The 72,089-nt window shown below is 36.9% G+C and overlaps 5 protein-coding genes across 5 annotated transcripts; 2 read left to right on the top strand and 3 right to left on the bottom strand.

Moving 5' to 3' along the window:
- Nucleotides 1–6,292: 6,292 nt before the first annotated feature.
- On the top strand, nt 6,293–7,237 carry LOC125282291 (olfactory receptor 6C6-like). The gene has a single exon (XM_048216715.1). It carries the CDS (start codon nt 6,293–6,295, stop codon nt 7,235–7,237), a length of 945 nt encoding a protein of 314 aa, XP_048072672.1.
- A 13,897-nt stretch (nt 7,238–21,134) lies between these two features.
- On the bottom strand, nt 21,135–22,106 carry LOC113257505 (olfactory receptor 6C6-like). Its single transcript, XM_048216757.1, has one exon. It carries the CDS (start codon nt 22,071–22,073, stop codon nt 21,135–21,137), a length of 939 nt encoding a protein of 312 aa, XP_048072714.1. The 5' UTR covers nt 22,074–22,106.
- Nucleotides 22,107–33,742: 11,636 nt separating this feature from the next.
- LOC125282287 (olfactory receptor 6C6) lies at nt 33,743–34,687 on the top strand. Its single transcript, XM_048216678.1, has one exon. The coding sequence runs from the start codon at nt 33,743–33,745 to the stop codon at nt 34,685–34,687; it is 945 nt and encodes a 314-aa protein (XP_048072635.1).
- An 8,891-nt stretch (nt 34,688–43,578) lies between these two features.
- LOC113249291 (olfactory receptor 6C74-like) lies at nt 43,579–44,517 on the bottom strand. The gene has a single exon (XM_026490796.2). The coding sequence runs from the start codon at nt 44,515–44,517 to the stop codon at nt 43,579–43,581; it is 939 nt and encodes a 312-aa protein (XP_026346581.2).
- Nucleotides 44,518–57,211: 12,694 nt separating this feature from the next.
- Nucleotides 57,212–58,153, bottom strand: LOC113249288 (olfactory receptor 6C74). The gene has a single exon (XM_026490794.3). The coding sequence runs from the start codon at nt 58,148–58,150 to the stop codon at nt 57,212–57,214; it is 939 nt and encodes a 312-aa protein (XP_026346579.2). The 5' UTR covers nt 58,151–58,153.
- Nucleotides 58,154–72,089: the final 13,936 nt, after the last annotated feature.

The following is a 72,089-nucleotide window of genomic DNA, read 5'->3' as shown; positions in this document are numbered from 1 at the left end:
CTCTTACCTGTGATGATCTGTTTGAGGATTTGTTCACGCTTCCTTCTTTTCTAGACATTGCAGATTTTACTTACTTTTCCACAAGCTCAGCCACTCATCTTTTCATTTTCTTTTTAAATTTGTGTCAGAATCTGTAGGCTTTTCGTACCAGAAAGCTCTTTCAAGGACATCTGACTGCCATTTAGTAGGAAGTGCAAGCTCTTCTTTATGTTCCCAAGGCTTGACGTTTATTACTATTATTTTACTATAACTAGGTATGTATTGCCTTTAATTTTACTGGACGTGGTATTAGTTTTCTGTGGATACTCTATCAAATTATGACAAGTGGATAACAATGAAAACTCATTCTTTCACAATTCTGGAGGCCTGAAATCTGAAGTCAGTTTCACTGGGCCAAAATCAATGTGTTGGCAGTGCTGGGCTTCTTCCAGAGGCACTCGCGGATGCTCCATTCCTTGCCTCTACCTACTTCTGGAGGCTACTGGCTTTCTCTGGCTTGCGGTCACATTATCCAATCTCTGCGTCTGTGTTTAGATTGCCTTCTCTGGTGTCTGGGTCAAATATCTCTCTGCCTCTCTTTTAATAAAGACACATGTAGTTACATTTAAACACCACTTGGATGACCCAGGATAATCTGTCCATTCCATTTTAAGATCTTTAACTTAAACATATCGGCAAAGACTTTTTTTTTGGCAAAGACTTTTTTTTTTTTTTTTGGAATTTTGAAAATTGGGAAATTCATGCAGGTTCCACGGATTAGGTCTCATTATTTTAGGGAACCATTATCAGTCTACCACTTTCAGCTACATTATCATCACTATCTCCTCACGAGCAGATTTATTATTCTCATTATTTGATTATTCTGGTTACTTATGTTTATGAGTATGCTGGGAGGGAGTTGATTAGTTTGGTGACCAGGACCACAGACAGAAGTGAAGTCCAAATTTCTTATGATCATTTTCTTCGGAGGTTAATTATTTAAAAATAATATATCCTGATTCACGGTATTAACTTTGTTTTATGTAATTCTCCAAGTTTGATTCTTTAGTTTTATATTCCATAGCTTGATAATTAAATTGACAAATTATAGTATGTATTGACTACTACTAAGTGCTATGCACAGTACAAATATTATCTCATCAAAGTTAAAACAACTCCGTAAGAGAAAAATGCTCTTACCATTTCCTTTTAGTCAAGTAGGAAAAAAATGGTGGAATGATCAATTAACTTCCCTGCTACAGTAGAGCTAGTAGTTTGGAGCTGGGATTGAAAATGAAGATTTTCAAATTGCCTATTCATCATGGCTGTCATATTGTTTCATATTTTCTTGAAAACTAATAGTTATTTAGTGGCATTTATTTATTATCGTTTTGCAAATTCTAAGTAGATTATGTGAAATTAGACAAATGTATGACTGTGAGAAAACAGGGAGGTTGTTTTCACATGATTAGAGAAATTCCTTTTCAGGGGTACCTGTAGCCCAATGAATCAGATGTAAAATAAGACAAAAACAAACAAACAAACAAAACAACAACAAAAAATAAGCTTCACCAAACCAAATTAGTATGTTAAGGATATAGTTTATTTCCTTTTAATAAAAGAAATCAATATTAGAGTTTATCTGCAAAACTAGAAGACTTTCGTTACAATATATCATGTTCAAAATCATTAGAGAATGGTTATTTAATACCTGATACCCGGTACACTGATATATGTTGAAAAAAAGGGAGTGTATTGACGTTAGAGATGAATCTGTTCCAGTCAAGTATATTATGTACTTGGAGTTTACAAGCTTGTCATAAAAACGAGTTGGTCATTGAGGGAATTTTCAGAAGACGGTAAAGTGGGAAGCACTCAGAATCTGTCTCCCCACCTAGACAACATTTTCACTGGCAGTATCTGTCTGATGGAATCAAATTAGTCTTGTGAAGGCTTAATACTTCCAGAGGAAGACTGACATGATAAATTAGTGTTAATTTTGGTAATTTTAGGTCTTAGACAGTAGCAGCAACCCATCCCATGAACCCCAAGTGAGGAACTGAATATTTAATTTTTAATTTAATATTTATTACGTTAAGTTTAAATGTACACATCCACATGTGGCATATCGGACAGCACACATCTAAGTAATCTTATTAGTAGTCCAATAAAAAAAGAGGTAAGTCACATCCAAATATATTTGCTAGATTACTGAGATAGAATTCACTACAAAAAAGGACACCTTTTCGGGGGCGTATAGTTTGATGAACTCTGACAAACATATATAGTCAGGCAAACACCACTACAACTGGGATATAAAATATTTCCATTAATTTAAGTGTTTTCTCGTGCCACTTTTGTAGTCAATATTGTCCTCTCACCATTAGCTCCTGAAACCATTGGTCAGATTTCTACCCTTACAGTTCAGTGTTTTTCAGAATTACAGAAATAGAATCAGCATATGTAGATATTGTAACTGGCTTCTTTCACTTAGCATAATATCTTAGAGATTCAGTTGTGTTTTATTTATTTATTTTTTGCCCTATTTATTGCATTGCATATATATGCTACAATTTGTTACACTATTTACCAGGTAATGGAAATTAGATCAGCTCCAGGTTTGGGCATTAACATAAAATGTATTGAATAGCTAAATTTCAGTTCCCTTGAAGGATCGAAATAATTTCATCAAACATCCAACCTAGGTCTCAACCTTTTAATATGATAAAATATTATGCTTAATTGTTACTGGTAAATAAATGCACTACCAGGTGCCAGAGTGTAAAAGGGTTTACGGTAAAGTCTAAAACTGCTTCTGTTGCTAATGGGAAGCAAGGCAGTGTCTTGGGCTTGTATAAACCAGCTTGGGATTTCTCGGTGTTGCCCCACGATGGTGAACTGCTAACAATCCTGTTAAATATTTCATCCATTATTCTAAATCGTTTATGATACTCCTCTGGGATACATTCACTTCAGCTTTTGTTTAAAGTAGATTATAATGGTGTCTTTTACTGCCAGTCATTAGTACTTTTGGAAGTCTGATCCCCAAAGAAAAGTTTTTTTCCCCTTTGTTTTGTTTCAATAGAATCCTTAAGTCTCTAGAAAAGGGAAAATGTTAAAACTGCAGCATTTCATAAATGGATAGAGAGCAATATGAAATCTCTCTTGGAACTGTTGCTTGACTTTCATCAGATGATGCCCTGAGTTTTTTCAGTCGCCTCACCTTATTTTATTTTAAAGTATAACTACCTATTTTGAGGTTTTGAAGGACAGCAACTGTAACAGCAAACTTTCACAAAATGCAACTTATCTGGAAGAGAAGATGGATATCCATTAAAACTATTAATACTTGAGTTCCGAACGTCAAAGTGAGTATGAATTTGAGGGTTGTGGAAAGTCTTTGCAGAAACACTGTATGTACGGGGTCCCTCCAACAAAAATCATTGATAAGAGATATCCAGGTTAGATAATAAAATATGATAAGAGAGTAAAATCAATATTAATTATGTTAACGTACATCTCTGTCGTGTACACATAAGGGGACACTAGATACAGTAGATCCAGGACGGTGAGACAACTATAATTTTAACTTGACTTCAAAATCTGAACTTCAGTCAAATGCACAAGTGTAATTCAGGGAGCTGAATTTTACTACTAAATTTTCGGTTTACGATTTTTTTAAATGATACAGTCATTTAACGGTTGTGTTATAACAGATGTTACAATCTATTTTATTCATATATAGTTGCATCTTTCCTTTTCTCTGATTCTCTTTATGAATTAAGTACTACCCTGCGTAATGCGATGTGGAAAAAATACTGAGCAACTCTTCTCTACAATTTGAAATAGCACAGTTCTAGAACAGTCTGTTGGACCCACATGCTATCAGAGCTTGTATGACTGACTCCTGGAGCATACCTTGTCAAATCAGAAGTAGAACAAAGATGGGAATTATAACAAGGACATAAACATAGTTTTACAATAAACGGTTGTGACCACTTAGTCGCTGAAGACTGCAAGTCTCCAATTGCCATGGAAAATATTAAAGCTCTTCCTTAAAATCTGTTTCAGAAAATGACATTAAGCATGGAACATCTTAGTTTTATTTTTCCCCAAAAAAAATTAATAAACATAGAGCAATTATTTAGAAGACAAATGCAAAAGAATAAAAATAACAAACAGTGCTTTAGCTAACCATTTCCTTTAAAGTCTGCAAGTTATTCATACAATGAAATAGACCAGCATGTTTCACATAAAAGGGAAAAATATAACATAGAAATAAGTTGGATTCTTATGCTTAGAAAGGACCGGTAGTAATAGAACATTGGGGAGGAAAAGTTTTACTGTACTACTGAAGATTCTTTTGGCTGGTTTAAGAATTAAGTTAACATAAGACAGATTACGAGAAAATCAAATTAATTGCATATGTACAGCGGGACACCATAAGAATATGAGAATTATGGGCAATCAGGCAATCAAGGCTTAAATGCCATTCTGAGCAAAGAAGAAGGATGTGGGGGTCTGGGACTTTGAAGAACAGGACAACAATTCAAAGGAAAATGAAAGAGAGTAAACCTTTGAGAAGCAAAGGTTTGCTGGGCCACCCAGAAACAATGGGACTTACAGAAGAATTTTAAGAAGCAGACTTTGCGAAGTTCCTCCCTTTCTATCAAACCTACTTCATATTAAACTGTAGTTGTCGTCCACAGTGATAGCTGCTTTTTGCATCAGGTCCTTTATCTAAATTCTTTTAGACATTTGAGGAGGAGACGAAAAAGAAGAACATTCTGAGTCTTCCATTTCTCAAAAATAATCAGCCAAAATTCATCCTCATGCCAAAGAGACACATTTTGGGGTGGCAGATTTTACTTCCCTATAATAATTTCTGTAGTATTCAATAATTTTACAAAGAATATTGGGAAAGTTAAAAAAAAAAGTGACCCAAATTACATAGACACATGTAGGAATACACCTCAAAAAGGTGAATTGAAAAGAAATACAGAATATTTTTTCTTAAAATATGTTTTTTTTCATGTTTGCTTTGTTGTATTTGTTATATATACTGAAAAACAGATGTCCTTCTGCATATAGCAAAGCTGGTCAAAAAAATTGATAATAATATTTGTGTACACTGAGTTCAGAAAAAAATTGCACTTTATCGGACAAATTGGAATCACCCTGCTTTAGTCATTGACTATCACAGGAATTGTAATATAAACATAAATCCTGGCTTTGAAAATCCCCCTGATGCACATTCTGAAACACAGAATAACTTAGGATATTTGCACAGGTAGAATAAAAATGATAGAAAGAATACATTTAAAATAACACATATTCCTTCAATTAAAACTTATTTATTTATTTTAGAGAGAGAGTGAGAATGGGGGAAGGGGCAGAGGGAGAGGGAGATTATCTCAAGCAGACTTCCTGCTGAGCACAGAGCCTGACCCAGGGTTTGATGTCATCATGATCCTGAGATCATGACCTGAGCCAAACTCAAGAGTCTGATGCTTAGGGGCGCCTGGGTGGCGCAGTCGTTAAGCGTCTGCCTTCGGCTCAGGGCGTGATCCTGGTGCTCTGGGATCGAGCCCCACATCAGGCTCCTCCACTAGGAGCCTGCTTCTTCCTCTCCCACTCCCCCTGCTTGTGTTCCCTCTCTCACTGGCTGTCTCTATCTCTGTCGAATAAATAAATAAAATCTTTAAAAAAAAAAAAGTCTGATGCTTAACCAACTGAGCCACCCAGGTGCCCCTAAGGTGACTCACATTCTTTTATTTAGATTATGCATGCAGAGTTGGGTCCACTCGGGAGGAATGGGTAAAAATGCTTATTAACCAAAGAAAATATTCAAGTTCTAGAGAAAACATTGTGAGAAATACTATAAAAAAGAGAACTAACGATTGGTAAAGAATTTAGAGTTGTCTTTAGCATGTAATTATGTGTACAAACTTTCAGACTGGAGAAATCATTTGCAAACGGATAAATTAGAGAATATACACCTTTTTCTGCTTTAGGTAAATATGTAAGTATTTCAGTTAATATACATATTTAGTTAAAATATGTGTTTAGTTAGTATATATGTTCATTTAGCTTATATATTTATATAATTAATTATATAAACTTTATATATCTTTAAGTTAATTTATGTACACTTAGTCTTATTTATATATGTTTAAGTTTTACATATACTTATATTCATAGGTTAATTTTATGTAGGTTAATTTCTATCATTTACATTATATTATAGTCATACATATGTTTAATTTTTGTTCTTCTTTTCTTAAGTGTATTTGATAAAGCTCATAAAAGAGAAATGAAAAACCAATCAGTGGAAATAGAGTTCATTTTGCTAGGACTGACAGATGACCCACAATTGCAAATTGTGATTTTCGTGTTTCTCTTTCTTAATTACACGTTGAGCCTCATGGGGAACTTAATCATTATCCTCCTCACTCTGCTGGATCCTCGCCTCAAGACACCAATGTATTTCTTTCTCTGTAATTTCTCCTTTTTAGAAATCATATTCACAACAGTATGTATTCCCAGATACTTGAAAACCATCGTGACTAGAGAAAAAACCATCTCATATAATAATTGTGCAGCTCAATTATTTTTTATTCTTTTACTGGGAGTTACAGAGTTTTACCTTCTGGCTGCCATGTTCTATGACCGCTATGCTGCCATCTGTAAACCCCTGCATTACCCAATTATCATGACCAGCAGAGTGTGCTATCAGCTTGTACTTTCCTCTTGGCTAACGGGATTCCTGATCATCTTTCCTCCATTGCTCATGGGACTCCAGCTGGATTTCTGTGCTTCCAGAATAATTGATCACTTTATGTGTGAATCATCTCCTATCCTGCAGCTATCCTGCACAGACACACATGTCCTAGAATTGATGTCTTTTATCCTTGCTGTGGTGACACTTGCAGTCACATTGGTGTTAGTGATTCTCTCCTACACTTGCATCGTGAAGACCATTATGAAATTCCCTTCTGCACAGCAAAGGACCAAAGCTTTTTCCACCTGTTCTTCCCATATGATTGTTGTCTCCATGACTTATGGGAGCTGCATCTTTGTATATATTAAACCATCTGCCAAGGAAAGGGTGAGTGCATCCAAAGGCGTAGCTTTGCTGTATACCTCAGTTGCCCCTTTACTAAATCCCTTCATTTATACGCTAAGGAACCAACAGGTGAAAGAAGTCTTTTGGGATATGCTACAAAAGATATTGTGTTTTTCAAAAAAACAATTGTAATAAATACTACAAATCACAAACTTGCAGTAAAAAAAATGTTTCATTCATTTCTTCTGATCATGTTTTTCTATGTCATTACTTACGTCATATAGGACAGTCTCTAGAAGAATCTTGCTGTTCAGTCCCACCCTTAGTTTTTATTCCTCCAAATGAAAACACCCTGCTACAATAACTTACTCTCTCAAGTCTGTACTGCAAGCCTTAAATAACATTTCTTTATTATATATTAACTTCTAGAAACCATAACTTTAAATAAAACACGCCTTTTATAAGTATAATTTGCTCTACGAAATTTGTTAATTAATTGAACATACATAGTGTATCTTTCTTATTGCAGACATTTCAAGGGGCTCAATCCTTAACTTTAAGAAGATTGCATTGGTTTAAGGTGACTGACATATAACTCCAGTATTGATATATAGTGTATAATTAGTGTTGTAATGAAGGGATATTAAAATATCATGGGGCATATTCTGTAGCTTCTAAGTAATTCTGGAGATGTGAGATGACTTTTAGGGGATAGTGATAATTATATTGAAGCTAAAGTATATATCAGGAAAGAAGACTATGGTCTCAATATATGCTAATAACAGAGAGGTATTAGATAACCACATGCATTTGGAGATTTAGGATATCTCATGCTTAAAACAGGATTTTTGAGATACTCAGCCTGGGTTCAGTAAAGGTTTCCTTACAAATGCAACGTGGAATACTGCATAGAATACATGAAATTTTTGCACCTCAGAATTTCCGTATATAAAGGAGGAGTAGGAGGGAGTTAAGATAGCGGAGGAGTAGGGGACCCCTTTTTCAGCCGGTCCCCTGAGTCGAGCTGGATAGGTAACAGACCAGCCTAAATAACCACGGAATCAGCCTGAGACGCAGGAAAATACATCTGGATCTCTACAAATGAACATCTCAGGCGCTGAGTATTGAGGTACCAAGAGGGGAGCTGTAAACCGTGCACAGATATCGGAAGATAAACGGAAGGGGGAGGGAGCCGCCGCGTTTGGGCGCCAGGAAGCGGCAGCCACCTGCACGGGGGAGCGGGCGGACTCACGGAGGGCACCCGCGAGAGAGCGGACTGAGACCGGTGAGCCGTGAACGCGCGCCACCAGGCATCTCCGGAACACCGGAATCCCGGAATCCCGGTGTGCTCACGGGATCCAGACTGAGACCGGGAACTCCCGGAGCGCGCGCGGGGCGGCTGGCGGCTGGCGGGCCACCTGCACGGGGGAGCGGCCGGACTCGCGGTCGGCACCCGCGAAACAGCAGAATGAGACCCTGAACCGGGTGCGTGCGCCACCAGGCTTCTCCCGAAACTCCGGAATCGAGGTGTGCTCACCGGGCATAGACTGAGACCGGGAGACCCGGGAGCGTGCGGGTCGGCCGGTGGCTGGCGGCATTAGAAACACAAAGGACAGAGACGCGCCGGCCCTGGAAGTGAGGGCAGGGACGCCGGGTTGGTGCGCACATCCCGGGATGCTGCAGGGTTGAGCAGCACCAACAGTAACAGAGTTAAAGTGGCCAGAACATCAGTAGAGAACGGGCCGCAATCCCTCTGTTCTGTGACAATGCAGCCTCTGCTGCTCTGACCCTCAGAAGAGGCATAGCCGGCCGCCAGGGAAAGCCGCCAGAGAACAAAAGCCTGGAAATACCGGCTCAGAGAGTGCCCATCCCCATCCTCCCTCGCAGGGGACACGGAGACTCTAACCAAACAGGGTTGCCTGAGTATGGGCGCGGCAGGCCCCTCCCCCAGAACACAGAAGGCAGGCTGAAAGATCAAGAAGCCCACAACCCGAGGCGCCTGGGTGGCGCAGTCATTGAGCACCTGTCTCCGGCTTAGGGCGTGATCCCAGCGTTCCGGAAAGGAGTCCCTCATCGGGCTCCTCCGCTGGGAGCCTGCTTCTTCCTCTCTCACTCCCCTGCTTCTGTTCTGTTCTTGCTGACTGTCTGTCTCCCTCTCTCAGATAAGTAAATAAATAAAATCTTTAAAGAAGAAGCCCACATCTCTAAGATCCCTATAAAACAAGGGGCACGGCCTGGGACCCAGTCAATAATTTGGGCTCTGGACAACCCCGCAACCTCTCCTCATCAGAATGACAAGAAGGAGAAGCCCCCCCCCCACCAGCAAAGAAAAGACAGTGAGTCTGTGGCCTCTGCCACAGAAGTAACGGATATGGATGTAACCAAATTATCAGAAATGGAATTCAGAGTAACAATGGTCAAGATGATGAGTAGACTTGAAAAAAGTATTAAGGAAAATGTTACTGAGAATATAGAATCCCTAAGGGCGGAAATGAGAGCGAATTTGATAGAAATTAAAAATTCTATGAGCCAAATGCAGGCAAAACTAGAGGCTCTGACGGCCAGGGTCACAGAAGCAGAGGAAAGGGTTAGTGAATTGGAGGATGGGTTAATAGAGGAAAAAATGAAAATAGAAGATGGTCTTAAAAAAATCCACGCCCACGAATGTTGGCTACGGGAGATTACTGACTCAACGAAACGATCCAATGTTAGAATCATCGGCATCCCCGAGGGGGTGGAGAAAAACAGAGGTCTAGAAGAGATATTTGAACAAATTGTAGCTGAAAACTTCCCTAATCTAGCAAGGGAAACAAAAATTCGTGTCCAAGAGGCAGAGAGGACCCCTCCCAAGCTCAACCACGACAAACCTACGCCACGTCACGTCATAGTGCATTTCGCAAATATTAGTCCAAGGATACAGTATTGAAAGCGGCCAGGGCAAAGAAATTTCTCACATACCAAGGCAAAGGCATCAGAATTACGTCAGACCTGTCTACACAGACCTGGAATGAGAGAAAGGGTTGGGGGAGCATTTTTAAAGCTCTTTCAGAGAAAAACATGCAGCCAAGGATCCTTTATCCAGCAAGGCTGTCATTCAGAATTGATGGAGAAATAAAGACATTTCAGAATCGACAGTCACTAGCCAATTTCGTAACCACGAAACCAGCCCTACAGGAAGTATTACGGGGGATTCTATAAAAGTAAAAAGGCCCCAAGAGTGATACAGAACAGAAAGTCACAGCCAAGACAAACAAAGACTTTACTGACAACATGGCAGAATTAAAAGCATATCTCTCAGTACTCAGCCTGAACATTAATGGTTTAAATTCTTGCTTTAACGCCACAGGGTTGCAGATTGGATAAAAAGAAATGACCCATCCATTTGCTGTCTACAAGAGACTCATTTCGAACCCAAAGATGCATTCAGACTGAGAGTAAGGGGATGGAGTACCATCTTTCACGCAAATGGACCTCAAAAGAAAGCTGGGGTAGCAATTCTCATATCAGATAAATTGGATTTTAAACTACAGACTATAGTTAGAGACGCAGAAGGGCACTATATTATTCTTAAAGGAAGTATTCAACAAGTGGATATGACAATTATAAATATATATGCCCCCAACAGGGGAGCAGCAAGATACACAAGCCCACTCTTAACCAGAATAAAGAGACATATAAATAAAAATACATTAATAGCAGGGGACCTCAACACTCCACTCTCAGAAATAGACAGAACACCCTGGCAAAAACTAAGCAAAGAATCAAAGGCTTTGAATGCCATACTCGACGAGTTGGACCTCTTAGATATATATAGAACACTACACCCCAGAACCAAAGAATACTCATTCTATTCTAATGCCCATGGAACATTCTCAAGAATAGACCATGTTCTGGGACACAAAACAGGTCTCAGCCAATACCAAAAGATTGAAATTATCCCCTGCATATTCTCAGACCACAATGCTCTGAAATTGGAACTCAACCACAAGGAAAAATTTGGAAGAAACTCAAACACTTGGAGACTAAGAACCATCCTGCTCAGGAATGACTCGATAAACCAGGAAATCAAAAATCAAATTAAACAATTTATGGAGACCAATGATAATGAAAATACAACAGTCCAAAACCTATGGGATACTGCAAAGGCAGTCCTAAGGGGGAAATACATAGCCATCCAAGCCTCACTCAAAAGAATAGAAAAATCTAAAATGCAGTTTTTATATTCTCACCTCAAGAAGCTGGAACAGCAACAGAGGGACAGGCCTAATCCACGCACGAGGAAGCAGTTGACCAAAATTAGAGCTGAAATCAATCAAGCAGAAACCAGAAGTACAGTAGAGCAGATCAACAGGACTAGAAGCTGGTTCTTGGAGAGAATCAATAAAGTTGACAGACCACTGGAAAGACTTATCCAAAAGAAAAGAGAAAGGACCCAGATTATTAAAATTATGAATGAAAAAGGAGAGGTCACGACGAACACCATTGAAATTGGAAGGATTATTAGAAATTTTTATCAACAGCTATATGCCAATAAACTAAGCAATCTGGAAGAGATGGAATCCTTCCTGGAAACCTATAAACTACCAAGATTGAAAAAGGAAGAAATTGATTTCTTAAACAGGCCAATTAATTATGAAGAAATTGAGTCAGTGATAAACAACCTTCCAAATAACAAAACTCCAGGCCCGGACGGTTTTCCTGGGGAATTCTACCAAACATTCAAAGAAGAAATAATACCTATTCTCCTAAAGCTATTTCAAAAAATAGAAACAGAAGGAAAGCTACCAAACTCATTCTATGAGGCCAATATTACCTTGATCCCCAAACCAGGCAAAGACCCCCTCAAAAAGGAGAATTACAGACCGATTTCCCTAATGAATATGGACGCCAAAATCCTCAACAAGATACTTGCTAATAGAATCCAACAGTGCATTAAAAGGATTATCCACCACGATCAAGTGGGATTCATACCTGGGATGCAAGCGTGGTTCAATATTCGCAAATCAATCAGCATGATACATCATATCAACAAGAAAAGACTCAGGAACCATATGATCCTCTCAATCGATGCCGAAAAAGCATTTGACAAAATACAGCATCCTTTCCTGATTAAAACCCTTCAGAGTGTAGGAATAGAAGGTACATTTCTCAATCTCATAAAAGCCATCTATGAAAAGCCTACTGCAAACATTATTCTCAATGGGGAAAAGCTGGAAGCCTTTCCCTTAAGATCAGGAACACGACAAGGATGCCCACTCTCGCCACTATTATTCAACATAGTACTAGAAGTCCTTGCAACAGCAGAAAACAAAAAGGGATCAAAGGTATTCAAATAGGCAAAGAAGAAGTCAAACTGTCTCTCTTCGCAGATGACATGATACTCTATATGGAAAACCCAAAAGAAGCCACTCCCAAACTATTAGAAGTTATAGAGCAATTCAGTAACGTGGCGGGATACAAAATCAATGCTCAGAAATCAGTTGCATTTCTGTACACGAATAACGAGAACGAAGAAAGAGAAATTAGGGAATCCATCCCATTTACAATAGCACCAAAAACCATACGTTACCTTGGAATTAACTTAACCAGAGACGTAAAGGACCTTTATTCTAGAAACTATAAATCACTCTTAAAAGACATTGAGGAAGACATAAAAAGATGGAAAGATATTCCATGCTCATGGATCAGAAGAATTAACATAGTTAAAATGTCCATGCTACCCAGAGCAATCTACACTTTCAATGCTATCCCGATCAAAATACTGATGACATTTTTCAAAGAACTGGAACAAATAGTCCTTAAATTTGTATGGAACCAGAAAAGACCCCGAATCTCCAAGGAACTGTTGAAAAGGAAAAACAAAGCTGGGGGCATCACAATGCCGGATTTCGAGCTGTACTACAAAGCTGTGATCACAAAGACAGCATGGTACTGGCACAAAAACAGACACATAGACCAATGGAACAGAATAGAGAGCCCAGAAATGGACCCTCGGCTCTTTGGGCAGCTAATATTTGATAAAGCAGGAAAAAACATCCGGTGGGAAAAAGACAGTCTCTTCAATAAATGGTGCTGGGAAAATTGGACAGCTACATGCAAAAGAATAAAACTTGACCACTATCTCACACCATACACAAAAATAAACTCCAAATGGATGAAAGACCTCGATGTGAGACAGGAATCCATCAAAATTCTAGAGGAGAACATAGGCAGCAACCTCTACGACATCGGCCAAAGCAACCTTTTTCATGATACATCCCCAAAGGCAAGAGAAACAAAAGATAAAATGAATTTATGGGACTTCATCAAGATTAAAAGTTTCTGCACAGCCAAGGAAACAGTCAGAAAAACTAAGAGGCAGCCCACGGAATGGGAGAAGATATTTGCAAATGACACTACAGATAAAGGACTGGTATCCAAGATCTACAAAGAACTTCTCAAACTCAATACACGAGAAACAAATAAACACATCAAAAAATGGGCAGAAGATATGAACAGACACTTTTCCAATGAAGACATACAAATGGCTAACAGACACATGAAAAAATGTTCAAAATCATTAGCCATCAAGGAAATTCAAATCAAAACCACACTGAGATACCACCTTACGCCAGTTAGAATGGCAAAAATAGACAAGGCAAGAAACAACAATTGTTGGAGAGGATGTGGAGAAAGGGGATCCCTCCTACATTGTTGGTGGGAATGCAAGCTGGTACAGCCACTCTGGAAAACAGTGTGGAGGTCCCTTAAAAAGTTAAAAATTGAGCTACCCTATGATCCAGCCATTGCACTACTGGGTGTTTACCCCAAAGATACAGACGTAGTGAAGAGAAGGGCCATATGCACCCCAATGTTCATAGCAGCAATGTCCACAATAGCTAAATCGTGGAAGGAGCCGAGATGCCCTTCAACAGATGACTGGATTAAGAAGTTGTGGTCCATATATACAATGGAATATTACTCAGCTATCAGAAAGAACGAGTTCTCAACATTTGCTACAACATGGACGTCACTGGAGGAGATAATGCGAAGTGAAATAAGTCAAGCAGAGAAAGACAACTATCATATGATTTCTCTCATCTATGGAACATAAGAACTAGAATGATCGGTAGGGGAAGAAAGGGATAAAGAAAGGGGGGTAATCAGAAGGGGGAATGAAGCATGAGAGACTATGGACTATGAGAAACAAACTGAGGGCTACAGAGGGGAGGGGGGTGGGGGAATGGGATAGGCCGGTGATGGGTAGTAAGGAGGGCACATATTGCATGGTGCACTGGGTGTTATACGCAACTAATGAATCATCGAGCCTTACATCGGAAACCGGGGATGTACTGTATGGTGACTAACATAATATAATAAAAAATCATTATAAAAAAAAAATAAAGGAGGAGTAATTTAACCCACATCTCATAGTTCCTTAAATATATGCTATTAGAACTCTTTAGCACTCAGTAGAGATTTTGCTGATATTGAACAATTCAAGAATGCAGTGTTACTCGTTCATAATATGCTGTTATAAAGGTAGAGGATATAAGCCTAGAGACGTGAAAGGACTTGGATACTGGAATTGTATTTTGGACTTAAACCTGGTATTTTAGTGATTTTGAAAGGTTTGTATAAGCTTCACCTTATTAGCCTTATAGTCTTATAAATGCCCCTTTCATTCCTATGTCTGGAATAAAACCAATATATCCTATGTGACCCATCTATTTTATAAAATTATTGTGAAATAAATTCAGTGCTTTCCATAGCAACATACTGTCAATTAAGTCATTACCTGATATAAGGTTACTTGCCAAAATCTTTCTCTCAATTCCAGTTTGTTTTCTACCTAGCAAAATTATGTCAATTAATTCTGACCTGAATAGAAAATGCACAGACTCTTTCCCTTGGGCAACAATAGTGTACCTCTCCATATTCAAACCAGGAAAGCTACATTTCCTTTGTGTATCGCCCTTAATTTTGGCTTAGGGGAGCAACAGAACCATATTTTTCTTCTATCTCACTCCTTTGTTCTTAGTAATTAGGTTAGTACCTCCATCTGTTCATAAAGCCCATGTAATACATCTGACTGCAGTTATTGGAGACTGTTTTTAGAAACTGATATACTAAAGAATTTTGTTTTTGCTATTTTTATACGAATTCATGGGCAACGTGGAATTCTCACTAAACTTAAAATTGGCAACCTTTTTTTATTTATTTATTACTGAAAATATGATTAGTATTAATTTCAACAATTCTGAGAATCTTCTAAGACTATTAAAAATATTGTTTCTAAGGCTCTACTGTTATAATTCTATTTTTCATTTCTTCTGAAAGCTTCATAATTAGGAATTTCAACACTTCTGAAAACAAGATTATTGTTTCAATCATTAAAAGAGTAAATTTATTTGAACCCTTGTATTCACTAGTAAAGGTCACATTATTCAAATAGTTTAACTACAGAGATCTTTAAGAAGTGTGCCCAGAGTCTGTGAAGTACTAGTCCAAAGATAAACATTTGCTCAAAGAACCAGAAGAAAAATTCTGATTGCACCCACGCCAGTATAAAATAGCCGTGCCTCACATATGTTGCAAGAAATGGTCTTATTGATGTGGGCAGACTGGGTCTGAGGACCCAGTAGAGGGTCACACGGGACCAACCAAGGAGGTCCTTGGCTTCACACTGGATAGAAATCAAATGTGAGCCAGAGAAAGTAGAATCAAAGCTTATTGACTAGTGTAAGTGAGAGATAGCAGACAGAGTGCCTGGGAGACTTGGAAGGAAAAGTAGAGTGAGTCTCTTTGTTGTTTTTTGGGGCCAGGGGTTTATATTAGAAATGGTCTAGGGTGCATGTTTCTCCAGGAGTCCAGGGAAAAGTGAGTATCAGGTGAACAATAGGTATTGTTCTATAAATTACCAAAGGTAAGGGTATGGATGCTGGTGGCAGCAGAAGTTCGTTTGAAGCTAATGTCCTGGGACCTGTCTGGAATCTGTCTCTTCTTAGGACAAAACTCAGAGAATGATGAACTTTCTTGCTTCCCCTCTGAGGTGGGAACATAGCATCTCTGGCTTGTTCAGAGGTGATGTATGGAACACGTGTAAACGGGGCCTCGCAGAGAAGAGCAGAGATGGGGCCTTTCTGAAATGGAGTCCCTTCAGCTTTCCTACTTCCTTATCCCCTGTTGCCATGCTGACAAGAAATTTGGGGATGCAGATAGTGGTGAATGAGATTTCTAAAAACGAGAAATTTTGGAGGAAGAAATACGTGATTGTCTTTGGATGAGAGTCCAGTGGGGTGAGGGTGATTATGGCTGGATTCCCAGTGACACTCACATGTGGGTAAAGACAAAAACAAAGAGAAGAAAAGGGGCCACCTGTAATTGTGGATCATTGCGCAGCCCAAGAAGAAGAAAAGGGGTCACTGTTCTGTGGTTTCTCACAGCTGACTTCTATGAAGAAGGAGGAAAAAGAGTAATAGGAGAAGGAGGAGAGGGAAAAAATGAGAATTAATGAGGAAAGGCAATAGAGATACCTATTATCTTAATATCCTCATAAACAGATTGCTACTCACTCCCTACCTCCTTCAATATTCTTAGTCAGTAGTAACATCCTCAAAAACTTCACTCATATAATTTTTCTCAAAATTTCACTATCTCTATGAAATTGTCTGAACTTTTCTTTCAATCTAAGCTTTCCGAAAGGATAACATATCAAATTAATAGAATCATATAAAAATAAAAACAAAGAAAGAAGCCAAAAAAGCTCATATTTCTCTGTGTCTTACTCTTTATGATAGACTTAGTTATTCTGTAAGTCAGATTTCAATGGATTCTCTACCTTTTACAAAAACGCAAACTTGATCTAAACATCTAGGCCCACATACAGTGCCAAACTATTTTCCACAGTGACTACACAATTTTACGTCCCCACTAACAATATCAATAGGTTTCAATTACTCCACATCCATCTATATATATATATATATATATAAATATAAAGCCATCCTACGGGTTAGGAGTGTGTCTCATGGTTTTGATTTGCATTTAGATAATTACTAATGATATTGAGCATCATTGCATGTGCTTGTTGGACGTTTTAAGGAATTTGTCTTCAAATATTTGCACATTTTTTTGAAAGATTTATTTATTTATTTGAGAGAGAAGAGAAATGTGTGCACTTGCACACACACACACATGCACGAGTGGGGGGTGGGACAGAGGGAGAGAATCTACAAGGAGACCCCTCGCTGAACACGGAGCCTGTAACAAGGCTGGATCTCAGGACCCATGAAATAATGACTGGAGCCGAAACCAAGAGTCAGACGCTTCAACAACTGAGGCACCCAGGCGTCCCCAAATCCTTGCCCATTTTTAATTGGGGTATTCCTTTATGTGGTTGTTGCTGATTTGTAATAGTGTTTTCATATATTCTGGATACTAGATCCTTATAAGATATACAATGTGAAGATCTTTTCTCCCTTCCAGGAGATTGTATTTTCACTTCTTGATAATGTCCTTAGATGAACAAAATTATTTAATTTTGATGCAGCCCAATTTAATCCTTTTGTTGCTCATACCCTGTCTAAAAATCCATTGCCAAATCCAAAACCAAGGTCATATTATCACCCTTGTTAAAAGAATTGGATAGTGGTGAGCAAATGGTGAGGTGGGGAAGTGTTGAATCATTACATTGTACACCTCAAACTAATATAACACTGTGTGTTAACTACACTGGAATTTAAAATTAAATTAAATTTAAAAAAAAGAAATAAGAGCTCCTGATGGGGTCAGAGAAATCCAAATAATAATGTCTCATTTAACCAGGGCAAATAAATTATGTTAAATAGAAAGCAGTCAATTGTGCTAAATATTGCTGAGATTGATTAAAATGACAATAAAAAGCAGATTCATGTTTGGGTGCCTGAGTGGCTCATTCAGTTAAGGGGCTGACTCTAGATTTCATGATCTCAAGGTTGAGTGATCCAGCCCTGCGTCAGGCTCCCAGCTCAGTGTGTCAAGGAATAGAGTGGCCAGAAGAGAGGGAGAGAGAGGGGGGAACTGCTGGTCAGTGGAGCAGTCAGAACACACACAGCAGGTAACACACACTCTTATTACATCTGCTGTCTTATATGGTGTTTATGGTGTTCCAAAACTATTACAATAGTCACATCAAAGGTCATGGATCACAGATGATCATAAGAAATATAATAATGATGAAAAAGCTTGAAATATTGTCAGAATTATCACGATGTGATACAGATATGAGCAAATGCTGTTGGAAAAATGGCACCAGTAGACCTGCTTGATGCAGGATTGCCACAGACCTTCAACGTTGAAAAAATGCAGTATATGCAAAACGCAACAAAGCAAGACAATAAAATGAGATCTACCTGTACCACATGTTGTTTCTCCATTCATTACTGGACGGTTATTTGGGTTGTTTCACTTTTTGGCTCTTATGCATGACGCGTCTATCAAAATGTGTGTCAGAGTTTTTGTGTGAACATATGTTGTCAATTCCTAGAAGTAGAATGTCTGTGTTATATGGCAAGTTTATATTTGCCTTCTTGATGAGCTGCCAAACTTTTCCGAGTGGCCGCACATTTTACGTTCCCACCAGCAGCGTATGAGGGTTCCTAATTCTGTACATCACCACTTGTTATTCTGTACAACAGCACTGTTACTTCTTGTGATATATATATGTACACACACACAAGCAGACACACGTACACACATCTTATAACTGTCCCAGTGGCTGTAACGTGGTATGTCTCTGTGGTTTGGACTTACATTTTCCTAAATACTACTGTTCTTGAGCACCTTTTCATGTGCTTTTTGCCTGTTTGTATATCTTCTTTCAGTCCTTTGCCTATGTTTTGTTGAGTGTTTGGTCTTTTTTATTGTTCAGTTGTAGTAGTTATTTTATGTAAATTCAACCAAGGAAGTACAACCCTTTTACCAAGAAAATACCAGAACTTAAAAATAAAGATGTCCTAAATAAATAAAGACATCCTATATTTTGGCCAGTAGACTTGACATTGTTTATTAAGATGGTAATAGTTCCCAAATGGATCCACAGATTCAATGTAATCTCTATTAAATTTTCAGCTGCTCTTTTTGCTTAAATGAGCAATCTGATCCTAAATTTCATATGGAATTGCAAGGAATCCTAAATAGCCAGAACAATATTGAAAAAGAGGAACAAAACTGAAAGAGTCGTACTTTCCTATTTCAAAACTTAATATAAAGCTACAATGATCAGGACAGTGTGATACTGGCATAGCAACTGAGCACTACCTCAAAGGACTAGAACTGAGAGTCTATGGTAGACCCGTGCATTTATGGTCAATTGATTTTTAACCAGGGTGTTAGTCAATGGGGGAAACTTTTCAACAAATCATGTTGTGATAAAGGACTATTTTCATGCAAATGGTAATTTTAATCTTTACCTCAAACCATACACACACATTAACTCAATAGAATCCAAAGACCTAAATGTAAGATATAAAACTATAAATTTCTTAGAATAAATGGGGTACATTTACATCTTTGCAATTTTGGATTAAACAATGGTTTTTTTACATATGCCACCAAAACCACAAGGAACCAAATAAAAAATAGAAGAACTTGACTTTGTCAAAATTAAAAATATTGTAACCAAAGGACACTACCAGGAAAGTGAAATGACAACCCAAAGAATGAGAAAAATACGCACAAATTGGTTTGTGATAAGGTTCTAGTAGTTTTTAAATAGCTAATTGGAAGACTTTGAGGGCCTTGAATATAATGACATGAACTCATTCCCTTGTAATTGCCTTGGGAAAAAGATAGTTAACAGTGTTGGCTTAAAATAGTAAAATAAACCAGAATACAAACCTGAACCTAATTTTTTCTTTCTTCTCAGAGCCACATGGATAGGAATTACTGCATTAAATTTCCCTAATGATTTTTCCACCTGTATTTCTCTGATGGCATATTATATCCAATATAGAACTCATTATATTTCATGGATTTCTTTGCAGGTTCACTTTTTTGTGTTTGTCTGACAGGATACCATTAATACTCCCTTCTTTAATAACATTAAAATCATGAGTGAGTCCACGCAGGGGTGGGCAGAAGGGAAGTTGAAAGAAGACCCAACTCATTTTTTAACATCTCTTCCATTTATCCCATGTATCCCATATATCCAAATAAATGTTCAACCATTCCTCTCTGTTTGTATACCTAAATATCTCTGGAACCATCACCGGGAGATTCAGCTTCATTCACACTATTTACTGCATTTCAACTGTCAAATAACTCATTTAGTTTAAAACATCAGCCCTCTAACTTGTCTCTCAGATTCCAACATCCAAATACCCATCCCCAATACATTTGACATAGCAATGTCTATAAAATAAAAATCTGTTCACATAGGTTTTTATATTAAAACAGGAATCTCTCATCAAAACCACCTGTTTTAAAATCACCTAGAGTCCATGTTTCTACACCGTACTCCAGGTATATTGAAAAGACATTTTAGGAATGAGAAATTTGACTTTGTTTTTAAGTAAGCCAAACAAGTGTGTGATTCTTATTCACGCCAAATTTTCAGGTTTATATACCTACCAGATGAAATCCTGCTCCGTTTGAGAACATGTGAGCTTTTCATGACTTGAAGCCTGCCTTTTTCCTTTCTTGTTACATTTCCTGCCTTGTTTCCTTCCTTGACTTACATTTGAAGAGCTTCCTAGAGTCCCAGTGGTAGTGCATGTTGTAATATTGATGTCTGTATATTTCTGTAAAATTCTTATATTCTTATTCTATATCTATTTAAAATCAGGTTTTTTTTTCAGGAGGTCAGTACCATGTTTTGTAGAATAAAAGAAACTTCACATTAGTGTTGATAACCTAATAGATGACTCATCTTGTAGCACTGAAAGGAATTATGATCATAAAGAGAAGTAGGAAGGAAAAGATGCTCTGTGCTGAAAGGTTTGGTTAAAATATTGTGAGTTGAAAAAAGTATTATGAGGTGAACTACTTGAAGAACAGATCAAGTAAACTTAAGATGAGTCAAAATTTTTATTTACATTTTTCTCCAAGATTTTAAAATTAAGTTTCTTCTTCATTTTTTGAAAAAAGAGAAAATCTTTTGGAGTATGTCCTTGAAGGCTTGTTTCACTTGCTGGTTTCTGAGAGTGTAAATGAAAGGGTTTAATAAAGGGGCAACCGAGGTATAAATAACACTTACACCTTTGGATAGAGTCACCCTTTCCTCTGCTGTTGGCTTTATGTAATTAAAGATACAGCTCCCATAAGTAAGGGAGACTACAATCATATGAGAAGAACAAGTAGAAAAAGCCTTTGTTCTTTTCTGAGCAGAGGGGATCTTTAGAATGGTCTTGATAATATATGTGTAAGAAAGAATCAGTAACAGCAACGTGACCAGGAGATTTACAAGAGATAAGACAAAGGAAAGCAATTCCAGGAAATGAGTGTCAGTGCAGGAAAGCTGCAGCACAGGGGAAGTGTCACACATGAAATGATCAATTACTCTGGAAGCACAGAAGTCCAGTGTCAGTCCAGAGGCCACTGGTGGAAACGAAAGCAGAAAGCCAACTGTCCATGAACTGAATAGAAGTTGGTAACACACTTTGTTGTTCATAATGATGGGGTAATGTAGGGGTTTGCAGATTGCTACATAACGGTCCAAAGACATGGCAGCCAGTAGGTAAAATTCTGTAATTCCTAATAAGAGGAGAAAGAATAACTGAGATGCACAACTATTGTAGGAAATTATTTTGTTTTTAGTCACGATGCTTATCAGGTATCTGGGAATACAGACTGTTGTCAATGAAGCTTCCAAGAAGGAGAAATTTCGGAGGAAAAAATACATGGGAGTCTTGAGGCGGGGATCCAGCAAGGTAAGAAGGATGATGGATAAGTTCCCCGTCACACTCAACACATAGTTTAGAAAGAGAAATATAAAAATCACAATTTGCAGTTGTGGGTCGTCGGTCAATCCTAGGAGAACGAACTCGATCTCTCTTGACTGATTCCTCATTTCAGACTTGAGTCTTATTAGACAGACATAGGAAAACAACTCCAGAAGTGGAAATAAGAGGATTTTTTAAAAAGCTACAGAAAAAAACCATAGTAAAAAATGTAAACCAGTTAAGAGGTTGATCCAATTTAACAAGACGTATGATACTTAAAATTATAGCATAGATCAACCTAGGCAGCCTTTAGCTTATTGTTCTATTGAAGTGACAGCTATGTTAACAACACTACTAAATTTTTTCTTTCTCTCTATTTGAACTTGAAAGATAATGTAAATTTTAGCTGATCATTTCAAAATGAGCTGAGATCTGTTAAAATGTTCTAAATAGAACATAAGCTTGACTTTAAATGTATTTTCTATGTATAGCTTAAAATTTTTTGAAAAGTCCTTGTAACATCTAGAAAATGATAACAATGTCAACTTGCAATGTTTATTCAAAAATCCTTAGCCCATTACAATACTTAAAAATATGTGAAATATAGAAACAATGAGTTATATATTTCTCTATGATTGAAATTTTGTGATATATACCATTATTTATTTTGCCCTGCTGCAGTAATTCCCCATTGTTTCTTTATATTATTTCACTTATTATTTTTCTTTGGTTTCAAATACATCAGTGTTCTCATATTCTTTGCATTTAATCTTGAAGTTTTGACTATTGCGTCTACATAAAAATAGAAAAATATATGACAGTTCAAAAGTCACTGGATACTACATGACTTTTACTTAAGGGATTGCTTTCATTTATGATCCAAATACTTATTGCAAACTCTAAGTGACTTACCATATCTAGGAGACACTGATATAATTTTCCGCCTATGGGAATATGGTAGAAATGGGTCAAAAATAAATTATGAATATTCTCTCTCATAACATTATAAAAAATTCAATAATTTAAGAGGAAAGATAATTGCAAAGCTTTTCTCTAGAAAGAGTCTAAAAATAATATGCATTCTGGAAATGATATGCATCTGTTAATATCTTTCACTTTCACTCAGATTCATTAAAATGATGACCCAGATATTACAATAATTCAATTAGAATCTTCTTCCAGGCAAGATTCATTTTCTGTCCTCCTGTCTTATATATTAAAGTGAAGGTAACTGTTTCCACAAAATTCTAAATGAAAATGTAATGCTCTAAATGAAAATGCATTTTGGGAAATCCCTCTTATGAAAGGAAGCAATTCTGGCTTCAAATTGTGCACTAACACAAAAGCACAGTTTTATCATTTTGCACATAAAAGACACAGGGGATTAATTAAAATTTTTAAAAAAAGGGAAAAGAAAAAGAAATGTCCCCTGAGATTTGTGTCAGGAGGAATACCAGTTATGTAAACAACAAAACAAAACAAAACAAAAAAACAGAGCAAGGAGGAAATAAAAACTACTGTGAATTGCTTTAAGCACAAAGTGAATATCTACAGCTACAAAACAGATATTCCTCAAAAGAGAGCAAGAAATAATTTAATGCCAACAAGAATTTCAGATATCCCACTGCCCTGGGACAGTATCATCAATTCTGCACATTAAGAGGATTTACCCCAAAAAGAAATGTCTCTCTTGCTTCCTCGGTTAATAGCAGGATTTCACTAACTTGTGACCTATGCCCCAAATTGGAGGTGTAGGGCAGTACTTAAATGTTTCACTATTTTTTAAATTCTGAAACAATATAAAATAAAGAGAAGAAAACCAACAAATAACCATAAAGACCTTCTATTCCTGCACCATGTGATGTTCCGTCTCTGATATTCATATAGTAGTATGTGTTAATAACAAAATAGAACAGTCTACTAGATAATCATGATATAACCGTTAGTGTCAGGGCACTGACATTGGTACATTACTAACAGGAACTTCTCCAGTGCTGTTTAAGTTTCACCAGTGAGTAAAAATTTCTCTATAGAGAAAAAAATACAATTTAGAATTACATGTGATTTTAATTACTATAATGTTTTAGTTTCCTTTAAGCAGGAAAATTCTGTGGTCTTTCCTTAATTGTCAAGAATATTGATTGAAAATTCTTTTTTTTTTCTTTTTCTCTTCTTTTTCTTCTTTAAGTTGACTCTAAGTACATTCTTAGAAATCTTAAATCCAGTATAGTCTACACACAGTATTATATTAGTTTCAGGTGTGCAATATAGTGATTCATCAATTCTATACATTACGCAGTGCTCTTCAAGATAAGTGTGATCTTAATCCCCTTCATCTATTTCACCCATCCCCTCAGGTAACCATCACTTACTTTGATCTTGTTAATTAAGAGTCAGTTTTTTGGTATTTCTCTTTTTTTCCTTTGTTCACTGTTTTTTTTTTTTCCCTTAAATTCCACATGCGAGTGAAATCAAATGGTGTTTGTCCTCTGACTGACTTATTTTGCTTAGCGTTATACATTCTAGATCCATCCATGTTGATTCAATGGCTAGATTTCATTTTTTATGGCTAAGTAGTATTTCATTATAGATATGTGTATTATAAATATATATATGATGTGTATATCACATCTTCTTTATCCATCTTCTATCCAAGCACACTTGAGCTGCTTCTACATTTTAGCCATTGTATAAATAGTGCTTCAAAAGCATAGGGGTGAGCATATCTTTTTAGATTACTGTTTTCATAGTCTTTGGGTAAATGCCCAGTAGTGCAATTAATGGATCATATGGTAGCTCTATTTTTAAGTTTTTAGGAAGCCTCCATACTGTCCTCAACAGTGGCTGCTCCAGTTTGCATTTCCACCAACAATACACAAGGGTTCCTTTTTCTCCACATCCTCACCAACACTTACTGTTTCCTTAGTTCTTGACTTTAGCCATTCTGGCAGGAGTGAGATGATATCTCATTGTAGTTTGGGTTTGCATTTGCTTAATGATGAGTGATGTTGAGCATCTTTTCAGGTGTCTGATGCCATGTGGTTATCTGCTTTGGAGAAAAGTCTGCTTTTGTTTTCTGCCCATTTGTTAATTGGATTGTTTGTTTTTTAAGTGTTGAGTTGTAGAAGTTCTGTGTATACTTTGAATAATAACCCTTTATCAGATATATCATTTGTAAATATCTTCTCCCCTTTGGTAGATTGTCTTTTAGTTTTGTTGATTGATTCGTTCTCTGGGCAAAAGCTTTTTATTTTGATGAAGTCCCAGTAGTTTATTTTTACTTTTGCTTCTGTGTCTCAGGAAATGTATCAGGAAAAATGGTGCTATAGCCAATGTCAGAGAAATTACTGCCTGTGCTCTCTTCTAGGATTTTTATGGCCTCAGGTGTCACATTTAGGTCTTTAATTCATTTTGAAGTTATTTTTGTCTTTGGTATAAAAAAGTGGTCCAGTTTCATTCTTTGAAGTCTGAAATTGTGATAACTCCAATTTTGTTCTTTTTCAAGATTCCTTTGGCTATTAGGTTTTCTGTGGTTACATACAAACTTAGAGTTTTTGGTTTTTTGTTTGTTTTGTTTTGTGAAACATGCTGTTAGTATTTTGATAGAGACTGCTTTAAATGAGTAGATGCTTTGGGTAGTATAGACATTTTAGCAATATTTGTTCTTCCACCCCGTGAGCAGGGACTATCTTGCCATTTGTTTATTTCCTCTTCAATTTCTTTCATCAGTGTTTTATTATTTTCTGAGTACAGTCTTTCACCTCCTTGGTTAAGTTTGTTCCTAGGTATTTTATTTTTAGTGTAGTTGTAAATGGGATTGTTTTCTTAATTTCTCTTCCTGTTGTTTCATTATTGGTGTATAGAAATACAGCAGATTTCAGTACATTGATTTCATAGCCTGTGATCTTAGTAAATCCATTTATCAGTTCTAGTAGTATTTTGGTGGAGTTTTTAAGGATTTCTCTATATAGTTTCACGTCATCTGCAAATAGTGAGTTTTATTTCTTTACCAATTTACATGACATTTATTCTTTTCTTGGTCTGATTGCTGTGACCAGGACATCTAGTACTGTGTAGAATTAATGTGGTGAGAGTGGACATCCTTGTCTTGTTCTTGACTTTAGGGGAAAAGCTCTTAGTTTTTCCCCATTGAGTATGATATTAGCTGTGGGTTTTCATATAAGGCCTTTATTTTTCATTTTGCTGTTAAAATCATCTAGTCCAATGTGTCATCAAAGCCACTGTTTCCTTGTTGATTTTCTGTCACTATGATATACCCATTGATATAAATAGAGTGTGGAATTCCCCTACTATTATTGTATTACGGTTATTTAATTCCTTTATGTTTCTTACTAACTGCTTTATATATGAGAGTTCCCATTCTGTGTGCATAGGTCTTTACAATTGTTATTGTTTCTTGTGGGATTGTTCCCTTTAGAATTATATAGTGTCTTTTGTCTCCCATTACAGTCTTTGTTTTAAAGTCTGTTTTGTCTGATATAAGCATTGCTACCCTAGATTTCTTTGCACATCCATTTGCATGATAATATTTCCCCATCCCCTCATGTTCAATCTACATGTGTCTTTAGGTCTGAATTGAGTCTCTGAAGGGCAACATACAGATGGGACTTGATTTTTTATCCGCTCCATCACCCTATATCTTTGATTGGAGAGTTTAGTCCATTTACATTTATAGTAATTATCGATAGGTGTGCACTTCTTGCTATTTTGTGTCTTGTTTTGTGGTTGTTTTTGCAGTTCTTCTCTGTTCCTTTCTTCTCTTACTCTCTTCTCTCTTGTTCTGCTGGCTTTCTTTAGTTACCTACTTGGATTCCTTCCTCACTATTTCTTGCTTATCTTATTACTGGTTTTTGGTTTGTGGTTACCATTAGGTTTGTATATAACACCTTCTGCATATAGCAGTCTGTATTAAGTGATGGTCACTTATATTTCAACGCATTCTTAACTCCTGTCCCTCCCATGTTTTAGGTGTGTGGTGTCATACTTTATATCCTTTCATTTGTGAGTCCCTCAACTGATTTTTACAGATATACTTATTTTAACTACTTTTTTGTTTTTTCTACTATTTTCCTCTTACTTAAGGTCTTTCTTTTCCACTCAGAGTCCCCTTTAACATTTCTTGGAGGGCTGGTTTAGTTGTCATGAACTCTTTTAACTTTTGTCTGGAAACTCTATCTCTTCTTCTATTCTGAATGTTAGCCTTGATAGATAGAATATTCTTGGCTGCAGGGGTTTTTTGTTTTGTTTTGTTTTTTGGGTTTTTTTTCCCCCCCTTTTAGTCCTTGAATATATCATGCTTACTTTCTTCTGGCCTGCAAAATTTCTGCTGAATCATCAGCTGATTGCCTTATAGGGGTTCTTTGGTATATTACTGTCTTCTTTTCTTTGTTTGGTTTAAAATTCTTTCTTTATCACTACTTTTTACAATTTTAATTAGTATGTATCTTGGTGTGGACCTTCTTGGATTGACTTTGTTGGGGCATCTCTGTGCCTCCCAGATGTGGATTTCTGTTTCCTACCCCAGAATCAAGAAGTTTTCAGCTATTATTTATTCAAATGAATTTTCTGCTCCCTTATCTCTCTTCTCCTTCTGAGATCCCTATAATGCAAATGTGATTACACTTGATGGAGTCACTGAGTTCCTAAGTCTTTTCTCATTTTGCATAATTTTTTTTTCCTTTCACCTGCTCAGCTTCATTATTTTCTATTACTCTGTCTTTCAGGTCACCAATTTTGGTTGTGCTACCTCTAGTCTGCTATTTATTCCATGTAGTGTTTTTAAATTTCACTTATTTTGTTCTTCATCTCTGATTGTTTCCTTTTAATCTTTTTGTTAAGGGTCTCACTGAGGTTCTCCACTCTTTTCTCAAGTCTAGTAAGTATCTTTATGATCATAATTTAACTTCTCTATGAGGTGTATTATTTATCTCCATTTCACTTAGGTCTCTTGCTGTAGTTTTGTTCTGGTCTTTCATCTGGGATGTATTCCTCTGCCTCATCATTTTTCTTACTCTCTGTCTGTTTCCATACAGGAACGTCAGCTACTTCTCCTGCTTTTTAAAGTAATAGCTTTATGAAGAAGAGAACCTGTATGCCCTGGAAAAGATTGTCCCCTGTTCCCCAGAACCTGGCACTTGAGGGGTGCCTCCTATCTGTGCTCCATGAACCTTGTGTTGTGTGTTGGCCACTTTCCTTCATTCCAATCATCTTAGTGGCTCTCTTTGCTTCTTGTGGGCAGTGTTGTGTCCCTGTGGTGTTAGTGGGTCAATCTGAGGCTGCCTTGGGCTGATTTTAGTCAGACCAGGTATTTGCCAGAGATGCAGAGGCAATTGCAAGGTCCTTTCCCTATGTTGTCCCCTAAGAAGCTTTCATTGGTGGTGGGTGGGGCTGCAATCAGTCCAGCTGTCTTCCTCCAGCCCACTGCTAGGGCTGAGTCTGAGTGGTGTGTGCTTACCTTCCCTTTACTCCAGGGCACTTTGAAGTGGTGCTGGCCCTTGTTATGGCTGCTTGCACACTGCCAGGCTTGTGCCTGGTTTTAATGGGCTCTGGCCAAGAACACATTGGATGGAGCGGGGCGTGCAATGCTTGGAAAGTTTCCATGCCAGTGAGAGGGGACATGTCACCACCACTGGGACCATGTTGGTGAGGGTGGGTTGCCCAGTTCTAACAAGGTGTGTGCAAGTCTTCCATGGGAGGGGGCCACCAGTACTGCTGGGACTGAGGCCCATGCACAGAACCAGAGATACAGGGTTGGCAGGGTTTGCACTGATAGTCTGGGGAAGGGCGTTTGCAGCATCAGGACTGAGGCAACTGTGTTTGAAAAGAGCAGATCCACTGAAGATGGAAAGATGGGCAGGGTGGGCACAGTGTAAGCAATTTAGGTAATGTAGGCACTGCACAGGTTTCTGTAGGTAATGTAGGCACTGCACTGGTCCTGTGTTTATGCTGGAGGGGGGGAGAGAAACAGGGCCAGTCCATTCCTTTGCTTCTGGAGAGTCTCCCAGGGGTCTCTGTCCCTCCAGGACGTGCTCTCAGATTAGTAAATAACACTCCCTCCCATATGTTTCCCAGGAGATTTTCCTGTAAACAGCATACCAATGGGTCTTGTTGTTGTTGTTGTTTTTTAATCTCTTCTGATACCCTATATCTTTTGATAGGAGCATTTAATCCATTCACATTCAGAGTAATTAATGAAAGATATATAATTTAGTGCCTGTAGATCGTCTCTGTTCCATTCTACCCATTCTAGTCTTTGTTACCTTCTGCCCTTCTATGATAGGGATATTAGTTTGCTTATGGAATCCCTGAGTTCCCTATGTCTACTTTAGCAGTCAAATAGCTTTCTTTCCTTCTTCTTTTCAACTTCATTATTTTCCATAATTTTATTTTCTATATCACCTATGTTCTCCTGTGCTTCTTCTTACAGCAATTACATCAAGTCTGTTTGCATCTCTGTTACAGCATTTTTTATTTCAGCCTGACTAGTTTCTAGATCTATCTCTGCAGCTAGGGTTTCTCTCATGTCTTGTAGGCTTTTTTCAAGTCCTTCTAATAGTCTTTTGACTGTTGATCTACATTCTTGTTCACATATATGCCTTATATCTACTTTGAGCAAGTCTCTGGCTGTGATATCTGGAGAATTCCTCCATCTTGTCATCTTGGCTAGATGTCTGTGTTTTGCATGTTATGAAAGGTTGTTACCTCAGAGCAGTGCTAAATTAAAAAGAGGTCATACAGTGTCCAGAGCCTGGCACTTCAGGAAGTATTTCTGGTGTATGCTGTGTGCACTCTGCTGTTGTGTCTTGGCTGCTCTTTCCCACCGGTCAGTCTTCTGCACACTTCCTCCTTACTTGGAGTGGGGAGTGTTTTGGCCATTACCTAGGTATGCATTGATTTGCTTGTTGAAAAACCCTGGGAAAAGTCAAAGGAAGAAAAAAAAAATAGGTGTGTGTGGGGGAAAGCCTGATCCAAAAAGAAAAGGAAACAGAAAACAAGAACAAAAGACAATAAAAATACTATAGTTGTTGTTACAAGACTAGAGGGAATTCCTTTTCATCTGTATCTGTAGTCCAATGAATCAGGTGTAAAACAAGGCAAAAAAAAAAAAAAAATCACACCAAAGCAAATCAATATGTTAAGGATATAGTTTATTTCCTTTTAGTTAAAGAAATCAATATTAGCATTTATCTGAAAAATTGTAATACTTGCATTACAGTATATTGTGTTCAAAATTATTAGAGAATTGTTATTTAAAACCTGATACCTGGTACACTGATTAATGTTGAAAAAAGGGATTAAATTGACTTTAAATATGAATCTCTTCCAGTCAAGTATGTTATTTACTTGGAGTTTACAAGCTTGTCATGAGAATGGGTAGGTCCTTGAGGGAATTTTCAGAAGATGGGGAAGTAGGGAAACACCCAGAATCTGTCTCCCCACCTAGACAACATTTTCACTGGCAGTGGCTGTGATGGAATCAATTTAGAACTTTAGACTAGTCTTGTGAAGGCTTGTAACTTCCAGAGGAAGGCTGGGATGATAAATTACTGTTAATTTTGGTAATTATAGATCTTAGACAGTAACAGTGACCCATCCCATGACCCCCAAATGGGGAACTGAATATTTAATTTTTAATTTAATATTTATTACTTTAAATTTAAATGCATATATCCACTTGTGGTTGGTGGCTATCATATTGGACAGTACACGTCTAAGTAATCTTATTAGTAGTCTAATAAAAAAGGAGGTAAGTCACATCCAAATATATTTGCTAGATTATTGAGATAGAATTTAGCTACAAAAAAGGTCACCTTTTGAGTAGTATGTAGTTTGATGAACTCTGACAAACATATATAGTCATGCAACCACCATTACAATCAAGATATAAAATATTTCCATTATCCTGCAGTTTTCTCATGACACTTTTGTAGTCAATCATCTCTCACCATCAGCCCCTAAAACCATTGATCAGATTTCTATCCCTATAGTTGTGTTTTTCAGAATTACAGAAGGAGAATCAAGAGTATGTAGATACTGTATTTGGCTTCTTTCACTTAGTGTAATATTTCTAAGATTCAATTGTGTGTTTTTTTAATCTGACTAATTTATTGTATGTACATGCCATAATTTGTTAAACTACTTATAAGATGATGGACATTGGATCATCTCCAGGCTTGGGCGTTAACATAAAATGCATTTAATAGCTAAAATTCAGTTCATTTGAAGGATCAAAATAATTTCATCAAACATCCAACTGAAGCCTCAACGTATTAATATTATGCTTAACATAATATAACATAAAATATTATGCTTAATTGTTACTTAAACAAATACACTACCGGGTGCCAGAGTGTAAAATGGTTTACATTAAAGTCTAAAATTGCTTCTGTTGCTAATTGGAAGAAAGCCGTGTCTTGGGCGTGTACAAACCAGCTTGGGATTCTTCAGTGTTGCCCCAGGACCACGAACTGCTGATGATCTGTTAAATATTTCATCGATTATTCTAAATCACTTATGATACTCCCCTGGGATACTTTCACGTCTGCTTTTGTTTAAGGTAGATTACAATGGTGTCTTTTATTGCCAGTAATTAGTACTTTTGGAACTTTGATCCTATGGACGAGTTTGGCTTTTTTTTCCCCTTTGTTTTATTTCACTAGATCCCTTGAGTCTTTCTTAAGTAGAAAATGATAAAAATGCAGCATTGTATAAATGGACACAGAGCAACATAGAATCTCTCTTGGAACAGTTGCTTATCTTTCATCAGATGATGCCCTGAGTTTTTTCAGTTGCCTCATCTTACTTTATTTTAAAGTATAAGTACCTATTTTGAATGACAGCAATTGCAACAATAAACTTTCACAAAATGCAGCTTATCCGGAAAAGAAGATGGATGTCCATTAAAATTATAAATACTTGAGGTCCAAACGTCAAAGTGAGTATTAATTTGAGGGATGTGGAAATTCTTTACAGAAGTACCATATGTACATGGTCCCTCCCACAAAAATCATTGATAGAAAATATCCAGCTAGTATAATAAAATATGATGATAAGAGAGTAAAATCATGATTAATCATATTAACATACATCTCTTCCAATGCACACATAAGGGGACACTAGATACGATAGATCCAAGAAGGTAAGGCAGCTATAATTTTAACTTAACTTCAAAATCTAAACTTAAGTCAAAGGCACAAATCTAATTCAGGGAGTTGAAATTGACTACTAAATTTTATGGCTTACAATTTTTTTAATGGTACAGTCATTTAATGGTATTAAGAGATGAGACAGATTAACAGGAGAAAATGAAATTAATTGCATACATATGGGGCGGCTTCGAAAGAACAGGAGAATCATACACAGTCAGGCAATCGAGGCTTAAATGCCATTCTGAGCAAAGAAGAAGGACCTGGGGGGGGGGGGTCTGGGACTTCAAAGAGAAGGACAACAATTCAAAGGAAAATGAAAAAGAGTAAACCTTGGAGAAGCAAAGGTTTGCTGGGCCACCCAGAAACAATGGGACTTACGGAAGAATTTTAAGAAGCAGACTTTGCGAAGTTCCTCCCTTTCTATCAAACCTACTTCATATTACACTGTAGTTGCCCTCGACAGTGATAGCGGCTTTTTGCATCAGGTCCTTTATCTAAATTCTTTTAGACATTTGAGGAGGAGACGAAAAAGAAGAACATTCTGAGTCTTCCATTTCTCAAAAATAATCAGCTTAAATTCATCCTCATGCCAAAGAGACACATTTTGGGGTGGCAGATTTTACTTCCCTATAATAATTTCTGTAGTATTATTATTCAGTAATTTTATAAAGAATATGGGGAAAGTAAAAAAAAAAAAAAAGTAGTGACCCAAATTTATGTAGACACATGTAGGAATGCACCTCAAAATGTTAATTAAAAAAACACAGAATATTTTTTCTAAAGCACGTTGTTTGTTTTGTCATGTCTCGCTTTGTTGTGTGTGTTATATATACTGAAAAACAACTGTCCATCTGAATATAGCAAAGCCAGTGAAGAAAATTCATAATGATAGTTGTGCACTCGTGGTGCAGAAAAAATTTCATTTTATCGAATTAACGGAAATTAATCCTGCTTAGTCATCACAGGAATGGTAATATAAATGTATAAATGTAAATCCTGGGTTTGAAAATCTCCCTAATACACATTCTAAAACACAGAACAAGGCAGTGTATTTGCACGGGTGGAATAAAAAAGATAGAAAAATACACTTAAAATAACTTATATTCTTTCATTCAAATTATTCATGCAGAGTTGAGTCCTTTCAGGAGAAAGGGGTAAAAATGCTTATTAACCAAAAAAATATTCAAGTTCCAGAGAAAACATTGTGAGAAATATTATAACAAAGAGAATTAATGAATGAGAAAGAATTTAGAATTGTCATCGCATTATGTGTCATCACAAATTTCAGACTGGAGAAATCATTTGCAAACAGATAAATTAGAGAATATATACCTTTCTCTGCTTTAGGTAAATATGTAAATATTTAGGTTAATATGTATGTTAAGTTAAAATATGTAATTAGTTTATATATTTATTTAGTTTATATATACTTTGGTTAATTTCTATATATTTCAGTTAATTTATATATACTTAGGCTTATTTATATATGTTTAGGTTTTATATCTATTTATACATAGGTTAATGTATATATATAGGTTAATTTATATTACACTACAATATATTACATTGATGTGTATGTTTAATTTTTTGACCTCTTATGTATATCTGTTAAGATTCATAAAAGAGAAATGAAAAACCAATCAGTGGAAATAGAGTTCATTCTGCTAGGACTGACAGATGACCCACAATTGCAAATTGTGATTTTCGTGTTTCTCTTTCTTAATTACACGTTGAGCCTCATGGGGAACTTAATCATTATCCTCCTCACTCTGCTGGATCCTCGCCTCAAGACACCAATGTATTTCTTTCTCCGTAATTTCTCCTTTTTAGAAATCATATTCACAACAGTATGTATTCCCAGATACTTGAAAACCATCGTGACTAGAGAAAAAACCATCTCATATAATAATTGTGCAGCTCAATTATTTTTTATTCTTTTACTGGGAGTTACAGAGTTTTACCTTCTGGCTGCCATGTCCTATGACCGCTATGCTGCCATCTGTAAACCCCTGCATTACCCAATTATCATGACCAGCAGAGTGTGCTATCAGCTTGTACTTTCCTCTTGGCTAACGGGATTCCTGATCATCTTTCCTCCATTGCTCATGGGACTCCAGCTGGATTTCTGTGCTTCCAGAATAATTGATCACTTTATGTGTGAATCATCTCCTATCCTGCAGCTATCCTGCACAGACACACATGTCATAGAATTGATGTCTTTTATCCTTGCTGTGGTGACACTTGCGGTCACATTGGTGTTAGTGATTCTCTCCTACACTTGCATCGTGAAGACCATTATGAAATTCCCTTCTGCACAGCAAAGGACCAAAGCTTTTTCCACCTGTTCTTCCCATATGATTGTTGTCTCCATGACTTATGGAAGCTGCATCTTTATGTATATTAAACCATCTGCCAAGGAAAGGGTGAGTGCATCCAAAGGCGTAGCTTTGCTGTATACCTCAGTTGCCCCTTTACTAAATCCCTTCATTTATACGCTAAGGAACCAACAGGTGAAAGAAGTCTTTTGGGATATGCTACAAAAGATGCTGTGTTTTTCAAAAAGACAATTGTAATAAATACTACAAATCACAAATTTGTGGTAAAAACAAAAAAATGTTTCATTCATTTCTTTTTTTTAACATTTGTTTATTTGAAATAGAAAGAGAAGCACAAGCGGGGTGTGGGCCAGAGGGAGAGGGAGAAGCAGGCCCCAGGGAACCTGATGCAGGGCTTGAACCTGGGAGCCCAGGATCATGACCTGAGCCAAAGGCAGATGCTCCATTGACTGAACCACCCAGGTGCCCTCATTCATTTCTTCTGATCATGTTTTTCCACCTCATTACTTATCTCATATAGGAAACTCTCCTGAAGAGTCTTGAGGCGAAGTCCCACCCTTCCATTTTATTCTTCCTAATGAAAACACCCTGCTGCAATAACTCCCTCTCTCAAATCTGTACCATAAGCTTTAAATAATATGTCTTTATTGTATATTAGCTTCTAGAAACCATGACTTTTAAATAAAATATTCCTTTTATAAGTATAATTTGGTATATGTAATTTGTAATTAAACATCTAGTATGTATCTCCCTTTATTCAGACGTTGCAGAGTGCTCAACCCTTACATTTAAGAAGATTGCCTTACTTAAAGGAGACAAATACATAACTCTAATATTACTACATAGTGTATAATTAGTGTTGTAATAAAGGGATATGAAAATATTTTGGGGCATATTGTATAGCTTCTGAGAAATTTTGGAGTTCTGGGAGGCCTTTTAGGAGAAAGTAATATTGAGACTAAAAATATACATCAGGAAAGAAGACTGTGGTATAAATATATGCAAATATCACAGAAGTATTAGATAACCACATGCATTTGAGCAATCAGTATATCTAATGCTCAAAACAGGAATTTTTGAGATATTCAGCCTGGGTTTAGTAAAGGTTTCCTTACAAATACAATGTGGAATATTGCACAGAGTACATATTTGTGTCTCAGAATTTTCATATATAAAGTAGGATAATTTTTTTTAAAGATTTTGTTTTATTTATTTCAGAGAGAGAGGAAGTGGCAGAGTAGGGGAGGGGCAGAGAGAAAGGGAAGTGGACTCCCCCCTGAGCCTGGAGCTGATGGGGGCCTTGATCTCAGGACCTTGAGATCATATTCTGAGCCAAAACCAAGAGTTGGATGCTTCCCTGACTAAGCCACCCAGGTGCCCCTAAAGTAGGAGAAATTTCATCCACATCTCATAGTTCATTAAATATATGCTATCTGAACTGTTTAGCACTCAGTAAAAGATATTGCTTATTTTGAACAATTCAAGAATGTGGTTCAACTAGTACTTAATACGGTGTTAAACAGGTAGAGGTACCAAGTCTAGAGAAGTTGAAGGCACCTGTCTGCCAGAACTGTATTTTGGACTTACACCTGGTATTTTAGTAACGTTGAAATGTTCTGTGAAAATCACCTTGGTATTCTTGTAAATGTAATTTACAGTTATAATTGCTGCTCCTTTCATTCCTATGTCTGGAATACAACCAGTATACCCTCTGTTACCCATCCATTTTCAAAAATTGTTATGAAATAAATTCAGTGTTTTTCACAGCAACATAGTGTCTAATCATTACCTGATATAAGGTTCGTTTGTCAAAATCTTTCTCTCAATTCCAGCTTGTTTTCTACCTAGCAGAATTATGTTAATTTTGACCTGAAGAGAAAATGCTCAGACTCTTTCACCTTGGCAACAATAGTGTGCAACTCCATATTCAAAGATTCAGCAAACTTCCAGCCAGGAACGCTACATTTCCTGTGTGTATCCGCCCTTAATTTTGGCTTAGGGAAGCGATAGAACCATATCTTTCATCTGTCTCACTCCTTTTGCCCATGGTAATTAGGTTAATAATTCCATCTGTTTATAAACCCCATATAAATGCATCTGACGTCATCTGTTGGTGACTGTTTTTAGAATCTGATATACAAAAAAAACTTTGGTTTTGGCATTTCTAGAGCAATACATCGCAACAGGGAACTCTCATTTGGCTTTAAATTGACAAGCTGTTTTTATTTATTACTGAAAGTGTGATTAGTATTACTTTCCTTCAATGATTCTGAGAATCTAAGACTATTAAAAATATTTTTTCTAAGGCTCTACTGTTATAATTTTATTTTCCATTTCTTCTGAAAGCTTCATAATTAGGAAGTTCAACACTTCTGAACACAAGATTATTGTTTCGATCATTAAAAGAGTAAATTTATTTGAACGCTTCAATTCACTAGTAAGGGTCACACTATTCAAAGAGTTTAACTACAGAGATCTTTAAGAAGTGTGCCCAGAGTCTGTGAAGTACTAGTCCAAAGATAAACATTTGCTCAAGGAACCAGAAGAAAAATTCTGATTGCACCCACGCCAGTATAAAAGAGCTGTGCTGCACAACTGTTGCAAGAAATGGTCTGATTGATGCGGGCAGACAGGGTCTGAGGACTCAGTGGAGGGTCGCACAGGACCAAGCAAGGAGGTCCTTGGCTTCACACTGGGTAGAAATCAAATGTGAGCCAGAGCAAGTAGAATCAGAGCTTATTGACTAGCGTAAGTGAGAGATAGCAGACGGAGTGTCTGGGAGCCTTGGAAGGAAAAGTAGAGTGAGTCTCTTTGTTATTTTTTGGGGCCAGGGGTTTATATTAGAAATGATCTAGGGTGCATGTTTCTCCAGGAGTCCAGGGAAAAGTGAGTATCAGGTGAACAATAGGTATTGTTCTATAAATTACCAAAGGTAAGGGTATGGATGCTGGTGGCAACAGAAGTTCGTTTGAAGCTAATGTCCTGGGACCTGTCTGGAATCTGTCTCTTCTTAGGACAAAACTCAGAGAATGATGAACTTTCTTGCTTCCCCTCTGAGGTGGGAACATAGCATCTCTGGCTTGTTCAGAGGTGATGTATGGAACACGTGTAAACGGGGCCTCGCAGAGAAGAGCAGAGATGGGGCCTTTCTGAAATGGAGTCCCTTCAGCTTTCCTACTTCCTTATCCCTGCTGCCATGCTGACAAGAAATTTGGGGATGCAGATAGTGGTGAATGAGATTTCTAAAAACGAGAAATTTTGGAGGAAGAAATACGTGATTGTCTTTGGATGAGAGTCCAGTGGGGTGAGGGTGATTATGGCTGGATTCCCAGTGACACTCACATGTGGGTAAAGACAAAAACAAAGAGAAGAAAAGGGGCCACCTGTAATTGTGGATCATTGCGCAGCCCAAGAAGAAGAAAAGGGGTCACTGTTCTGTGGTTTCTCACAGCTGACTTCTATGAAGAAGGAGGAAAAAGGGGAGAAGAGGAAAAAATAAAAGAATTATAGAGGAAAGGTTATAGAGATACCTGCTCTCTTCATATCCTCATAAACACATTGCTATGGACACCCAACCTCCTTTAATATTCTGTTAGTTGGCAGTAATATCCTCTCAAAATTCACTCATAATTTTTAGTCAAAATTTCACTAAGTCTATCCAACTCTCTGAATTTGTTTTCTTTTAATCTTAGTTTTACAAAAGCATAACACATGGCATTAATAGAGTCACATAAAAAAAGAAAGAAAGAAACCAAAAAAGCCTATATTTGGGGGCGCCTGGGTGGCTCAGATGGTTTAACATTTGCCTTGGGCTCAGGTCATGATCCCAGCGTCCTGGGATCGAGTCCCACATCGGGATCCCCGCTCAGCGGGGAGCGTGCTTCTCCCTCTCCCTCTACTTTTCCCCCTGCTTGTGTTCTCTTTCTCTGTCAAAAAAATAAATAAAATCTTTTTTAAAAGCCTATATTTCTCTATTACTCTTTGTGATAGCATTTCCTACTCCGTAAGTCAGATTTCAGTGGACTCTTTACCTTGTAACATAACGCAAAGTTTACCTAAACATCTCTAGCCCACACACAACACATACATCAGTGCCAAACCGTTTTCCGTAGTGACTGCACAATTTTATGTTCTCACTAACAATATAAAAGCATTCCAATTACTCTACATCCACATTTTAAAAATTAGAGCCATCCTAGTGGGTTTGAAGTGGTATATCATGGTACTGATTTGCATTTCCTAATAGATACATATTGAGCACCATTACATGTGTTTGTTGGACATTTCAAGAAATTTGTATTCAAATCCTTGCACATTTTTTTAAAGATTTATTTATTTAGTTGGGAGAGAGAGTGTGTGTGTACACTTGCACACACAAATGTGCGAGTTGGGGGAGGGTTAGAGGAAAGGAATCTTCCAGCAGACTCCTCACTGAGTGTAGAGCCTGACACAGGGCTGATCCTAGGACCCATGCGATCATGCCCCAAGCAGAAACCAAGAGTCAGATGCTTAAACAACCAAGTCACTCAGGAGCGCCCAAATCCTTGCACATTTTTAATTGGGTTATTCCTTTATGTTGTTGCTGATTTTTAATAGTTTTTTTCCGAAATATTCTGGATACTAGAACCTTATAAGATATACAATGTGAAAATCTTTTCTCCCTTCCTGGAGATTGTATTTTCACTTCTTGATAATGTCCTTAGATGAACAAAAGTATTCGATTTTGATGCAGCCCAATTTAATCCTTTTGTTGCTCATACCATATCTAAAAATCCGTTGCCAAATCCAAATCCAAGGTCATATATCCACCTTTGTTAAAAGACTTGGATAGTTTGCTTTTACATCTAAGTCATAGATGTACTTTGGGGTGATTTTTGTATAGTGTGGGGTAGGGGTCTAATTTTATTCTTTCACATGTGATTATCTCATTATGCCAGCACTGTTTGTTAAAAAGGCTATTCTTTCTCCATTGATACCCTAGTGATCTTGATACCCTAGTGAAAATTAGTGATAGATGTATAGGCTTATTTCTGGACTCTTCACTTTATTCCATGTTTCTATATATCTGTCCAGTGCCAATATCACAATTTTTGATCACCGTGGCTTCAGAGTGTGCTTCAATATTGGGAAATGTGAGTCTTCTCACTCTTTCCTTCTTTTTCAGGATGGTTTTGGATATTCAGGTTTCCTTGCAATTCTATTTGAATCTGGGAATCAGCTTTTCCAATTTCTTTTTTGTTTTCCATTTTTGAAAAAAGTACTGCTATAGGAATTTGACAGAGATGAACTAAATCTGTAAATTGTTTTGGGTGGTATCTTAATAGCATTCTGTCTAAGAAACTATGAACATAGAATGCCTGATGCTATCTGTTTTAGAAGATAGTTAATTATTAAGTGAATTTTTAACAGATATAAACCCTTTTGGATTACTCTTATGTAAGTTTTGGCAAATTTTTCTTTCAGAGAATGGTCACTTTCATTTAGGTTATCAAATTTGTGGTCACAGAATTGTTCAGAGGACTTTCTTATTATCCTTTTAATGTCCATATTCTACAGAGAAAATTTAGATAGCTGATTATAGATTTTTCTTCTTTTCTAATAGATACATATAATGCTATAAATTTTTCTGTAAGCATTGCTTTCACTGCATCCCACAAACTTTAATAAGGTGTTGCTTCATTTTCATTTATTTAAAAAATTTTAAATTTCTTTCCATTCAATTTTCCCTCCCTTCCCCTATGGTCTTCCATGCTATTCCACAACTAATGAATCATTGAACACTACATCAAAACTAATGATGTGCTATATGTTGGGTAATTGAACATGATAAAAAAATAAAATAAATAAATAAATAATTTTTAAAAATAAATGAATTTTAAATTTCTCTTGACATTTTTCTTTGATCCATGTGTTATTTAGAAGTGTTATTTAATCTACACATAATTTAGGATTTCTCATTCATCCTTTTTACTGATTTCTAGTTTAATACCATAGGGTTTGGGAACTGATATTGTATCAGTTCTATTCTTCAAAATTTTTTAAGTGTCTTTTAAGGCCCAGAATATAATCTGTGTTGGTGAGCTTGGGAAGAAAAGGAATTTAGCTGCTGTTGGCTGAAATAGTCTATAGATGTCAGTTATATAGAGCTGGTTGATGGTGTTGTTGAGTTCAGCTATGTCCTTCCCAATTTGTGTCATGATAATGATGACTTAGGGATGAATTGAGTATTTCCTTCTTCAGTGTTTTGGAGAATGTGTGTATAGTTGTTATTTTTAGAAATTTTTGGTATAATTCCTAAGCGAAGCCATCTAAACCTAGATTGGGGGGGGGCATTTCTAACTACAAATCATTTACTTTAGCTGCTATAGAGTACTCCGTTTATAAATTTCTCTGGCTGCTTTGGAAGTTTTTGTTTTACAAGGATTTTATCCATTTCATATAAGTGATCTATTTTTGCCAAAAAGCGATTCATAATATCTCATTATTCTTTCCATATCCATAGGATCTCTAGTGAAGTCATCTTATCAATCAGTAATTTGTGCTTTCTATTTTTCCCTGATGAATCTAACTAGAGATATCTCAATTATATTTATCTTCTAAAGATTTGACTTCTGTCTTCACTGTTTTTTGCTAGTGTTTTCTGTTTTCCATCTCAGAGAGTTCTTCTTTAGGGACTCAGTGGGTACAGCATAGTACTGAGCACTTCCTGCTGAAATAAGTAAATATCCAAATACATCAAATGAACTTCGAGCTGTGCCTCAAAGTATGTTAAGAGATGAATCTAGTTCCCACGAACTGAGTACAACTTGATACACGCTGGTAGCACATTTTTCTGGGCGTAATGATCACGTGATGCAGTGGGTTGCAGACCACAATCAAGTAGTTATAGGACATAAAAACACACAATTCTGAAGCTCCCAAAAATATTTAGTCTTCAGTCATGGGAGTTATCAGAAATTTAGGAATATAAATCAGCGTGAGATTTTCAGAATGAGATTTTCAGAATGAGATTTTCAAGAGGAAGCAATTTGGACAGAAGGAATGCATTAAAATATCCAGGTAAGGTTTTGGCAGAGTGACATTCTCCATCGTGTTCAACATTGCACCTTAGAAACAGAAAGAGGAAAATAACAATTTGCAGCAATGTCTCATCTGTTTGTCTAATCCAAATGAACTTCATCTCCACTGATCGATTGTCATTTCTCTTCTATGAATCTTATCAAAACTGCACAATAAAAATGGTTAAACTGAGGGAGGTCGGTGGTGGCTGGGCTAAATGGGTGATGGGTATTAAGGAGGGTACTTGTGATGAGCACTGGGTGTTACACGTAAGTGATGGCTCACTAACTTCTATCCTGGAAACCAATTTTACTCTATATGCTAACTAGAATTGAAATAAAAAATAATTAAGCTAAACTTACTAAACTGTAATGTTATGACAAAGTGAGTTTTTAAAAAATGCTGACACCAAAGAAAGACACTTTTTCAGAATCTATCATGAGCAAGTATTTTTCCCTGCATTAATGATAGCTAAATCATTTACCAGATCAACTTATGATTATCGTATCCTGAGAGATCTTCTCTTTTTATGAACGTATATAGCTCCTACTTGCCAAAAGTAAATTTACCTGATTATTTTCAGTTTGACTCCTTACTGTATGAATATTTTAAAAAGTCAGGACATGCAAATCATTATACTTATACTTTCTGTTGATATTAAAGAAAAAGAAATGACTAAAGTACATTCTAAATGTCAGTGTCAACTATAACCCAATTCCAAAAGCTTCCTTCAACAACAGATTTTTAAGTCACGTTTTCTAATGCCATACTTTCATATTTAATTTTTAATCCAGGTTCTGAATTTGACTTTTAGAAAAATCGACATAGAAAAAGCTCATTCATTTATTATTTTGTACCATTATCATACTTTTTGCCAACTATATCAATCTACCTAGTTACTTATCATTTGATATTAAGTTCAGCAAATAAGATGATACTTTTCTAAATCTATACCATGTATGGGAAGAAACACAATTATAGGAAAGCTAAATAGAAGAGAGACAAAATGTTACCCTTAGTTTCATCTTTCAAAATGATACAGGAATGTGCGTGATTAATAATTTATAATTTCTTCAACACGTTTATCATTAAATCATCTGAAGTTGATGTGCATATTAGGATGATTTCCAAACCAAGCTTAGGCATTTGCTGAAATTATTATGCTGCTCTACTCTTCATGAAGCAGCTACGTTCAATAGTGTTTTATGATTCTTAGTATATTATTTGTCACATTTAATAGAAATATTTGTAATTGCTCATAATTCTCTAACACAAACTAAACAACTAGTTTCAATGGAATATACTCAAATGCACAATCTTTTTTTAGTTTTATTTTTTTAAAGATTTATTTAACTTAGAGAGAATGAGAGAGGAAGAGTGTGTGGAAGGGGCAGAGGGAGAGAAACTTCAAGCAGACTCCCCACTAAGTGTGGAGCCTGACATGGGGCCTGATCTCACAACTCATGAGATCATTACTTGAGTTGAAATCAAGAATGGACACTTAACTGACTGAGCCATCCAGGTGCCCCCACGATCTTTCTAAAAATAAACTGTATTTTCTAATATGATCATCAACACTAATGGTTATTCTCTGCCACAGTTATCTTTTCATTTCATTAAATAGTGTAGCAAAATTCAGTAGTATTACAAAAGATAAATAAATATTAGTTTTAAGTAGGTTGTAACTAAGTACAAATAAGGAATTGTAATAGCCTTTACATTGCATGCTACATTAAATATAAAATAAATAAAATACTTTATATTCTTGACTAGAATCAAAGATAACAGAGACAGATTGAAAAGCTTAGCTCCATTTCTTTCAGATATTCACAGGTAAAGGAACTGAGAGGAAGAAAATATCTCTTGAAGGACATAAAGAAAATTAAATTCTCTGGAACAAAGATTTTTGTGCAAATAAAGCTTGAGAAGAGATAAAGACGAATATCAAAAACATGAAAGCAAAACAAAAGGAACCCAAAGAAAGGGTGTCTTGGAAGCTACTACTGGACACATTGATATTATTAGGGGTTCCTGTGTTCATTTCCATTAAGTAAAATACAACAGAATACTCATTTGCTTGAGAAAGAAACAACCCTGTGTACCATATTCATGAAGGCTTTCTGCACTGGCTGGTTCCTCAAAGTGTAGATGAAAGGATTCAGAAGTGGAGCCACAGAAGTATTGAGCACTGCAATTCCCTTGGAAAAAGATACTTTTTGTTTGACTGATGGCTTAACATACATGAAGATGCAGCTGCCATAAGAAAGGGAGATCACAATCATGTAAGAAGAACACGTTGAAAAAGCCTTTTTCTTCTGATTAGCTGAAGGGAATTTTAGAATCGTTAATGCAATATAGGTATATGATATTATCACCATTACCAACGTGACCACGAGTGTCATCGACGCAGAAATGAATCCCATGGTCTCAACAAGCCGTGTGTCTGAGCAGGAGATCTGCAGCAGGGAAGTGGTATCACAGTAGAAATGATCAACAATTTTGGAGGCACAGAAGTCAAGATTTATGCCTAAGAGGAGAGGTACAAAGATGGTAAAGAATCCAGCAAGCCAACAACAGAAGACAAGTTGAAGGCAGACCCTACTGTTCATGACGGTTGTGTAATGCAGGGGCTTACAGATGGCCACATAGCGGTCATAGGACATGGCGGCCAGCAAGTAAAATTCAGATGCACCAAGAAGGAAGACAAAAAACACTTGAGCTGCACAACAATTAAAGGAAATGGTTTTGTCTCCAGTTGCCATAGTAACCAACAATTTGGGGATGCATGTAGAGGTAAAGGAAATTTCTAAGAAGGAAAAATTCCGAAGGAAAAAATACATGGGGGTCTTGAGGTGAGTATCCAGCAGGGTGAGTGTGATGATGGTCAGATTGCCCGTGACACTCAGCAAGTAGGTGAGAAGCAGGAAGACCAACAACACAACTTGCAACTGTGGGTCATCAGTCAGACCTGCCAGGATAAACACTATGGCTTGGGTGTGGTTTCCCATTACTACCCTCGACTGTTCCATGTCTAAGAGGAGAGAAAGGAAGAAAGAAATTGATGATCCCAAAGGAAAAATAAGAGTGATTTAAGCGTTTAAAGTAAAGTTCAGCAAAAGATATCTCAGGTAGAATAACAATGCTCATTCAGATTTCGAAGATGGATACGCCAGGACAAACTACGGTTTGCATTTCCAGAGTATCTGCACAGAAAATTTCATCTGTAATGCGGTTCTACCCAAGAATTACCTGTGTGATGATAGCAATTGTTGACTATTTTTATCTAAGAGGAACTATCAGAAGGAAGTTAGAGGGACTTTTAAAGGAGGGAAAAATGTTTCTTCTCTCTTGATTTTATGCAGGAGTCGAAATGGATGTTATTTTCTATTCAGTTAAGAGGTTTGCACTCTGGAACAAAAATGATTATTGTCCCGGCACCCGGGTGGTGCAGTCGTTAAGCGTCTGCCTTGGGCTCAGGGCCTGATGCCGGCGTTCTGGGATCGAGTCCCACATCAGGCTTCTCCGCTAGGCGCCTGCTTCTTCCTCTCCCACTCCCCCTGCTTGTGTTCCCTCTCTCGCTGGCTGTCTCTCTGTCAAATAAATAAATAAAATCTTTAAAATAATGATTATTGTCATTAAGAGTACATTAGAAAATGGTTTACATAAAATACACACATACCTTATCATCGTCAATAAACAGGTTACTATAACCTTACCGTTTTACTCAACTAATCAAATTCAAATGTCTGATTCGTCTGTCATTTCTTTCATGGCTAACGAGATCCAATTTCAGAGAAGCAAATATGAACTATCATGAATAAGTTTATTTTCTGTTCTTAGTAGTATTTCTATTCCATCAATCTCTGTTACCATCCCAACTCTTCCCACTTTGTATGCCCCCCAAAACCAGTAGGAACAGTCTGGTAATGTTGGTGTGTGTAATAAAAAAAGTGCAGTTTTCCTTTAAAAGCTATGATTCTGAGAATGGAAAAAATAATTAAAATGAGAGTAATGGATTTTGAAGCAGAAATATATAAATATGGTTTCAGGAAATTGCATGAGCAGGGAGAAATATAAAGACAAACTTAATGGAAACCTAAAGATGCTATGATTTTTAGAACTAGGATAGTGAAGGGTGCCTGAGTCAGATAAGCGGCAGACTTGATTTTGGCTCAGGTCATGATCTCAGGATCCTGGGATCAAGTCCCATGTCATTGTCATCAGGCTTTGCATGCTCAGCATGGCGTCTGCTTCTCTCCCCCTCCCTCTGCCCTCCCCCCTGCTCTCTGTATCTTTCTCTTTCTCAAATAAATAAATAAATAAATCTTAAAAAAAAAAAAAGAATAGAATAGTGAGCTTAGCGAAAAAGTTAAAAGAAGTAAATTAGTAAGTAAAAATTAAAAAAAAGATTAAAACTTTAAAAGTAGTAATAATCTTAAATTTAATAATATGTAAATTAGTATTAGTAAATAAAAATTATAAGAAAATGTTTACCATAAAGTTTCTCTCCATCTACTTCAGTGCTCTACACTTACCATTTTATTCTTTGTCTAAAATACGACTGAAAGATGAACAATTTGAGGTTAGCATGGCCTAAAAGAGATGAAGAGTATTTGGTAAATTTCAAACAGTGAATCACAAAACAGTGTTGACAAAATTTTAGAAGGCATGTATTTCCCTATCATAAGGATATTCAAATATTAGGCTAACAAGTAATTAAATAAATATTAACTAGTAATAACTATAGTTATTGCAACACACGGTATATATTAAGTGAAACAGATTATCCTGGTTTGCACAGCTATTAAATTGGAGATCAGGATTAAGTTTGAAAGACTATTTCTTCCTAAATTGTCCTCTGAAAAGTATAATCCCTACCAATGATTATAGGGCAACTTATGGTGCTTTTTTTTTAAATTAATGATTCTAAAGAAGATTTCTTTACTCAGTATCTTCTATCGAACACATAAAATAACTAAGGTTTAGTAATGGGCCCCAGATAGAAAATGTTTTTTTGTTTGGAGAATATCAATATAATTATTTCCAATCTCTAAAACATAATATTATTATTTCAAAGACGTATAAATAAAAATAAACATACAAGTACAAATAAAATTTGTTTCCAGTTATACCTAGAGGCATTTATAGGAGGATTATAAGATAAAAAATAAGATCTGTTGTCAGTCATGTTAATAATTGAGTGAATGGAAGAAAGGACTGTTGTTTTTCCTCCACATTCCTTTTACATTCACATAATTGTGAAGCGATGAATTATAAATTTTTCTTCATTTACACAAGTTAATCTGATGGCAACAACTGTAGGAATGCCTATATCTAAAACACCTAAATCACAGTTTTATTATGTCAGGTTATTTCTTTGTCCAACTTCAACAGATAACACACACCAACCATCCCCCCAACACACATTGTACAGAAATTAACGAGGTTACATTACAAAACCATTAGAAGTCAGACCTAGGTTAGATATTGTGAATATTAGTGAAATTTTTAAAAGGTAATGTTTTTTAATACTAAATTTTCATTGTATTGTCTTTTTTCATGATTTCCCTTACATCACAATTTAAAGGTAGAAAAAATAAGGTTAATACCATAATGTAAAAATAAGATAAAATGGGTTAAAACATATCTAAAGGAGGGGTGCCTGGGTAACGCAGTCCTTAGGCGTCTGCCTTCGGCTCAGGGCATGATCCCAGCGTTCCGGGATCGAGTCCCACATCGGACTCCTCCGCTGGGAGCCTGCTTCTTCCTCTCCCACTCCCCCTGCTTGTGTTCCCTCTCTCGCTGGCTGTCTCTGTCAAATAAATAAATAAAATCTTTAAAAAAAAAACATATCTAAAGGAAATATGGCTTTTAAACTTTAGACATACCAATTCTTTTCATCCATTTGAGTCCTAACTCAATCTGCCAAAAACACTTAAAAATCAAACACTCTTTTGGAAGATATTAAACAGATTTGTTCAGACAAAGTATCTCTGCTTTAATATTTAATTCTTTTATCAACATGCTGAACAAAACACACTGACATTCCATTCCTTTCTGAATGGATCTCCCTCTACCCCACGATCTATGATTGTTTTTCTTATCTATTTAGCAACTTTGTAAATGGTTTTAGGGCTTTTTTCCCAGATTTTTAGAGTAGTATATTAAATTTCTCCATTACTACAATTTACTTATTCATGTATTGAATGCTTTCCTTGGTATTATTCACAGTGCCATATAAAATTCATCAACACTTGATTCCATTGAGTATTTCTGCTTTCTGAGCCCCAAAGGAAAATATCTAAAGGTTATGAGCAGTTCCCAGAAGATATGAGATCCAAGAACACCATTCCCAAAGGGTTACAAATTTATACATTATACATGCGTTCTCCCCAGCCACTAAAAACTTAAAAAAATAAATTACATATTTTTTTCAAAACTACTTTTACTATGTCTCCAAAGCTTTCAGGATAGATGTCCCTAATCTGTGTTTGCCCTTCCATGCACATGTGTTTTGATATCCCAAATACATAGATAATAAACTGGAAGTCAAAAAAGAAAAGATTATTTTAGTTGGTAATAACAAGTGACAGTATTAGTTGGAGAATTTATTAGCCTGTCATGGAAAAAAACTGTACCTGAAATACCTAACAGTTTATGTCCTACATGCTATGTTGTTTCTGTTCTGAATTTAGTCTTTCCTCCAAAAGTCTTTGCAAAATGATCTAATAGACCCTAAACTGATATTTCAAAACACCCACGCACTCTCCACTTCCTCTATACTAATGGAATATTTGTCTATGTCCATAGCTAGTCTTCCTTGCAACTTGTTGTGATCACGACTCACCATCATTTCATAGATACTGACAGAGAGGTAGCCAATTGAGTCAGTGACAGAACACTTTATTATTTATCATATAGCAGGAAGCAGGAGTTTCGTGTTCCCATCAGTTCCCTTCTCTGCAGAGAAGGGCCCTAATGGACGTTGTTGTTTACACAGTGTACCTACATCTAAAGCTGAAGAACCCCTAAATTAGTAAATTCTTAGTCTTTTAAAGAGAAAAACCTGGCTAATTTTGCCCTACTAGAATACAGTATTTTTTTTATTATGTTCAGTTAGCAATCAAAACCACAATGAGATACCACTCTACACCAGTTGAAATGGCAAAAATTAACAAGAGAGGAAACAACAAATGTTGGAAAGGATGTGGAGAAAGGGGATCCCTCTTACAGTGTTGGTGGGAATGCAGTCTGGTACAGCCACTTTGGAAAACAGTATGGAGGTTCCTCAAAAAGCTAAAAATAGAGCTACCTTATGACCCAGCACTAGTATTTACCCCAAAGATACAGACATAGTGAAGAGAAGGGCCATATACACCCCAATGTTCACAGCAGCAATGTCCGCAATAGCCAAACTGTGGAGATGCCCTTCAACAGATGAATAGATAAAGAAGATGTGGTCCATATATACAATGGAATATTACTCAGCTTTCAGAAAGGATGAATATCCACCATGTGCAATGATATGGACGGAACTGGAGGGAATTATTCTAAGTGAAATAAGCCAAGCTGAGAAAGACAATAGCCAGATGGTTTCACTCATATGTGGAACATAAGGAATAGCATGGAGGACCACAGGGAAAGGGAGGGAAAACTGAATGGGAAAACAGTATCTTTAATATACTGCTAAGGGGAAAACTCTGCCAAATCTGTTATAAAAATATTCTTGAATAGAGAGTCCAGAACAAAAGCTACCACAACATGTAGAAATGTTTCAGAATTTCCTCCCACCAAATCCACCCCTCTTTTCTAAACCAACCCAGCTTCTGCTGCAAATTCACCTAAGTATGGTCCTCTGTTGACCTCTCTGATCAATCTGCAGGTCTCTTTCATCACTCCCAAGATGTCAGTCACAGTGTTCTCCAAAGGGATGCAAGCCAATGACCAGCCCTCACACAAGGGCAAACCCAAGAGTGCCTGAGGTCTCCTAGAAAGAGTTTACAATTTTGGAGGTTAGAAGCCTCATCATTCAGATTACAGGTTAGTAACACCTCCAACATAGCTTTCATCTGGCTGGTAAGATTTAGGGCTCCCAGTTCAATAACTTGTTTTCTGAGGGACTGCTTAAGTACATTTAATCCAATCTGTCCTATTTGTTCAAGCCATCAGCCATATGACATTTGTCTGCTCCACTATGTGACTTAAAATAGGAGTGAGGAAGACATTTGGAAGTGTTTTGTCTGACAAAAAAAAAAAAAAAACCCACACACGCACAAGAAAGAACACAGATTGGTGAGGATGTGGAGAAAAAGGAAACCATGTACATTGTCGGTGGGAATGTAAACCAGTGCAGCCACTGTGGAAAACACTATGGAGATTTCACAAAAAATTAAAAATAGAACCACCATATGAGCCAGTAATTCCACTACTGGGTACTTACTGAAAGAATATGAGAACACTAATTTCGAAGGATATTTGTACCCCTATGTTCACTGCAGCACTTTTTACCATACCAAATTATGGAAGCAACACAACCCAAGTTACCCACTGGTAGATGAACGGATAAAGAAGATGTGATTATGGGTGGAACAGGAGGATGGCATACCTAACAGTCAAGTAAATTTAAAGCTCTTGCACTGGAGTATTTGTCTTCTGGAGGAAGGCTCCAAGGGCAGTTCTTAGTGACAAAGATCATCAATAGTCTTCTGAGGTCTAAGGTGTCCTCTTGCCTGATACCAGGTTTTCTCTCTCTCTCCACTTCCACAAAATCTGAGTAGTCCATTCCAGAGCTATAATTTCATCTGGTTTCCAGTTATCCCCTACTCACACTCACACCTTTCATCTAGAAGGGTGAGGTGCATGAGGGATAAGGACAATTTTATAAAATTTATAAAATTTATCCAGTATTAAGCTTGACTCTACTAGACCCCTTGTGGGCATGTTACCACCCAGAATGTGTACAAACCAAACTGATTTGAGTTTGTTAAAGCAATGATATAACATGTATTGGGTGATATCATTAAATTTATTAAACTTGTACTCTTAGGTTCCTGTGGACTGTGAGAGTTTCTTTGACATTTCTTATTTTGATAACCTAGACAGTTTTGAGAAGTACTTGTCAGGCATTTTCTAGAATCTCATGTTAGTGGAATTTGTCCTGGGCGTCTCTTCTGGATACCCTCAGTGGACAGAACAAGGGAATACCTACCAAGATCTATTAACACAAGTATGCATTTGCATATGTATCCTTCTGTATCTTTTTTAAGATACTCATGAATTCATACTAATATCTTCAACATTAACCCAATATTACATGAACCATTCTACCTTTGTCCTCCTGCTTATATGTATCACTCCAACAGTGAAACAATTGCTCCCACCATCTGCTGATGACTTGATTATTCAATTCCAATAAAAATGTTTAGTAGGAAGCAACTTTATCAACTAGAGTACAGGGCTTATGACTTGAGTCTTACTAATCCACTCATTTCCACACACAGGTTAATACATTTCCTCTGTTCCCCTCAGTGAAGTTGTTTCATACATTCATATTATCGTTAGTCCTTCTGCGTTCCATTTTAAGGTCCTGGATTTTTTTTACTTATTTTTAATTTGCACAAATTAGAGTTATTCTTTGTGTTGCAACATTCTTTCTACTTGTTTTGACAACTGTAGTGTGATATCTTTATCATATGCAATTGTTTTACTACCCTAAAAAGATCAACTGTGCTTCAACTGCTCAGCCCTCCAGCTCCCAAGTCCTGGCAATCACCGGTCTGTTTACTTTCTCTATAAGTTTGCCTCTTCCAGAATAACATATAAGCTCAATCATCATACATTTTATAGCCTTTTAAGTCTGCTGAATTTCACTTAATCGTAGCTAGTTTCAATCCTACCTCCTGACCCTCAGGCTCATTAACAGGTAGGAGGGTTAGGGACTCATACCTCTTTCCTTACCACCTATGCAAGAACATCTACAATTGGATGAGGAATCTTTCATATTCCTAATCTTGCCCATGGAAGACCCCTGTCCCCTCCTCTTCCAGAAAGCTATATCTCTTCCAGCAATTTATCTTCTTCAACAAAACTTTCAAGACCTGGGAAGGATATAATAGGTCAGCCAGCCACAGTTTCATAGATTCTGGCAGAAAGCACAAGACTCCTGAATCAGAGACAATAGGCATTACTACTCACAGCATAGCCAGTGGCAAAAACCTCATGTTTGCCACAGTTCTCCTTCCCTCCCAATCCCCACCAAGGTCTATGGAGAGAGGACTCACATGGACGTGTCACAACTGAGAAACCCTGAGCTTAGGAAAATCCCTCTATTTTAAAGAGGCTATCAGCAAACCCGACCAATCGTGCCACAGTACAGGACATTATCATAATTTTATTCAGGAAGAAATCTGCCTTCTTGCCTTGAAGGAGAAATGATCTCTATTTCTATGGCTGAATGATATAAAAACAACTGTAAAGGTAACCTAGAGCAAGAGCTAATACAAGATATGTAGAAAGTCTATGGAAAATTGGCCCTCAACAGTCATGACTGCACAGGCGGTTGCATGAAATACCCTTTTAAGGAGGGTTTTTTGAATTATGACCTTGAAGTGTTTAAAGACAGTGCTATGACCATAAGAAGATAAGATATCAAGAAGAGATGGCATCAAGTATTGAGAAGTTACTTAGATGATAACTTAGAAAGTAGCATGTATTGGGGCACCTGGGTGGCTCCGTTGGTTAAGCGTCTGCCTTTAGCTCAGGTCACGAACCCAGGATCCTGGGATCAAGCCCTGCATCAGGCTCCCTGCTCAGCTGGGAGTATGCTTCCACCTCTCCGTCTCCCCCTCCCCCTGCCTGTGCTTTCTCTCTCTCTCAAATAAATAAATAAAAATTTCAAAAAAAAGTAAGAAAGAAAGAGAGAAAGAAAGAAAGAAAGAGAAAGAAAGAAGAAAGAAAGAAAGAAAGAAAGAAAGAAAGAAAGAAAGAAAGAAAGAAAGAAAGAAAAAGCTTGCATTAAAGGATATCTTTTTCAAAGTACCTGAAGATGATACAGAGCAAAATGATAGCACATGAAATATAGTCTCTATAGTGCTGTAAGGCAGGAAAGTTATTTCTAACTATATAGAGAGAAAGAAAATGACAAGTTTGTGGCTTTAAATTCTTAGCTTGTTTTATAGTCAGCAAACCATGGAGTTCCCCATGACTACCCTAAAGAAATTTATTATTTCTTAGAGCCTTATGTCAGTTGTTGCAGAAAGCAAAGGTAGACTCTGATCTTTTTTTTTTTTTCCCATAGAGGAGTTATTGACATGTAACACTAGTGGTTTCAGGTGTACAACATCATGATTTGATATTTATATACACTGCAAAATCAGCACCACAATAAGTCTAGTTACCATCTGTCACCCTACATGGTTACAATTTTTTCTTTTGATGAGACCTTTTAAGATTTACTCTCTTAGCAACTTTCAAGTATGCCATAAAGCATTATTAATTATAGGCACCAGAGATAGGCTCTGATCTTGCAGCGAATTAAAAATAGCAACATCAGTTGAAATTACACCCTTACCAGATACCTTTTGTGAAAGTTCATAGATTGGAAATAAGGGGGCAGGGTTAGGAGAAAATTAGAATGAGTACATTGGGATATTTGATATATTTTGATTGTCCCAAATGGAAATCACATGAATTCACTGCCAGGAAAAGCTATCCTCTTCTTTCCCCTCATGTCTTATGCACAACTTTGATGCTGCTTTATTTAAAATACTAATGACCAGAGAGCTGACAGCCAACTTTAAAGTGAATTCCAGGTGTCCTCTTGACCCATGTCTACCAAAATAGTCGTGCCTAGCGTGGTAGAGAGGCTAACATTCGAACCTCAAAGAGAAAACTTACCTAACAAAAAGTATTGTAGTAATTGTTCTAGTCCATTCAGGTTACTATAACAAATATCAGAAGTCAGTTTGTCATATATCAAAGAAATATATTTCACACGGTTCTGGAGCACGGAAAACTGGGATCAGAGTGTCAGTGTGGTCAGGTAAGGGTCTTCTTCCAGTTTGCTGTGTTCTCATTTTACGCTTATGTGGAGGAAAGAGGGAGACAGAATTCTATGGGGTCATTTCTATAAAAGCACTAATCCTATTAGTGGGCTCAACCCTCATAACCTAACCACCTTCCAAAGGCACTATTTACTAAAACCATCGTCTTTCGAGGTTAAAATTTCAACATACGAATTTCGGGGCACACATTAAGACCATAGCAATAATTCACCAACTTACATTGACAAAAGTCTGGGGGAATATATGTGACAATAGATTCTAAGGGTGATATACCAGACAGAAAGTAAATATAATTCTATCTAAGGGTGAATTTATTGATATATTTTTAATGATTGATATTTTTTTTGCTATAAATTAGGCTTTTACTTTCAGAAAGCTAGTTTACAAGCACATCATGGGTCAGAATGAGACCTGAGTCGTGATTGTGGATTTAATGGAAGAGTTCAAGCTTCTGATGATGGCTATCAATTTTTGTTCATTAGATAACAACTTGGATTTGTGAATGATTTATCCTGATTAATGTTGAAATATTAGAAAAATTTAAATCCAAAGATGTAGAATGACAGCAATATGGAACAGTTTTTTAATGTGCAATCCGCTTATATATCCCTTAACTCTGTGACTGGTGAAGATCCAGAAGAAAATTCTTTGTACAAGATATTGATTCACAGGGGGATAGTAACAGCATTGAAAGGTATTGTAATTGCTGGTCTGAAATGGAAGTGGGAGATAATTTCATTAAAATGAGCTTCCTCGTTCACTGGAAATGATGGGACCGTGGGAAGGCACAGGCTACACTTAGCTGACATTGGCAAGATGGGCGTGGATCCTTACTAGTTGGTAAAGTTAGAGTGGTTATCAAAATTGCATGATATGCGTTAGCATGAAAAAGACATCATGCCGCTCCTAAGGCTAAAATAGACAATCCATTAGGTTCCTATTTGACCTATGTAATTGAAAGAACACTAGGTTGGGTGAAAGGAGGGATGGTACAGCCATCTCATGGTTGGTATTAGAGCTCCTTATCCAATTAAAGACTTTAGTGAGTTCATAGAGCCAGAACCCATGAAGGAAGTTATCCTTGAAGAGGAGCCATGCATTGATATTAATGTCTTACTCTCCCTCCAGGTTTCCTGAAAGGATATATATCGTTCTGTCAGGAAAACTGTCCACTGAAGAGGGTGAAATCTGGAACTCTCCTGGATTGTTTCACCTCATCTCTGAGCTAATCTTAATTATAATGATGATAGAATGTCAGGGTATACACTTACTAGAGTGGAAGATAACGGGGGTGGAGAAAGTTTTGTTGATAAGTGGCAGTTATGTCTTAGTCTGGTTTACAGTGATTCTACTGCAGGTGAAAAATCATCCTGAATATACTGTTAAAACAGATATACTCAGGACCAAGCAGAAAACCATGGAGTTCACCCTCATTAACAAATAATAAATCAAAGCCTCTTTCCCGGGCCAAGCTGCAGTACTTGGTACTACCATCAGATACCTTAAAAAATGATGCATGAATGGTGATCCATTCCACATACCCTTTAATTCAAATATTTGCCTGCCCTACCCCAGATGAATTTTAGAGGGTGACAGTAGATTCACAGGCTGAATTAGATGGTAACACCAATTGCAACTGTGTTTTAAGTTATGGCTCATTTATTGATTTAAATCAAAACAATATTGGCACTAAAGACTGAGTTACTGAATTTTGAATGTGTTTTTATGGACTAATAGAACATAACAGGTGGATTGCATCACCTTGAAATAGTGAAACAGATAAGAAAGCAGACCTTCATCCTGGCTGTAGGGCCATCTCTGGCCTTCTGCTATAATTTAGACCATAGACAAGCAAACCAAAATCTGCAGAACAAGCCCACAGGCTGCTTTTGTACAGCCTTCATTTAAGAATGGTTTTTACATTCGAAGGGTCAGAAGACTAAGGAGGAAGGGGTCGAGGGAGGAGGGAGGATAGGAGAATGGAGGAAGCATATAATGGTAAGTTAAGATTTCTTTTTTAAAAATGTATCAGAGAATCAGAACTTCTCAGGTGAAGTATTTTTTAAGTACACATTAAGAGAAATATACAATTTTATTTTACAAATAGACATATTCCAATTTTCTCTTTTGTATGATAACAAATACCCATCAATAGTATGCTTTCATGAAGACATTCCTCTACCATTCTGTTCCAAAATACATGGTATTTTATTTATTTTTTTTAATTTAAATTCAATTAGCCAACATATAGTACATCATCAGTTTCTGATGTAGGGTTCAATGATTCATCCATTGCATAAAACACCCAGGGCTCATCATATCATGTGTGCTCCTTCATGCCTTGTATTTTAACAGTCTATGAAAAAGTAACCAGTTTTCAAAAGAGAGCTGTAATAAGCCAAAGAAATTTAGAATTGGTCGTTTGAAATTATTGCCTTGGTTTTTGTTACTGAAGATTATATAAGGTCAATAATTATGAAAATGCTCATCCACCCATTTGGAAAACTTAGAATTATTATATTGTCTATTAAAATATTCCAAATAAAGACTTTGTGCACTTTAAAAATATTTATATAAAAGTAGAAGTTTAGGCAGCACATTAGCAATAGAGCAGACAGAGTAGTAGTAATTCAATATCAAAAACAAATTCAAATAGGACAGAAGAATAACTATTGTGACTTTCACTTCTTTTGATGTGATCAGCATGCATTGGGAAACTGGTTTTGAACTACGAAGACCCTTCTAAGTACCAATATCAGATAGGCTTAGAATAAGACCTTCATATAATTTATCACATAATAAACTTATATTTGCAAAAATAATAATATATGTTTCATCAAATTGAATCTAATAGTTGTACCATTAATATTAAAATTAATTTATATCACAAAGTTGTGTTATGAAATATATTGATTCTTTTTCCTAATGTCCTTGCTTAATTTCTATTTTTCTATTAATATGTTTATTCTATACTATAGTGAATATATAATTTATAAACAAATATACATACACTGTGAAATTCAAGTGTTTTTGTTTGTGTTTAATTTTTTTACTGGTAGAGTATATGATAAAGAATAATAATAATAAGCAAAAGAAATTTAGAAATTGTTTGAAATGATTGTCATGACCTCTATTTATAGAAACAAAAAAATTCCATATTATCTAAAGACATGGTGATTAGTGATTCAATTTCTATAATAGTTAGATGTCAATTCCCATTTTTTATTTTGCCTTGAGTCAGTAACAATTTGTGGGTTTCTAGAAATATGTGCTTTTCAGCTAAGTTTTACAAATCTAGGTGGTGCATTAACTCTATATAGAATATATGTAAAACTGACTCTCTGAGCTCCAGAACAGTGGAAAGGAACATGGAGAAATTAAAGTCTAGTTTTGTCTTCCTCTGAGAGATTTTTAAAGGAAAGAGATAAAAGCACCAAATAAAAAGGAAATTATATTAGCCCAAAAACGGGACAGGTAAGGGAGAGAATTAGGCTTTGGAGATTAGTCAGGCTTACCATGAAAATTATGTCAAGAAAAATAGTTAATATTATTTTGAATACAAGCATTGAAGAGTTCTGTGAAACACTATACCCTTCTTGAATTATTTCACTCATAGCCTCAGTAATATCACTAAAATGGTTCACTTTGCTGAGAAAATCTCAGTCTTTTTGATCATGTGCTTAAAAGCATCTTGCACTTGTTTGTTTCTCAGTGTGTAAATGAAGGGATTCAACATGGGGGCAACAGAGGTACTGAGCAGGGCTATCCCTTTATTTAAAGACACTCTGTCCTTAGCAGAGGGTTTCACATACATGAAGATGCAGCTGCCATACGAAATGGACACAACCACCATGTGAGAAGAACATGTAGAAAAGGCTTTCTTCCTCTGTTGAGAAGAAGGTATCTTCAGGATAGTCCTGATGATGTTTGCATAGGAGAGAACCACTAATACCAGTGTAACCAGGAGGATCAAAATGGCTGAGAGAAATGCCATTAAGTCTATTACATCTGTGTCTGTGCAAGAGAGCTGTAATATAGGAGAAAAATCACAGAAGAAATGGTCTATAGTGTTGGCTGCACAGAAATCCAGCTGGAGACCCACAAGGAGTGGTGGAACAATTACTATAAAACCAGCCAACCATGAAGCAAAGACCAACAAGTTGCAGACTCTGTCACTCATGATGGTCAGGTAATGCAGGGGTTTGCAGATGGCCACGTAGCGGTCATAAGACATGGCGGCCAGAAGAAAAAATTCAATTGAACCCAAGACAATAGTAAAAAACAGCTGTGTTGCACAACCATTGTAAGAAATGGTCTTATCACCTGTCGCCATACTGACAAGAAATCTGGGGATGCAGACAGTTGTGAATGAGATTTCTAAAAACGAGAAACTTCGGAGGAAGAAATACATGGGTGTCTTTAGATGCGCGTCCAGGAGGGTGAGGGTGATTATGGTTAGATTCCCACTGACACTCAACATGTAGGTGAAAAAAAGGAGAAGAAAAACGACCACTTGTAACTGTGGGTTATCGGTCAGTCCAAGAAGAATAAAGGCTGTTACTGTGGTGTGGTTTCTCATGGCTGACTTCTACCAGAATAAAAATAAAAAAGTTAAAAAAAAATAAGAAAAAATGAGAAGTAAAGGGTATAAGCCTGCATGAGATACCTATTAGTTCGAGATTGTCCATATACGTGTTGCTCTCGACACCCAACCTCCTTCAGTATTCTGCTAGTCAGCAGTAACGGCCTCTCAAAATTCACTCCTCTAATTTGTACTCAAAATCTCACTAACTCAGTGCAACTCTAGGACTTTCATTTCTCAAGTGTCATAAATTCAGGCATTCCAAAAGGTTAATATATGGTCTATAAATTCATATAAAAATAGAAACAAAGTAAAAAACAGAAAAATTGTCATAATATTTTAACTTGCATCATCTGTAGTTGCAATTTTCTCCAATCTATTTAGTTTACACTAAGTTATTTTCCACCATCAGGTGACTCAATTCCTCTTTGCTAAATGTATCTCTTTCTCTGTTTATTACTCCTTATGATAGTATTCTGTAAGTCAGATTTCAGCTGAGGACTCTTGGCCTTTTAAAAAACATAAACTTGACCTAAACGTCTGAGGCCCGTGTACAGTGGGGATTCAGTACTTTCACCAAACTTCTGAAAACTCCTCAGGATTGAAATCCTCATGACCACGTTAGGTCTGCTTTCCCCTTTTTCCTGAAGACTTGGGTGTACGTTTGTCTCACTCACCCTGGTTATTCTCTTTCCTCTGATATGGACCCAAGCAGATAGGAAGTGTATCCTCATGCATGATGACTGTGTTGTTTATGTAGCATTCTTTATTTAGTTTTTGCAGTAACAAAGGAGGTTCTAGAAAACAAAGCCATTTTAAAAAGATGTTATCTGCTCATGCCTGGTAGTGTGTCTTAGTTTCATTGCTTTGCATGGCTCCCTCTGTTGCCATAGTAGCCTCTTCTCCCTTACTCATGTCCTCCTCCTTCTCTTCTCTTACTCTCTTGTTTTATGCTTAGCACCTTAAAATTCAGGATTATGTTAACCTTCTCATTTTTTATTCTTATTTTCTGTCTTTTCCCAGACCATGCTTACATCCTCATGTTTATCATCTCAAAAGTCTATCGCCAAATTTTTCTAAAGCACGACCATATTTTCCTTAGGAAGAATATCATGTCATATGTTACACTGCAGTTTAAACCTATTACATTTCATACAGTCCAGTTCAGGTGTTAAAAATGTACAGATATTTCCAATGGTTATAAATAATTACAATATGACTAAGATTTTTTATCCTTTTTCCCCTCTTTTACTTCATTCCTTTCTTATGTTTTTTCCTCTCTTTCCCCTGACGCCTTAATATATCTCTTTTCTAAAAATGTCTACATTCTGGCAATTAAGGGACCATATATACTCAGTAATCAGATTTTTAAAATCCAAGTTTGGTCTATTTTCCTTTTTTAAGGTTGGTCTATTTTTTAAGGTCAAATGCACAAGAAAATGTCAGTCAGCAAAAGATGAATTATACAGGGTGCCAACTTATAAACTTAAAAGTGAATTCATACATGCATACTCCCAGGCTATACTTAAATTACAAAATTGCAAAAAAAAAAAAAAAAAAAAAAAAAACCTATTGTAAACTACTTGACATCATTATTTTCTTTTAACTCCAAATAAAATACTTGCTGAATGGCAGTAAAATAGTCATTGTTTCTGACAATTTTTATAAGCCAGGGACTTCTGTAACTACTTGGCAATTAATCCGTAAGGGAGAGGAGATTCTTTTGGGATATGAAAACCGGGTATTTCATGAAATGTTTAAATTCTATTGAATGCAACAAGAGGAAATTTCTCAAGTTTAGTACTAATTCATTTTTTCAGTGTTGTATTTTTATAATATTCACATTGACCTTATATACTAAAGGCATACGTAATTATAATTATCTGAGGAAAACAACACATTCCTTTAATAAAATACATTTCTGAGATTCATTTGAAAGCTATGAAGGATACCTATTCAAAGTTTGATTCCTACAAAATGAAGGTTCAAAGATTCCTTATTAAGACAACTCAACTGAGTTGTAAAAAAAAAAAAAAGTAGTTCTAACTTCATGCCATAAATTTTAATGGCTTACAAATGAATCAAAGTTTTTGTCCCGCTTCATGCAATTAAGTTAATCTGACTAAATTTTTTAAAAATTCCCAAACCTTACTGTCTTTAGCAACTTCATTCACAACTGTCTTCTTTTGGTTTGAGTCCCAGAACAGAGGCAATTTCTGAATGTTGCATATCCATCATATTTTTATATTACTTCAACACACTTTTATCTTTGCCTTCTCAGCCAAAATACATTAACCCCAGCATCTCACACTCAACATGCGTGAGCTCAAAAATTTTATCATGACAAGAAACTTCTCTAATTTCATTTCTTATTATTTTCTTTAAAGAGACATATCTCTGATTTATGTTATATTAAACTTGGAGGACATTTTTTGTATTACATATGAAATAAATATTATTCTTAAAAAAAAAAACTTAGAATGGAGAGGTAAAAAAAAGATTTCAGTCTCATTGCTTACTTTGAGATGTGTCTGGCCTACAGGAGAAGCACAATTGCTTCTTCTGCAGTTTTAAGGTTGCAAGAACTATAATCATTTTTCTGTACTCTGCCATTGATCTCAAGAGGATTAACTAACAAGACAATTTTTAAAAGATGGAAGCACTTCCCAGGAGACCATTGTACACCTATATTAAAAATACATGAATTATTTATTAAGTGCAGAAAACTCTATAATCCATAAACTCAAAGTAAAAACAAGAAAGAATCTTCTTTTTGAGGCACCTATATGTTGTAAGGCATAAGGAGTTTTTGGAACTTACAGCTTACATATGCATAACAGATATACATTCCACACAAGAAAAAATGAAGCTCCCCAGTCCATATGGAGAAAAGACTTTAAGGGGATTATTACCAAAATTTCAATCCTGATTCAATAAGGGGCTTATATTATAGTTTCCTAAGTTAAGCACTCAAGGCCATCCTCTTGAGGGGCAGCTTTAAGAACTTAATTCGTTTTAGGATCTGAAAGCCAAGACATGTCATCATTGACAACGGAAATATTAAAGTGTGACATTACCATGGAAGGATCAAAGTCATAGAGATCTAGACTGAAGGGAAGTGAGTTTCTCAAGACAGATGATAGGAGTCTAATGTTTACACCTGCTCTCTAAATGTCTACATCCAATCTGCGGGAAATTTGGTTGATGCTACATCAAATTTTATTTCGATTCATTTTACCTGTCTTTATTTCTACTGCTAAGTACTTAAGCTAGTACTATCTGCTATAACAGATAAACTGTAAGATCATTGCAATGTACATGTTAGATATTTAAAGTTATTTCAATGAAGTAGAAATGTATGTACAGAATGTGCAGTTATCATACTGTATAACTTGGTTACTTTTCACAAACTCGACATACCCACATAAGCAGTGCTCAGTTAAAGAAACAGAATGTTACCAGAACTACAGAATCCTCCCTTGTTCCTCTTCTGGTCATTATCCCTCTCAAGGCTTAGCCACTGTTCCTACTTTCAATGAACCAGATTTTTTTTTTTTTTGCCAGATTTAATACAATGGAAAGTTATTTCCTAAAAATTTAAAGTCAAACATGCAGCAAAAATGGCAGAGATTTTGTTTTTTTGTAGGGTGGGATGTGCCTCCTCTACTCTGTGCCATCACTCAGAGATTGACTTCTAAGGCTCTGCCCTCTTCAACATCTATCTACAGTCAGCCAGCAGACAGAGGAAGAGAGACTGGTGAATCACATGGGAGATTTTTATTGCTAAGCCTGGAAGTCATTTTCTTAATTTCCATTCAGTTTCCATTTATAAGAACCCCGTTATACAAACACACCAAAATGCAAAATGTCCAGGATGTCTAGTCTTGATGTGTGTCCAGCAAGAAATATTTTGTGATTAGACATAGTGTCTGCTACAGCTGCTAACATTCTGTCCAGTCTACCACTGCCTTCCACCTCTAAATAGTAGCCTGTGCAAGCCTTCAAATTATCTTTGCTTCCTTCCCTCACCCAATCTATTTTCTGTAAAGAAGATAAAAGTGTGTTCTCTAAAATTTAACTCAGGTTATGCTACTTCTTTGCTAAAATTATGCCCTAAAACCTAATTGAATTGCAGACAATGAGTGGCCAGGAAGAATCCTTGGCATAGTTCCCCTCCACCCATCTTCATCCTCTTCCACTCTTTCCTTATTTGCTGTTACCGGTTGTAACACTGACTCTCTTTCCATTCCTCAAGCTCTTTTTCACCTCTATCGCTACCTATGCTCTCACTCTACTTTCAAATTCCAAGCCTCTAATTAAATGTCATCTCCACAAAGTCATTTTCAAAAAAGACCATATGTGAGGAGACCTTTCCCTTCTTTATAGTCTTTATCTCAGTCTTTTGTTCTTTACAACACTATCAATATTAATTTTTACATATCTTTCTTCTCTCTTTCACTCTCTCTTTTATCCATCTGTTCTCCTAGATAATTCTAAGTCATTTCAGAGAAGAGAGTTGTCTGCTATATTACTTCATCCCTATAGACTTAGGATCTGGGGTATCCCTCAAAATAACTAGAAATTGAATGTGTTGAATAATTTAAAAATTGAGTTATTTAGATATGAGATCGATTGATGGTTATTCTGAAATTTTGAGCATGATGAAATAAGAAATAGAGAATGTCTTTAAGTAAGTTGTAGCATAATAAGAGAAAGCCTGGGAAATGAGCCTGGAAGAAATTTGGAGGAGAGAGGGAGTAAAGATGAGCTAATTTTTTAAATATTCAATTCAGGGTGTCATCTATATAAAAATATTCTGATATAATCCTTCCCAATTTTTAGATGAAATAATCTACACTGAAAACTAATAATTCAAACTTATGCAACTCTGGAAGCATTTGAATATAAGATAAAACATTTTAAAATGAGAAAAATATCTGTTAAAAAACAATGAGTTATCAAGCCATGAAAAGACACGGGGGAAATCTTAAATGCATATTACTAAGTGAAAGAAGCCAATATGAAAATGTACATACTGTATGATTCCAACTATATGATACTCTGGATAGGCAAAATTATGGGAATAGTAAAAAGACCAGTGGTTGCCAAGAGTTAGAGAAAGGGGTTAGGAATGAATAGATGTAAATAGGATTTGTAGGACAATGAAAATTCTCTCTGTGATACCGTAATGATGGATACATGTCATACATTTGTCCGAAACCATAGAGTGTACATCAGGAGGGAACTGTAATGTAAACTATGGACTCTGGGTGATTATGCTGAGTCAGCATACGTTCATTAGTTGTAACAAATGGATCACTCTGGTGGGGGTTGTTGATACTGGAGGAGACTATGCACGTGTGGATGAAAATGTCTTGGGAAATCCTTGTACTTCCCTCTTGATTTTACTGTGAACCTAAACCTGCCCTAAAATAATAATAATAATAATAATAGTAATAATAGTAAAAGTCTTAACTTAAAAAAAGAAGAAATATGAGAGAAAAAAATCTAAGTTTTATATCATAAAGCAAGGGTCACTACCAATTGAATAAAATGATCTTCAATTCCTCTTTAGTTCCTTGCCTTGTCTTAAAGAAACAAATTACAAAGTGCCCCCAAAACCACTCATTATGACCCGAAGGAACTGTGTGTGTGTACCAGATGACTTCATTATTGCTCAGAATATTAATTCAGTAAATATATTAACTTTTATTAAAGGTATACATATTTGGGACACCTGGGTGCCTCAGTCAATTAAGCATCTACCTTCAGCTCAGGTCATGATTCCAGGGTCCTGGGATCGAGTCCTGCATCGGGCTCCTTTCTCAGCGAGGAGCCTGCTTCTCCCTCTGCTTGCCTCTCTCTCTCCCCCTCTCTCTGACAAATAAATAAATAAAAATCTTAAAAAGAGGTACAATATTCAAAGTTCAAAATGTCAAGCATGTTAGAATTTTATTAATGAAAATTAGCAGCCTCCTGCTCCAGCCCTCATGCACCTTCACTCCTATTCTCCACAGCCCTCAGCTGTTTACAGGTTTGCTTGCTCTATTTTATATATTACTAATTCTTAATATTTTGAGTTAGAAATTAGTTACTAGCCTAAATATGGAAGATGAGCATTTGAAATTCTTACATTTCCCATCCCTCCTACACTCATCTCTTTTTTAATATTTAATTTTAATATAATTTTGTGAATAATTTTATTGCAATTATCAATTGGATTTTTGTACTAATTTACATTATTTTGACAGTGTAAAATTTTCTTCGATCTGAGCCAAATCTTGGCCTATATTTAGTTTCTTTATTTAACAATGTTCTGTTTCCACTGGGCTTCATTTTCTCTAAAATAATTGCCTAGCAGATGGTAACTACACTTATTGTGGTAAGCATTTAGTAATGCATCTCAGTGTCAAATTACCATGTTGAACACCTAAAACTAATATAATATCGTACGTCAACTATACCCCAATTGTTAAAAATTGCATAGCTATTTTTGTACTCTTCAGTATTCTCTGTTCAGGTAGCCTCCCCAAGTGCAGCTATACCCTCAGTAGACTCAAATATTTAGCAAACTCTCTCTTTTTTGTTTTCTTTTTTCTCAGATCTAACAGTCTCTGGACTCTTTTTCCTTCCAGCCTTACCAGAACTCATTGTCTTCGAGGCCTGATGCACACCTATTGTATGGGGAGGCTTGTTTCCGATATGGCAACATGGAGATGCATTCTATCTTTCTCCTACTCCCAAGTGTGGTTGGAGTTTGAGGATATTTAAGTTTCTTCACATTGTAGTGCCCTCTTTTAAGAAAACAACCCCTAAATTATGAATGCACATTTATAAACACAGAATTAGGAACAAACATGAGATTTATTTAGGACAAAGACAATGATAACCAGTCACACGTTTAATTGAGCTATTAAAATAATAAAGTCCAGAAAAATAACACAATTTGCATTAAGTATATAATTCTCTACTTTTTCCTCAACACTTTTATGTATTTTTGATGATATTGCCATAGTTTTTTTAATCGACCATTTTGAAGTGTATAATTCAGTGGCATTTAGTCCATTCACACCGTTGTTCTGCAACCAGCACCCATATTTAAGTTCCAAACATTGCTCACCCAAAAGAAAACTCTGTACCCATTTAGTAGCCATTTCCCATCCCTTCTTCCTGCGCCCCTGGCAAATACCAATCTGTTTTCTATCTCTGTGGATTTACCAATTTTGGATATTTCATATACGTGGAATCATACCATTTGTGACCTCTTATGTCTGGCTTCTTTCACTTAGGGTCATGATATCAAGGTTCATCCACACTGAAGCATGCATTGTTACTTCACTTTTTTTCTGGTTGGATATATATATATATTTTCTTTATCCATTCATCTGTCAATGGACATTTGAATTGTTTCTACCTTTTGGCTATTGTGAAGAGTGCTGCTATAAACAGCAGTGTACAAGCATTTGTGAAACTGTTTTCAGTTATTTGGGCCAATACCTAGGAATGGTGTTGTTGAATCATAGGACAATTTTATGTTTAACTTTTTTTAATGGAACTCCAAACTTTCCACAAAGGGTATATCATTTTACATTCCCACTAACAATGCACTGGGCTTCCAATTTCTCCATATCCACATCTTTTTTGCTGCAACACTGCCCACAGAGCCATGGCATTGATTCAGGAGAAAGATGAGGCACAGACAGGTTAGCTTGGGAAAGAGACCATGGGTGCAGGGGATGACCGCAAGGCACGCCACCGCCAAAAGTGCGATTGCCCCGAACAGCTGCAACCTTGCATATTTATTGGCAATAAACAATCAAGACAATCAAGGGGAGTCTTGTGATCTGTAGCACATCCTAGTGAATTGTAGTACATCACAAGGAAGGTCCCGGATTAGATGATGTAACGTTCAGCAAGTGAGGCCTATTCCTAAACATGTTTCTATGGACCCCGTGGGCTATTGTCAAGAGCAATCAAGTTTCAGTTGGGGCAGCGTTCTGCCCTTTAGCGGACCAGGCGTTCCTGGCTGCTCGTTATCTGGGGGCAGCGTTCCACCCTGAGCAAGCCGGGCGTTCCCAGCTACTGTGTAAGCCGGGCATTCCATACTGATATACAAGCTGGTCATTCCCGACTGCTGTGCTCTGATGTTTACACTAAAGCCCACAAGGTCACGAACATGTTTTCCTATTATATCCTTAGCATAAGCTCTCAGCCAGGGGCTGCTGCATTTCCCCCTTTTTTCTTTTTGCAGAGGCAGGAAGGTGGACTTGGCCACTTCGCGTTCCACCACTCTTCAGAAGGCTTTTCTTTCACATCTGAAGACTAAGCATATTATAAACAAAGAGATAAAAAGTAATAGTCGAGCTCCTAGAAGGCTAGTACCATTATTGTTAAACCACTGGAAAAGATTTGAGGGGGACAGTATCCCTTCAATATTTTCCACCAAGCTTAAGTAAGTCGGCATGAGAGATGCCTTGAATGGTATCTTGTAGCTGTTTAATATCAAGAGTTAAATTGTCTTCAGTAAAATCATAGGCAAAGTCCACAGTAGATAGCAAATAAAGTTGCATTCTGGAGGAATTGACGTTTCCAGGAGAGGTCACCAGCCATCCTTGGTTTAATGGTCTTAAGCAATTTCTGTAACAGCCAATGCATATAGGTCTCGTATTAAAGCCCAATGTGATATTAATTTCTTGTCCCTCTTTAGGGAGAATCGGGAGCCTAGGGTCTGCTATCCCTGGGATCCATTTAGATCTATTAATGTATACAGGGACGGTATCATCATCCCATTCAATTGGCCTGATAAGAGGGGGATTGTGTACACAGGCCCAATAAGTAAAATTGGTGGCTGGTGCTGTGTGACAGAGTGGTATACTTATGGCTACCATCAGTAAGGCCATCATAGTAACAGCCATATTGCTAGGGGTAAAGGGTAGCTATTCATTACTCAGCACTTCTTCTGCTTTCTGGGTCAGCTTCTTGATCTGACCCCATGTGGGCATCTTCACCATCTCGGTTCCTGGCAGTGTGATCTTGGTGGTCTGTATGGTAAGGCCCTTGAAATCGATTATCGGGAGAACTGGATTGAACACAAATCTCTTCCATTTGCTCATGCCGAACATTTAATAAATGAGAGGGGACCCAAACAGGCTTGATAGCATCGTCCGGCATCACACAAGCAGAGCCTTTTCCCCAGATAATTAAAGTGTGAGGAAACCATTGATTAGATTGTACGTCCTTCCACCAGACAGGGGGGGACTGAGAACATGTTTCCAAGTGATAGTTATGAAAATGTCTGTCAACAGCAGTAGAGTCATTCTCATCTTGATTCAAAAAATTTAAAGTAAATAAGGTTTTTGCCAACATTTCCATGGGGGTTACATGTACTCCCCCTTTTTGTTTTTGTAATTGTAATTTGAGGAGTTGGTTGGCTCTTTCCACAATACCTTGTCCTTTGGGATTATATGGGATGCCCGTGGTGTGTGATATATTCCAGGCATCAAAAAATTCTCGTAGTTTGGCAGAGGTATAAGTAGGAGCATTATCTGTTTTGATACTTTTAGGAAGTCCCATAACAACAAAAACACCGGTTAAATGTCAGATGACATGAGAGGCTGATTCTCCAGTTTGATCAGTAGCCCAAATAAACCAGGAGAATGTATCGATGGTGACATGAATGAAAGATGATTTACCAAATGGAGAATAATGGGTGACATCCATCTGCCAGATGTCACTGGCTTGTAAACCATGGGATTAACCCCAGTTGTTTGAGATTGTGCATTCAACGTGGCACAGGCTGGACAGGATCCTGTAATGGTTTTAGCTTGTTCCCATGTAAGTGGGAAATGATGTCATAACTCTCGAGCTTTAATGTGAGTCAGTGTATGGAAGTGGGAGGCGTCTTGAAATGCTGGATATAAAAGAGCATCAGCAGTGGCATTTCCTTCAGAGAGCGGACCTGGAAGATTATTATGACTGTGAATATGAGTAATATAAAATGGCGAAACACAGGAACATACAAGCTGCTGCAACTGTTGAAAAAAAGGTCATAAGCTGGGTATCTGATGTTGAAATGGAGGCCGTCTCAATGTGCCTAACGATGTAGACTGTGTATAAAGAATCAGAAAGTAAATTAAAGGGATTGGAGACATCCCAAAAAAGAGTAATAACAGCCATTAATTCAGACCTCTGAGCAGATAGATGAGGGGTCTCAATTATTTTAGTTGGAGGCCCATAGTAACAGGCTTTTCCTCTTGTGGATCCTTCAGTGAAAAAGGTCAAAGCATTAGGTAAAGGTGAAAAGGCTGTGAGTTAGGGTAATATAGAGGACGTTCGCTTTAGGAAAGACAATAAAGGAATAGAGGGGTAATGGGAGGATAAATGTCCCACAAATTGACTAAGCGAGATTTGCCAAGACAGATTATTTTGCAGAGCAGTTTCGATCTGTGCCTTAGTAAGAAGAAGGATTGTCGAAGGATCCAAGCCACTTAATTGTTGAGTGCGTTTCTGTCCCATCTGCAAGACAGTTCTAATATGATCCAAGTAAACTGTTATTGTTCTTGTGGTATGGTTTGGCAAATTCGCCATTCCACAAGGGTTTCATGTTGAATTAAGAGACCAGTAGGTGAATGGAATGTATGAAAAATAAGTAATGTTAAAGTCATACTTGGTATAACTCTTTGAGTTTGCATCTTATGAATTGTGTTTCTATAAATCGCAGCTCTGAAATGGCTGCTTCATTGAGGGTCCGGGTACTGTTTAAGACCGGAACACCTCTCAATAATTCAAAGACATTTTGTAACGCATAGGGAGGAACGCCTACCTTGGTTCTAACCCAGTTAATGTCTCCTAATAATTTTTGCATATCATTTAAAGTTTTAATGGCATCTTGCCGAATTTGTACCTTTTGGGTACATATTGTGGTATGATCCATTATATAACCTAAGTAAGAATAAGGGGTTGAGGTCTGGATTTTTTCAGGAGCAATGTCAAGTTTGTGAAGATCAAATTGATATCTGAGAGAACTGAAAATAATAGCTAATTCTTCTTCCATTTTTGCTGCACATAAAATGTCATCCATATAATGGATTAAATAAGCTTGTGGATATTGGACCCGAATTGGTTCAAGAATTTGGGCCACGTAACTTGGACACATGGTAGGACTATTAAGCATTCCCTGTGGGAGCACCTTCCACTAAAAGCGCCTAGAAGGTTCTGTAAAATTAACACTAGGGATCATGAAAGCAAAGCGGGGACAATCTTGTTGTGCAAGTGGAATTGTATAGAAGCAGTCCCGTAAATCAATAATAATAAGAGGTCAATTAAGAGGTACCATATTGGGGGAAGGGAGTCCTGGTTGGAGTGGTCCCATAGGTTGAATTGCTGCATTAACCGCTCTTAAATCAGTAAGTAAATGCCATTTTCCAGATTTCTTTTTGATTATGAAAACTGGCGATTCCAAGGACTAAAGGATTCCTCTATGTGTCCTTATATGAAGCTGCTCTTAAACCAAATTTTGCAGAGCCTGTAATTTTTCTTTGTTTAATGGCCACTGCTCGAAACAAATGGGGCATTCGTCCTTCCACATCAGTGGGATTGGCTCTGGAGGACCCATTGGAGGCCGAGCAGTGGCCCCTATGAAAAAGGCGGATTGGCGTCCGTCTCTTTTGTAGGAGGTGGTATCATTATATATGCTTCCCATTGTTGGAGTAAATCTCGACCCCATAGATTGATGGTAATGTCTATTATATATGGCTGAATATATACTTTTTGTCCCTCAGGCCCCTTGCATGGGAGAATATGAAGACTTTGGTTTACATTTTCTGCTTGTCCTAAACCTGAAAGAGTTATTGCCACGGGGCCCTGAGGCCATTTCTTAGGCCAATTATCGGTTCCAATAATGGACACATCCTCTCCAGTATCAAATAAGTCCCTGAAAGGACTTTCCCTGTACCTTTATACAGCAGGTCGGTTTTTCTTTGAAAATTTTTTCAGTCAAATACACTCCTGACCAACCGGAACTTCCAAAGCCCGCGTCACCACGCATTTGATTTTTAAATTTCCCCTCAATATATGGCAGCAATAGTAACTGTGCTATTCGGTCTCCCTTTAAAAATTTACATGGGGATATGGATATAACCAAATTATCAGAAATGGAATTCAGAGTAACAAAAGTCAAGATGATGTGTAGACTTGAAAAAAATATTAACGAAAATAATAATGAGAATATAGAATCTCTAAGGGCAGAAATGAGAGTGAATATGGCAGAAATTAAAAATGCTATGAATCAAATGCAGTCAAAACTAGATGTTCTGACAGCCACGGTAAATGAGGCAGAAGAACGAATCAGTGAATTGGAGGATGGGTTGGTAGAAAAGAAAGCTAAAACAGAAACTTGGCTCAAAAAAATCCAATCTCAAGAATGTAGGTTACGGGAGATTACTGACTCAATGAAATGTTCCAATGTCAGAATCATCGGCATCCCCAAGGGGGTGGAGGAAAAAAGAGGTCTAGAAGAGATATCTGAACAAATTGTAGCTGAAAACTTCCCTAATCTACCAAAGGAAACAAGCATTCGTGTCCAAGAGGCAGAGAGAACCCCTCCCAGGCTCAACCATGACAAACCTACGCCACGTCACATCATAGTGCATTTTGCAAATATTAGATCCAAGGATACAGTATTGAAAGTGGCCAGGGCAAAGAAATTTCTCACGTACCAAGGCAAAGGTATCAGAATTATGTCAGACCTGTCTACACAGACCTGGAATGAGAGAAAGGATTGCGGGGGGGGGGGGGGCATTTTTAAAGCTCTTTCAGAGAAAAACATGCAGCCAAGGATCCTTTATCCAGCAAGGCTGTCATTCAGAATTGATGGAGAGATAAAGACCTTCCAGAATTGCCTATCACTGACCAATTTCATAACCACAAAACCAGCCCTTCAGGAGATATTAAGGGGGGGGTTCTATAAAGGTAAAAAGCCCCCAAGAGTGATACAGAACAGAAAGTCACAATCTATAGAAACAAAGACTTTACAGGCAACATGGCATCATTAAAATCATCTCTCTCAATAATCAGTCTCAATGTAAATGGCCTAAATGCTCCCATAAAAATGCCACAGGGTTGCAGATTGGATAAAAAGACAGTACCCATCCATTTGCTTTCTACAAGAGACTCATTTTGAACCTAAAGATACATCCAGACTGAAAGTAAAGGGATGGAATACCATCTTTCATGCCAATGGACCTGAAAAGAAAGCTGGGGTAGCAATTCTCATATCAGACAGATTAGATTTTAAACTAAAGACTATAGTTAGAGATACAGAAGGGCACTATATTATTCTTAAAGGATGTATCCAACAGGTGGATATGAAAATTATAAATATCTATGCCCCCAACAGGGGAGCAGCAAGATACACAAGCCAACTCTTAACCAGAATAAAGAGACATATAGATAAAAATACGTTAACAGTAGGGGACCTCAACACTCCACTATCAGTAATAGATAGATCACCTAAGCAGAAAATGAACAAAGAAACAAGAGCTTTGAATGCCATACTAGATGAGTTGGACCTCATAGATATATATAAAACCCTACACCCCAGAACAAAAGAATACTCATTCTATTCTAATGCACATGGAACCTTCTCCAGAGCAGACCATGTTCTGGGTCAAAAAACAGTACCGAAAGACTGAAATTATTCACTGCATATTCTCAGACCACAATGCTTTGAAATCGGAACTCAATCACAAGGAAAAATTTGGAAGAAACTCAAACACTTGGAGACGAAGAACCATCCTGCTCAAGAATGATTTGATAAACCAGGAAATCAAAAATCAATTTAAACAATTTATGGAGACCAACAAGAATGAAAACACAATGGTCCAAAACCTATGGGACACTGCAAAGCTGTCCTAAGGGGAAAATACATAGCCATCCA

The sequence above is a fragment of the Ursus arctos genome, unplaced genomic scaffold (assembly GCF_023065955.2).
Source record: "Ursus arctos isolate Adak ecotype North America unplaced genomic scaffold, UrsArc2.0 scaffold_26, whole genome shotgun sequence".
In the NCBI taxonomy this organism is placed as follows: Eukaryota; Metazoa; Chordata; class Mammalia; order Carnivora; family Ursidae; genus Ursus; species Ursus arctos.
Note: the sequence above shows the minus strand (reverse complement) of the source record. Positions and strands in the feature narration are given on the sequence as shown.

Excerpts from the sequence above, each read along its gene's own strand:
- LOC113249288 (XM_026490794.3), bottom strand. The coding sequence starts at position 58,150 with ATGAGAAACCACACCACAGTAACAGCCTTTATTCTTCTTGGACTGACC.
- LOC125282291 (XM_048216715.1), top strand. The coding sequence starts at position 6,293 with ATGAAAAACCAATCAGTGGAAATAGAGTTCATTTTGCTAGGACTGACA.
- LOC113257505 (XM_048216757.1), bottom strand. The coding sequence starts at position 22,073 with ATGAGGAATCAGTCAAGAGAGATCGAGTTCGTTCTCCTAGGATTGACC.
- LOC125282287 (XM_048216678.1), top strand. The coding sequence starts at position 33,743 with ATGAAAAACCAATCAGTGGAAATAGAGTTCATTCTGCTAGGACTGACA.
- LOC113249291 (XM_026490796.2), bottom strand. The coding sequence starts at position 44,517 with ATGGGAAACCACACCCAAGCCATAGTGTTTATCCTGGCAGGTCTGACT.